The sequence below is a fragment of the Erigeron canadensis genome, chromosome 5 (genome assembly GCF_010389155.1).
Source record: "Erigeron canadensis isolate Cc75 chromosome 5, C_canadensis_v1, whole genome shotgun sequence".
NCBI lineage: Eukaryota > Viridiplantae > Streptophyta > Magnoliopsida > Asterales > Asteraceae > Erigeron > Erigeron canadensis.
In genome coordinates this window covers 3,113,744-3,185,608 of record NC_057765.1, presented here as the reverse complement: position 1 = coordinate 3,185,608, position 71,865 = coordinate 3,113,744, and the positions used below count along the sequence as shown (strand labels likewise).

Here is a 71,865-nt window from a genome sequence, read left to right as displayed (position 1 = left end):
TACATCCAACGTTAAGTAGGTATCCATTAAAGAATCAAACCTTTAGGGCGTGTTTGGTTCGCGGAATGTTTTTGGAAGGAATAAAATCTTTCAAAGGAATTGGAATCTGAATGAATGTTTTTGATTTTTTGAAGATTCAAGTGAGGAACAGAATGAGATTTTTTCCCCCATCCCCAAGAAATGGAGATTCCATCAAATGAGAGAATGTTAACATTCCAACGGAATGTGATTCCTCCATCTTTAACCAACCAAACACACTAAGGAATGAAATTCAATTCCAATTCCATCAGATTCCATCAAATTCTGTGAACCAAACGCAACCTTAGAGGTTAAAAAACCATGGCCTGTCGTCAGCTTCTCCAAGATCACGTATGGTTGCATTACACGAATACTACACCTTATTATATTGATTATAATCAAGCAGTGGCTGAATATTCAAATTCAACCATAACTTAACAACTATATCCCTTGAAGGGTATTAATTGACCAGTCAATGTGCATCACTTGTTGCACCATTTAACCTTCGAATTAACTTGTCACACATGGTGCAGGTTCAGTTTCAAAAGTTTTAAGAAATGAGAACATCAATGGTCGTGCAGCCGTGCAGCCGTGCTTAATTAAAAATGGTATAATCACATGGGATTGTGTACTTTGATTATATGTGATATTAACATTGCTTGTTTCTTTTTTACTCATTAAAAACTCGAATGTCCCTAGCTAACACTTTATGCAAGCGAAGTGATTGAACAAAGGGTTTTTTAAACAAATGAAAATAAATTTACGTAACATTGAGATAAAATTTGACAGCAAATTAATAAGGGTAGAATTGGTATGAAAATAGAATTAGTATCTCATAAATTGTGAAGATTCTTTGTAAGTGTAAAATGGAAAGTATTAAATGGATATAGCATGTGCCTAGTAGGCATAGGGTAGAAAATCCCATTATCAAAAGGGATAATCTATTATGGGTCCATTAGGCATATGATAGTAATTAATTCATCTCCTAATCTTTCCTTACATATAAACATCATTAATATTATTCCTAATCTTTTCTTACATATAAACATCATTAATATTATTGTTACATATCCTTATATAAAATATAATTAACACTTTTAATTTTCTCTCTTTTCTTCTTGTTACTAATTTACTATGCACACTAAATTGTAACAATTACTACTCCAGATTTTTTTGTTAAAATTACATGAACTTAAATATTTGTTAAACTTTCACAAATTCTTTCCCACTCAAATTTTTCTCCTTCTATTTTACGGAACTTATATATTTGTCTCTTGTTTCTACAAGTCAATAAGAACTGTTATCTTACTTTTATTTGTATCTTTTATAATTTTCGAAAATCATTAATATCATTTATTTGATTTAAATGATTTACCAACTAGAGATATGTTTGGAAGTCACAATGAGAATTTTGAAAACCTAAAACACAAATTTGATACATCATTTGTGGGTCAATGTTTTTTTAATGAAGAAACATTTTATTGATTTTTTGCAAAAAATAATGGATTTTTTCCAATTAGAAAAAATAGGTTTGTCAATAAAAATGACAAAAAGCAACAAAGAGATTTTTTTTCACCATAAAGGATTTTCAGAGGTTAAATTGATATATTATACAAAAGAGCAAAAAAATCGGATTTAACAAGATGCAAATGCAAGGCTCATATGCATATCACATTGAAAAAAGCAAATGAAAATTTTCAAAGGAATGACAAGTTACTACTTTTATTTTAAATCCCATTTTTTGTTTGAAATTTTAATTTGTTGGTTAGTTTATTGTTTGTTTTGGATTTTAACTTTACTGTTTGATCTATGAATAATCAATTGGAATGTTATATTGAGATGAGATTAGTCTAGGTTTTTTATCTTGTTATAACGGAATTAAATTATTATTGGTCTAGTAAAATTTGTATTGATTAGACTAAAAAAATGACATACATTATGGAGATCTACTAAATAAATAAAAAATTAATTTTGTATGTTGAGATATTAGTGTGCTGATAAATAATTGCTAAATTTAAGAAACGTTAAATTGGGAGCTACAAAAGAAAAACAAAAAAAACGATAGTATTAATGATGTTTATGTAAGGAAAGATTATAAATAAATTAAGGAGAAAGGTTAGGTAAAGCAGGGGGATTATGTAAAATTCATGGGGAGTTTATATAAAATTCAGGGGGGTTATGTATGTTTATTAAATTCAAAGATTTAATATGTAACTTTTTTTAATGTCGTAGTACCTAAGCTTAGGTAAAGTCTGTAGTACGGATCATTTTTCCATAAATTAATTACTATCATTTGCACATAATAGAAAATCTCGTATCAAAAATGGCTTATAGATGGAGTGTAACACATTTAATGCTACACACACTTATGGATTTATATATATCCGTCACATGGGCTATTATCAAAAATGATATATTATTTTGTCTTTTATGTGTAAAAGATACAGTAGTTATTATGCCATAACAAGCTTCACACACAACTATAACAAGCTTACGAAGCTCACATGTCCGGGCAACCTAGAACAAATATGATATCAACATATAATCGATATATAATCTATAAATATTCTTAAATGACTGATAGACTATATTCGTTTTCATACCATGTATGTATCGCATATATACTTGCGCTAACTTTCTGATCTTGGAAACACACAAATCTGTAGCATACATAAGCAAGTGTCGTCAGGCCTATAGACGGACTGAAGGATCACGAACAGAGTCTTGTTAATGTTCGTTCTTTTAACTCAATAACAATTCACGAGCGAATAAACGAAAATAAAGTTGTGTTGATGCTCATTTGTTAAGAAAATTGGCTTATCGATCATGTTCGGTTGTTTATGTTTATAAACGAATGTTCACGAGCTTAAATAAATGAACACAAACACAGTCTACAAAATATATTTTAATAAATTAATATATATTTTATTTTACTCTCAAAATAATTACACGACGATCTTACATATCAATAATTTACATTATTTGCCGTTATCACCACCACACCAATCATCCATCTAGTTATTCCTAGTTAATTATTAATTCTAGTTATCCCTAATTAATTATTTTTTGTTATTTTGTTCTAAAAGTAAATAAATGAATTTGCTATCTTTTTTGCTGTCCTGAAAAAAATAAAAAAGTAAAAATTGTTATCTTCTTTCTTGTCAAAAATTATTCTTTTTTGAGGTGGTCGATAAAATTACCCATGAGAAGCTATGATAAATATTAATGAGTGGTAAATACTTTTGCAACCAAAAATGCCTCTTGGGATCACAAAATAACACAAACTGATGATGATGATGATTATATAGCAAAGTTTATTATTTATTTTTATTTATGTCACAATACAGGATTCTGTTATATATTTGCCCTAATTTTTAACTAACCAAAAACCCTAATCTTTCAATTAAATTTTCAAACTTTATAATTATAATTACATATAATAATATTAATTTTGCATAAAATCTATGAATGATATGGGAAAGAGAAAACGAAGAGCTGACAGGAATAAAACCCCACCATCTCCTGGTATGCATTTCTTTCATTTTTACCATTTTTGTAGGTTTTATTTTTTTGTTTTTTACAGAAATTTGATGATGTGTTTGCTTGATATTATGTTATTTGAAATGGGTTTTGTTTTATTTAAATTGGGCTTGATTTTTTATTTTTTGTTCATTTGATCAAATACTAAAGCTCTGTTTTTGGTAAATTAATTATAAAGATTTGATTTTTATGTTATTTGATGTTGTTTATTGTAAAAAAGGAATGATCTTGATGTTGTAGATAGAAACCCATGATGAATCTTGGTTTACATATTATATTAACATCGACATTGTGAAACTGAGGCGTTAGGGATGTTAGTTTTTAGGAATGAAGTTATAAAGAGGGGTTTTGTATAAGGAGGATAATGTTGGGCTCAATCGAATGGAATCTACGTTAATTTGATACCCGATGAATTCCTGGATGCTATTTATAGCTTTGTACAGAACCGGAGATTAAACAACAAAATATCTTTATGCGTTAGTGCCAATTTTATGCATAATAGGAAGGGTTTCTAACTTGAGTTGATATTTGTTTAACATTGGAAAGATGCATGTTGAGGAGAATATAATCGGCGGCTAATTTGTGTTTCCCTCCTCAAGTTGGAAATTGTTCTTTATTTGTACTGAAAATCCATTTTATGATTCTTTAATGTGCTCTGCTAGTTTATATGTTCAATTTGTGAATGGTAGAAGTCATGTTGATTTTAGAAGTGTTCCATCATTATAACTTTCCCATTTCTAGAATGAAACCTGTTTATAGAAAATGAGTCCCATGCGTTACATGCATATATACAAATACATACTCTAAACACCCCATGAAAAAAGCCAACATTTTTAATATTGAGATGTCCCATGCAATTTCCAATCTTCTCTTATATGCAAACGGAAATCTACTTTTTTGCTCGTAAAGTTAGCTTACCATTACTCTTCATTTTTTTACTTGCAGCCTTCATGTCACACACTTCTCATACAGAATCATCATTAAAAGAGGTTCTTTCCTCTTCCCAAAATTTTTTCCCTTTTAAATACTCCTAATAATTCATGATTTTCTGCACCTTTTTTGTTCTTTTCTTGCTCTCTTGTTTTCTATCTATATAAGGTACATGTATTCCTGAATGACTGCTAGTAAAAGTTGAAATATGAGCGGGTTGGCTAAAGGTTCAAATTCGTGTTTTTTAATAACAGGTAGGGTTGACCCGAATCATTGTATGTTCAGAAAATTCTAAACCTTTTTCTACAAATATCAGTGAGTTAAAACTTGATTACATTATTGTATTCTTTCAGTGATGATCAGATGGTTTTAAACTGATATTGGAAGTTTTATGCATTGAAAAATTCAATATCGGCTCATTACCTGTTTCATTTTAATCTCTTTTTTACCTGTTGGGAATAAAAGCCAATCTGTCTGGACCTGTTTATAAGTAAACTGATCGAACTTGTAACTTTTTTTTGTTACATTTAAGTATTTAACTGAATAACTTGTTTACTTCTTCTCAGAAATCTTCTCACTCATGTGGCTCTAGTGGGGTGAAGCCTACATCATCATCATCATTCACAAATATTATTGAAAGATCATTGCCGGTCCACCACCAGTCATCCACCCATCACCGACAGCAGAACGTAAACCATGCATTGTTATCAAGGGTTCCACGCCATTCTTACAACGTACAGCATTCACATAAAAATATTGCCAATTATGCTGGCACATCAACTTCTCATGGAAAGGCTAGTTTGCGTGATGACAAACATTCTTGGAAATTTGGTCATAAATCGGAATCAGGATTTGGATATTTTGCAGGTGATTCTTTTCTTTTCTATTTTGCCTTTGCTTCAGCTCACATAAATGAGATCTAAAATTCTACATTTTTGACTTTTATGATCAAATTACTTACCAATTTAAACTTTACATCAATTATTAGAGTGAATTTGATGAAACTTGTTTTATCCTTAAAGTTCAAACTAATGCTTGGGTTAATTGGTGGAGCAAGAAAATCTACGAACTGCCTTTTAGTTTAGAAAAATTAAATTGTTGGGTAAAGTTTGTTTACTTTAATATCTTGTGTTAGAATCACAAAACATCTATGCTTAGAGTCGTAGTCCTTAGACAACAATTGAAGAGGGGAGAGGGGGGCGAAGGACCTTGCCTACCTTTCCGTCTTTGGCATTGTAAGTACTGGTGTTATCTAATAGGAATGTACCTCCTTGCAAAAACTCTAATTGTAGGTGGCATTGGCATGTTTTTCATGTGAATCATTTGGCTTATGATTATTCTTAGGCGGTCAAATGTGTCAAATCTAAATCTAGCTAAAAGTGGATGAGTGGAAGGTAGCCAATTTGTGATTGATACAACCTCCTAAACTGCTTTTGTATAGAGACATAGATTACTATTGTAATAATGTTTTATTTCTTAGTAGTTTATGAATCACCTGTTGTAACCTCAAACTGTTTCAACTCATTACCTCCTATCTGGCCACCTTTACCTCTAATCTCATCCAATCCTCCCATGGAAATCTCCCTCAGTCATCTCAAAATGGATTGAAAAATGAAGTTATACATGTATAGTGAAACTTATTTGAATATGGGTGAATTTCCCCACTTGTTCAGCGTATTAGTTATTCATTTGTTTAAGTCATGAACACCATGTGCTTATACAGTATTGGGTTGGCCCCATAACACGTTTTTTCAAAAGTTTTATGTTAATTCTATCTTAATTAGTGTATCACTTATGAATGTATGATCATATTATTATTGTAATACTAGTCCAATATTTTGTAATGATTTTGGAGGTTTTATGCAATTTTAAAGATACAATACGAATGACCTTGGGCGCATTTGACCAGTTTCCATTTAAGCTTTGATTTATCAATCATATCTGCTTGACCTATTACAGATAATACATAACATAACCTAGACCAACCTTTCTTAAGTTAATTTGGTTCCAAAAGATTGAAGAAAGAATCTTTCTTTTATGATATGGATGGTGAGATGAAATTCTTAACTGTTTCTTGTTAATGGTGGTTTTCCTGCATGGAATGTTTTCAAAATATTCTTTAATTCCCATTTGAGTATGCAAAAGAAATTCTTAATATAGTTCTCACCTCACCGGCTTCTTACTCTTGTGTTTTTCTTTTTTGCAGGGAGGAGGGATAAGGCATCTCGGAGGATGGACAGAATTAGATCAAATCCTTTGGCAGTAATTGATTCAAATTCCCCTAATCTAATGAATAATCTTTGCAGATTATGCCAACAAAGAATGCGTGATAATTCTGTTGTGGCAGTTCTAGTTTGTGGTCATATTTATCATGCAGACTGTTTGGAAATACGAACTAGTAATGAAGATAAAAGAGATCCACCCTGCCCGTTATGTATTCCCTTGCACATCGACAATTGATTTGTCGTAGAGATGTATTAGCTGTTGTATTTAGTCCTTACTTTGTACCTTGAAAAGTAAGAAGTTTGTAGAAAAATATAACAGAACAGTTTAAGGGTCCTTTGATCCTTGTGAAGTTCCTGTATATTAATTATCAAGCTATGTTATGGCTTCTAAATATATGTAGATTCTCTTAGCATTTGTGAGCAATATATTCTAATATTTCGTAAGTGAGTCGGGTGTCTGTTGGAAGCAATATCCCTTGGTGATGTAGGTGCTATACTTTTTACAAATGTACCATACTTATGCATTGCTGAGATTTGTACAGAAATTGTACATCGTTGTGTATATTCGTCAAAAGGTTTGGTAAATATATCACCTACCAAAAAAATATATGAGGGCCATCGGAAGAGATTTTTTTTTGTTGTGATTGCAAGGATGGAGAGCCTTTTTTTACTCAGATGTACACGGTATAAACGAGTTACCTGGGATGGTGAGTCTCATGTCAACCACTCCTATTTTTCCGCATCCTATGTAAGTTTTGGCATGATTGTTGTGGCATCATTTGATCGAGTGTTGTCATGCCAAATTTTGTCGTGATGGCAACCACATACTTCACTCTTATAGATTTTTAATGTATCATAGTGTATATATACATTCTCTTTGTATTGGAAACTTTAGTCATGATTGGTATTTTTAACTCCAAAAATATCTCACTTCAAGTATTATTTTATAAATACAAAGTTTTAGGAAGCAAAATGCTTTCAAGAAACAAATATATGATCATTGGCCACCATTGTCTCATAGAATAAAATTAATGAACAAATTCGCTTTGTCATCATGAAAATGAAGGCATTCTCCATATTCATCTTCAAGCTTTCTCTTCCACCCTCTATTTGGCCCTACGCTAGGGTCAAATTTCATGTTGTAGGTGTCACCAAATAGGGAAAGCATCAATATATCGATAGCGATACCATTATCCTTACAATCGCGTGCTATTAGATGATAAATATGTTAGTTCTAGGAACTTGGAGTACAAAAATAATGCATTTGGACTACTATGCTCGGGATTGATTTGAAATGATTTTCATAGTAAAAGGAGCAGATGATATGCATCTTGCTGCACCAAAACTCGCCCAACAAGTGTTTCATTTACTCAACTTACAGATAGCAAATTTACGGGCAAACTCTGAATTCTTATGTTATTGCAGGATCCTTCACCTTCCTCTTGTGGTTCGCCTTTCCCTTGGCAATATTTTGAGAGCTATTTGATTGGAAAGTACTCCAACTTTACCTTGACAATATTTCGTTCCCCCGAATAGACATTCTAATAATTTTGTTCCAGAAAAGACATTCTGGCAAAGTTGGTGTAAATCCCTATTTTGTAGGCTCCTCTTGTTCACATTTCTTGTCATTTTTTGTGCTTCCATCCTAACTTTTTCAACATTCTACTACATGCATGATCAACAAATTGACCGCATGTACAACAAAAACAAAAATTCTTGATATCTGAACAAATTTTTACATTTAGGTACATGTTGAGATTCATGACAGGCATCATTTCGACCCGTTTACTTGTAAATGAGTTAAGTTATATTACATCATTAACGGGTCAAATGAAACTTCTATGTAAGTACAAAAAGAAATTTGAATCATGCCAAATGGATTGATTGAACGGTTTACACAACTTTAAAGTCACCTCAAATTGTGTCGATTCATCTCAGCCCATGTGGGTCGTCTTGTACAACGTTTCGCATCCTTCCCTTTTATGGTTTAACCCCTCAATTTTCGCATTTCTCTCAATCAAACAAAGTGAAGATGTCAAACGCTAAACCAAAACAAATCATCCGATCCAGTAATGAATCGCGATGACTATCAACTTGCCCGCCTTCAAGAATGCAGCCAACTTGTTAACTAGAACATCATTAAACTCACTAGTCACTATATAACTCTTTGTGAGCATGTGAAATATCGTCTAATAACTTGTTGGGTTAGTCGGTTAAGTAATAACTCATTTTGTACGTAGTTTTAAATATTTTAGGTTTTTTTTTTTTGACAACAAATATACTCCATTCTTATACAATTTCCATATTTCGATTATTAATTCCTATTCTTCTTTTCATAGGAAATAACCTTTATTGATAAATTTGAAATTTTACCTAAAGTAACTAAAAGTATCATGCAACATTAAACCTATAATTTCTAAGTCTTACGTGAATGTTGAAATAAACATGATTCGATTCAAGTGTTAATACTCCTGTGTAATTTGTAAGGGCATTAAACATGTTTGTTATCGACTTTGGGTTTCCAAAACAAGATGATTGAGTGACAATGAGATGAGAAATTCAACTGAAGATTATGCACAAATTTATCAGAGGAAAACACACAAATTTAGTGAGAGATTAGTATGTGATTAACCTTAACTTAGGGTTAATGACTCTTTATTATAATAAGAGTATTTATACATTCAAGCCCTTTGGTATTTAATGTGTGCACCGTTGGTCCTCGTATTTCCAATCACCTAATGGGAAACCCTATATAAGTCTTTAAGAGTAAATACGTTCATCATATATTTATTAGACATAGGAATTTCAGTTATCGTCAATTATCATATCAGGATTGATAAACGATCAATGACGGTTATACTAATGTGATTCCAACAAGAAATTACATTGATCAAAGATATTAATCTCGGGAATCCGGGATAAACTAATGGTGAAAAACAACCCCATTACCATTATGTATGTATCCTTTATGGGAAATGATTAATCTTGTTAACTAGTTGGCTTAAAAATTCTTTTAACAATAAGATGATAACATGTAAAAAAATCAGGGATAAGATTAGGAAAGAGAATTAGTAGATACCCTTGTCGATCTTATTAATGTATTAGAAGGATATTATTTTCCATCTTTTATTATGAAAAGCATGTATAACAACCCAACAAACTCATTACAAGTAACAAGCGATATCACATGGGCAGCTAATTAAACCGAATGTTTGGAATTGGCAATTGAGTGCAATTTGCCAATTTTGGGCCCTCACCTTTCTAAGAAATGACGTATTCATCGAACAAAACATTATTTTTGGCCTATAGAAAACTTTAAATATTAATTATACCTGTTCAAAGGCATAATAGTCTTAGAAATTTTTTTTAAAAAAACAACAGATTAATGGTTAGCGATTAAAAACTTACAGTGATAGCCAAATAGACGGTATGCAGACACCACGATCCACGTTTCTGTTGTCATCACTCTGTAGGAGAAACTCTTTGAAGAGACTCGATCATAAGACTTTGATTATTGTAAATTCAAATTTGTTTTGTAACTTCCAATTTCAATTAATTGTTATTATTATTTATTAAAATAACTTTGATTCTTAATAGGCAAGTATCTGTCTATCTATCTATCCTATAATATAACTAAAAGATGGGTTGGAATACACTTGACACCTTAATCCTCCTCTTTGAGCCTAATAATAGATAAACAAATGACCGACCTTATATTATTATTATCTTTAGAGTTAATTACTGAAATGGTACCTAATGTTTGCGCCATATTACTAGTTTCATACCTTTCCTTTCGAAATTACCATTCAAACGTTAGGTACCATTTCAGTAATTAAGAAATGCGATATTACATATTTACCTCTCACGTGCAAGTCACGTGGGGGAGGTTTTAATGGTCACCTGACGACGTTAGCCTCCAGTATGGCCCAAGTAGAGATCTGCATACGTTGGGTATGATCAGCGTAATTTCGAAAGGAAATGTATGAAACCAGTAATATGACGCAAACGTTAGGTACCATCTCAGTAATTAACTCTTATCTTTATTTAGCTACATATATACAACCTAGAAAAAAAACCCACATATTCTAAACCCAAACAAAAACTTACTGCCATTAAAAAAAACCTATGACCAAAAGGTTTTTTTAATTCTTTACTTTGTTCATATATTTAATCATTATTATTATTATTATTATTATTATTATTATTATTATTATTTAACGAATTCTTATGTTATTGTTTTGTAATCCATTATAAGTTTATCATGGTTTCTTCTTCAACAACAAAAAATAAGACCACATTAGTTCATCTTGAAGATTTTAAGCCAATACATGTTAACCATCATCTACGACTCCGTGTTGGGCATGTATGGATTGTTTCGGAGTGGAACAACCCGAAGAAAATCAAAACGTTCGAGATGATCTTTGTTGATGAATTGATAAGTATTTTTCAAATTATATATTTTTCTTTTGTTTTCATAATTATAGTCTAAAATTGTTATTTGTGTTTGTCTTCTTAGATATAAGAGGAGTGGGAGTGGATGCGGGGATGAGTGCGGGGAACCCCGGCCCCGCGCGGGCACACCGCCGCCAGGGGTTTGAGGTGGGGTAAAATGGAAGGGAATTGGTGTAGTGAGCCCGAGGAGAGAGAAGAGGAGGTGGGGACCGCGTGCAGGAAAAGGGCGAATGGGGACTGGACACGTGCTGGAAAAGAGCGAATTGGGGTTGGGGTAAGTGGCGCCACCATTTTGGGGTGATTTGGGGTGAATTGGGAAAGTTTGAGGTGGAGAGTTTTTATTGGAAGGTGGTGATGTGGATATTTGGGGAAGTTTGGGGTTGGGGAAACCACTCCCTCCCCCCTAACACACTTTAAAAATTTTTTTTAACTAAAGTTGAAAAGAAAAAAAAAAGTTAACTAGATTCAATATTTATATGGAGTTAATTTTCATATATTTCCTTCTTTACTTTTCATAATTATAGTTTAAAATTATTGTTTGTGTTTGTTTTAAGTTTAGATATAACAAAATTTGTGATAAAGATGGACGCCCAACCAATCGTACAATGAACGTAGTTTACAAAGAAGTCCTTCAAAACCTATGACGATTTGAACTTCACATAAGTCATTTACTTTGTATAGTTCATACTACGAATTCTCTATTTTTAAATATATGTTTTCAATTAGTTTATTTCCGTTTTAATTATAAACATACTTTTTCAACTTTTAATATTTGATTTGTTTTATGTTTTATTTTTAATCGCTATCTATTTAATATGAATTTTAATTTTTTTAGCTTTAATTAATATATATTATTCATTGTAATGTAAGGGACTGAGCACTAGTTTTATAAATAATACACGATGTACGTAGACACGCCATTTTCAAGCTTTAGTGAGAAAGAGACTTCATTGTTTGTCAAGGCTCTTGGTCATTCCAAGGGCCCAAATGAAGATTTGTCCTCTTGCAAGTGAAATGACATTGGAGCACAAATATTGTATTGCATTGTATATATAAATATCAAAATTTCTGATTTGCACACAACAATATTAATATAATTGTATAGTAACTTTTTTACTTAACGGCGAATTGTCTTGCTTTTATTTGATTTTGAGCAGTGAATAATTATTCAAGGACAGACTATAATGTACGTCTCTCAACTCCCAAGCATTTGGTTTTCATATTTTGATACAACTTAATTTTTGTCTATCATATACTTTATATAATATGTACCTGTTTTTATTTAGGTACTGCATCCCTCACATTCAGGGGATGTTTGTTTAATTCATCACATGAAGAAATATAAAGAATAGATGTGAGAGCAACAATACGGTATATTTGTTGTTCCGATCATTTAGCCCAACATTTATTTGTTGTGTTTTTAAATCTGTAATTATAAAAAATGTCACAACAAGTTGGCCTTAACTTAGAAAAAAGATCACAATAAGTTGACCATAAACTCATTTAATCAAATAACAACATATGACTTGAAATTGACCTATAAACCTAACCGGTAACCGTCTTACCGGTTTAACCCACGTGTGATTCAGGCGACACAAGTTTGGGTTGAGTTGGTAGATCTCGGGTTAAGATTGAGATTTCTGATCTAAAACCTTAATTATTTTAAGGTCTAAATTTACTTGGGTCAAGAGTTATGTATTGTTAATGGGTCATATAGAGACAAAGTGCTCACCATTTTGTGTTATGGAATTTGATATTTATTCATCACATTAGGTAAAATAAAATTGTATTTGATATACGCTGATTCTTTGAGAAGGATAATACGTTGCATATATCGAATACCACAGCCCACACGACGATTTTTCTAATCTACTTTTATCTCCGTAAAAAAAAAAATACTGTAGCAATTAAGCAAGTAGATTTTGTAGTCCAAAGTTTAAAAACACCGGGAGCTCAAGTGGGGGATATTGCCATTTGGAATGTCAAAGTTTAGTTAACTGTAACTTGGGGGGGGGGCGCTCTGACAGTTGGAGTCCAGCCTGGAAGTTTTTTCGCAGTACCCCTCAAAGATTTTAGTTAGCTGCATATCTAAATATCTATATGTATATTTTTTAGTTTTCTCTATTTTTTACAAACAATCTTCTTTATATATAATAAAAAATAATTGTTTTTTAAACTATTTTTAAAAACAATTATGATATGTCATGTCTACAAATTTTTTCAAAATGTTTTTATTCTATTTATAATGTCATATTTAGTTAATAATCTTTTTAAAATTATTATATTATATTATATAATTAAAAAAGAATTGTGATCACATAAGACTTTTAAAAATCTTTAATATATACTAAAAGAGAACCCTTAATTCAAAAATAAAGTAATCTAGACACTTTATTAAATTTTCTTCTTAATTCTCCACCCTTAGATCAAGATGATGACATCATCATTGATTCAATCTTTAATCAAATACTCTTTTAGTCCTTCAACTATGGATAAAATGTTCCAACAATACATATTATTAATTAATATTCTACTAATCACATCTAAATTAATAATACTAACTTTTTGAATACCCTTTAATATGTCTAACTTTTTTAATACCTTTTTTGATCTACATCATCGTCTATCTTTCTTTTAATTTTATTTTGATTTCATATTTGATTTTTTTATAAATTTTCGTATAGATTAGTATTATTAAAAAAAATGCGTTCTCTTGATTTGTTAACAAATAATGATTGTTTCAAAAAAGTTATGTCGATCCATCTTATAACTTTTTAAATATTTGATTTTTTAATAAGTGTTAGCATTTATATTTACAGTTGCTAAATTTGTGTCAAGTAATATTTTGATCTATATATGTTCCATTATAGTTTATTTTTCGTATATGATTTTCTTACAAATAATTAATAACAAATAATATTGTATTGGATTATTGTTATTAACCTTATGTTATGAAGTATAACAATACACTTGATGATATATAATTAAGGTTGGAGAATAGGGTTTTTATTGTTTATAGTGAATCATTGAATGAGTTCATAAGTATATTGTGACAAACAACCATTATCGTGATATGAAAAATGTATGAATATTATACATCAACTACACATTAGCATAATAAAGATTACATATTTGCTTCCATATCACTATATACAATATCATGGCAGATCAAATTGTGTTTGATAGGATGGCTGACATCGATGCATTCAAGGAATCTTGGAACATATGTGTTAAAATTGTATATGGGTTAAAATTGTCTTACTTTGGATGCATACGTATAAGTACAACCCAAAAATTGTCATTCGAGTCCCTCTTTAATGGAGGAGGCGTTAGGAAAATCAATAACTTCGCTATGGCTTCAACGAAGGTGATTACATGCTTGTGGATCATAGGCATAAAATCAGCTTCTACAAAACCACTACTATTTGTTTATCCAATTATCTTGTGATACCGTGAATCCTTATAACTTTTTATATTATATGTAGTTAACTACCTCCATGCATTGGACCAATCGTTTTAGCTTTCAATTTACTGGAAAAAAACGTATGTTGTAATCTTTAAAAATATAATCATTTATGATACTACGTGAATCTATAAAACACATGTAAGGTGGATGATCAGAAACAATTGTCAAACCATAGTCTTTGAAATTATATTTATACCATGGTTGATTTATGAAAAAAAAAAACCGTTTGTTTTCATTTTTTTAATTTTATTTACTATTCTGGCATTTTTCAATAGCTTTTAAGTATTTATTATACCATTGTGTTAACTTTTTATACGTCTAAATGTAATTTCTTTTATATGTTTCTTCCGCATTTCACACGGGTTATAATCTAGTTATGTACTCTAATGCATCTTTTTAATTAATTATAACATCATCATATTAAATTTAAAATATCCTTCTTTTTATAAATATATCTCATTAATATAAATTTTTATTAAATATTCACACTATTATGTAAGTTTTTAATCACCTTAATTTTTCGTTATAATAGGCAGAAAACTATAGTGTCTTTTTGGATATGTTTTACTTTTTGTTTTTAACATCCGTATGTGTTTTAACATGTGTCCACAGCTGCACATGTTCTGTTTCTCTTTAGTTTCGTTATCTACATAATAACTTATCATAATCTTTCAATTTATTTAACGTTGTTATTATACATTTTAACATGATAATATATTTTAAAACTACCCAGATATAATTCAGTTAGTTTGTAAAGCGTTTATAAGTTAACCCGAGTTAAACCCGGGGTGATTAGCTAGTGTTGTTAAATTTTAGATTTATTATGATTAATTTGATCTCAGCAATATGTCTTTTTATATCCAATCCAGATGAAAAACATACTAGTCTAATCATGTTTTCATTCATGGGAGCATTTTGCTCACATCAAGATTTGAACTCAAGACTTCTCAGTCTCAGTATCCACCATATGCTAATTCATCTATTGAATGTCCTCTTTTTATTTACTATCTTAAAGATGTCTACTTAAAATACTTATAATATCTACTTGAAATATTTATAAATTTTTAATGAACTTAATTTAAAGATCTCTAAATATATATAAAAGATAAACCTTAATTCCAAAATGAAGAAGTTTAAACCCTTGGCTGAAGATCAATTTTTAATTAGAACCATTAGATCAAAATAATGATATCATATACCTTTTATAACTTTTTTTGTTATATACAAATTTAAGCTCTATTTGTGCAATTTATGGAGTTTGTGTGTGAAAAGGTGTTTGAGTGTGTATGGAGGTTAGGGATGAAGATTAGAGAGAAAATCTGTGGAATGTGTGTGTTTTTAATTAAGAAATGGTAAAAGTCTTACAAATTACGTGTGGAAGGGGGTATTTATACCATAAATCTAAGATTTCACTAATGCCCCTTCCATCTCTAAAATATTACATTTTAACACCATTTTTAGGTCTAACATTCTTCCCCTTGGTGTTGAAATGTAATTCAACGTCTTTAAATACGAATTTGTTGATGAAGGTCTTTGAAGCTTTCTCATTGCCTTCAAGATCTTCCATCAAACTAATCTTTTCAGAGTAAATGCACTGCGGAAAATGGATTTGGCTCTTGAGCTTTTAAAACACTTTGCGGAAGCTTGATCTTGGCTCTTTTCGATTTGAACATGAAAGCATCTTCTTGACAATCTTAACTTTGCCACACTTCCCCTTGATTAATGAATCTCTCTCTTGAAGCATTTAGACAAACATTCTTCTTCATCACAAACTTCCCCTCGATCAAACAATCATATTTGCGTACCACCAACGCTTATGTATAGGGTGTACCCGCGGCGTACCCACCACGTTAGAGATAGTTTTCTTCAAAGAATCAATTTGGGGTCATCCTTATTAACATATCTTCTTACTTCCCCTCAAATGATGAACTTTCTTGTTTCTCCCCATCAAATTTTAATAAAGCACACACACTTGTACGCATCATTGTTCTCTTTCTTCCCCTCATGATGAATGTGTGGCTACATGTTCATCATGTTTCTTTGAAGTCGAAACTGGGGAATCAACCATTATGAAGTAGTAGTCCAATAAACAACATCTTTAGCCCGGGTTATACACTGACATGTGTATAAGCCATATTCATCGAATCACTTACAAACAACCTTTGGGACCCATTTTAGTGTAGGCCCAACGGTTTTTGTCTTGACATTCCAAATGTACGTGTCATCGATTCGACGAATAGAATCTGCACTCCAAGGAGGATAAAAACTTGGCGTTGAGGAAAAGTGAATTTTCCGTGGGAGCAGTGGAGAAGCAAAGACATTCACTTTTTGCACTGCAAATGGTTTTGGTGCAAGATCAAATAACTCCCAAAGTGAATATTTGAATGTCCTTGACTCAGTTGACTTGGGCTTATAAACTGACTTTGGCTTAGTCTTTGTCAACTGAGCTTTTGCTTGGGAAATGAATTGAGAGTTGTCTTCAAATGATAAGAATGGAAAGAGAGACTGTGTTCCATCAATAGTAGGCTTCGAAGAATACTTTCTATCCTTGAATAAGGCATAGTTAGTAAATTGAGAAGCTTTACGTTCAGCAGGTGATGAAACTTTGATCTTTGAGCTCTTTGGGATTGACTCAGTGCAAACTTTCTTTGGATCATCAAGTTCAGTTGGATATACTGGACTTGTATCATGATACACTGATTCATTATCACTTTCAGTATCATCCATCTCAACTTTGTTAAAGTCTTTGAAGACTTCTCTCTCCTTGCTTAATAAAATAGTTGTCTTATCTTGCAACTCATGTTGAAGATTTGAAATGGTTTGTATCAAGACAACTTCTTTCATTTGACTTTCCACAATATGTTCATCAAGCCTTTGAAGTGAACTTTGCAACTCATTTGTCAATGTAGAAATGTGAGATTGCATCTCATTTGTCTTCAACTTATAACTCTTAACAAGCTTTGAATGTTTTGTTGTTAAATTCACAAAATCATTTAGATGACCAATGCTGCAAGATTCAAGATCGGTATTCGTATCTTGTAGGCTTCTATTCTCATCTTGCAGTTGAGTCATCTCAGCTTGAAGTTGATCATTCTTTGTTTGAAAAGCAATCACTTCCTCTTGAAGTTTAACATTCTTAGCTTGTAATGTGACTATTTCCTCTTGAAACTTGACATTTTTAGTTGCAGTCGAATGAATCAATATCTTCATCACTTGACAGGGACTTGGATAAGGTTTCGACGAACAACATGAACACAGTCCATCTTTATGAAGTTTTACTTCGGATAAAGTAAGTGTCTCGGGTGAGGAAGTTAACCACAAATTGAAGACGAAATCATTTTTGACTGAATTCAAAAACCTTGGATATGACATTTTGTTTAGCAAAGGGTGAAATGAAATGAAAGGTATTTGTGTTTGAAATTGAAATGAAGAATGAAATTTGGGAATTTTTGAATTTCAGGTTTTCCCTCCAGATTTTTCGCACCGAAAAATGTTCTCACGAAACTTTGGATTTCATGTAAACTTTGGATATTATGATCATAGGAGCAAAAAATATTTTTCCCGCCAAAATACTTTTTTTTTTTTTTTGATTTTCTGAATTGGAATGATCTTGGTTGAAACGATCTAAATGAAGATCGTTTTAGGATTGGAAATGAAACGATCTAAAAGGAATGAAAGGTAGAACGATTTAAAAGGAGATCGTTTTGGAAACTTGTAGGTGAAACGATCTAATTTAGATCGTTTTGGAATCAAAGAGCTGAAACGATCTAAAAAGAGATCGTTTTGGAATCACAAAAACTGAAACGATCTAAAAGAGATCGTTTTGGTTTCTTATCAGAATTTTCAAGAAATTGTATTGACCAAAATCAATCCAAAGGATCAGTTAGCCACAATCAATTCTTCTCAACACAACCACACTTGTCAAAACGATCTAAATTGAATCGTTTTACAAGCTACAATCACTGAAGTAAATACGAAGTATGTAGAACTGAAACGATCTAAATTAGATCGTTTTAATTTCACTTCATCTTCTCCAACAGTTCAGTTTCAACATAAAACTCCATTGATGAACCTTCAAACTTCAATAACTTTTGATTTTCTGGGAATTAGAACATGAAACCACTTGCAAACTGTTTGTTTTCACCTTAGCAACAATCCGATTAACACAATTCACCTCAAAACATAACAGATTCAAAACCCAAATTTTGAGCAAAAAATCTCAAAATTCAAACTCGCAATTCGGATTGAATTAGAACGTGAAATTTGAGAGGATTATGTTTTTAACTATCAGGAATCTATTGGTGAACAAATAATTGTGATTTCATGTGATTTGTGAGATGATCAAATGATGAACAGTGAAGAAAACGATTTTGGATAAAAATTCAAATATTGATGAAAAATTGATAGAAATTGCAACAAATTGAGCTCTGGATCGTTAACATGTAGTTATTTTGCTCTGATACCAAATGTTATATACAAATTTAAGCTCTATTTGTGCAATTTATGGAGTTTGTGTGTGAAAAGGTGTTTGAGTGTGTATGGAGGTTAGGGATGAAGATTAGAGAGAAAATCTGTGGAATGTGTGTGTTTTTAATTAAGAAATGGTAAAAGTCTTACAAATTACGTGTGGAAGGGGGTATTTATACCATAAATCTCTAAAATATTACATTTTAACACCATTTTTAGGTCTAACATTTTTATATTTCATTTTAATTTAGTAAATTTAAATATGATCACTAATTATGGAAAATAACTTCCTACATCTTATAACTATAGAAAGTAATAAATTTAATGATACATTATGGAAAATAATTACTAAACTTTATATTATATTTTAAAACAACTTTTTTGGTTTTTTTTAGTTGTCAAATAGTAATTTTATATATAACTAGTTAATCAGTCCGGCTTCAACCCGAGCATTTTTAATAAAATTTTAAAAGAAATAAAAATCTTAAAAAATGTATATAACGCTTCAACCCGGGCATTTTTAATACATTTTTAATAAAATTTTAAAAGCAATAAAAATCTTAAAAAATGTATATAACTTTTGTTATTGATATATTATAACTCGGCTTGAAGATATTAAATTGATTAACACAATAACTATATATATTAGTACCTATTACATTAATAAAACATAAAAAGACATTTATGATATTATATAAAAAAGTATTTATTTTGTTTTTTAATAAAAGAATAAATTTGTAGACATCATAAATAAAATAAAAACATTTTGAAAAAATTTGTAGACATACCACATCATAATTGTTTCTAAAAATAGTTTAAAAAACAATCCTTTGTTATTATATATAAAGATTTTATCATATAACGTAATAAATATTGGTTATAGTTATAAGTATTTTTTACATCGTTAGTATCTTATAATATTTAAATAAAAGATATTTTTGAGCTGCATATGATAGGTATGTTTGGCACAAAAGCTTGGAGTTGGGGCTGTAGTTAAGGGCTTGGAGTTGGAGTTTGAGGTTGGGGCTAGGGGTTGGGGTTTTTTTTTTAACTCTCTTCCTACGAGCTTTTATTTTAAATACCTTTTGGGGGCTTTTAGGAATTTTTCAGTGCTGAGGCTTTTAATTTCTTATGTATTACCAAACAGGGCTATAATTTTTAAATGAGCTTATTTTTAAAAGCTAAGGGCTTTTAAGCCCTTAAAAGCCTCTAAAATCCCCTTACCAAACAGACCTGATGTCTAGAATAAAATATATATATATATATATATATATAAATGGAAACATCACCGTTTTTCAACATCTTTTATTTATTTTGTTAAAGTAATAAAATAATACAAATATAGTATGAAGATTAGGTATGTGGAAATTTGATCATTTGAATCTCTATTTCCATTTTTATATTTACATCATTCAATTCTTTTTTAACATGTATTTTAAAATAATACAAATATAGTATGAAGATTTGTGGTAATCTTATTACCAAACCGTGTCCGAGTTAATCGGAGCTTAATTATTTGTTTAATTAGATAATTGTGGAAAAGATCTATATCCGATCTTTCTTATATATTTTCTTGGAGCTGCATATGCGTTACTTCGGGAGCTCCGGGATGACCATGTTAAATGGAGGTTAAGCTCCGTTACGGGTATAAGTGATTTTACCTGTACGAAGGTGGCCTCGTATTTTGCTTCTGCTTTGGGTACGGAGCGAGAGTTGGCTACACATTCAATTTAGGTAAAAATTTATTCATATGTTAATTTTTTAATGTTTTGAATAAATAATTGGGTTTCCATGTTTTTTATGTATTTAAAAATAGTTAGTGAATGATTTTTCACTCAAATTGAGTGTATAACCTCATTTAATTATTGGAAAAATCCCCCAGTCCCAAACTACAAGATTTCCTAGTCCCATTTTTATATAGGATCGAGACCAATATCACATGCCCCTCCGACACTTAAATGTGTAAATCTATATCTATATTCTTTTATTAAACAAACTCCCCCCCTAATTTTAAGAACCTGAAATGATATATTTACTTTCCATCTTAATACATCCTTATTTTTTTTATATATATTGTGACTAAAATAAAATTTCAACATCTATTTCTTCCTCACGCAGAAACACATAGCAAAAACCCGAACTCAAAATTTGTCCTCCTCCCCCCTTCATATCCTAAGCAACAATTCATCACATCTTTGACCACAATGAAATTACTTTTACGTTAATAATAACACCATTATCGTCGCCGCTACTACTGTTGTATTGTGGGGAAACCAATCTAGTTATGTTCAAAGTGAACTAATAAATGTTCAAATAAACTCAAATCAATCTTTGTCTATGTTGATGTCATACTCCAAATAATTCAAAAGAAACATAATTAAAAACTAAAAAGTCATGATTCCACTCAAAAACCATATAAAACTTGCATCAATATTTCAAATCCAATAAAACTTAAAGGACATGAAAGCAAACTTTTGAAGTTCATATTATTTGACAAGATAGTTTGTATCACACAGCCATATATCCTTCCAAAAGATGCGATTCCCCACTATTATGAAAACAATTTAAAAATTAAAATAACCCAAATGGAAGAAAAAAAAAATTAAAAAAAGAAATAAGATCCGAATCTGAATTATGGAACATTCCTAAACTAAAGACTTGATCGTACGGTCACAAATTGTCAACAAATAATCATTAAATCCTCTACCATTGGTTCATATTTTCAAAAAGAATAATTCCAGCATAATACTTGTTTCTATCACCTCTATTTTAACTCCAAAATATTAGCCCATTTTTGCTGTGTGTGTCCCTGTCACATAGTTGTTTTTTGTCACAGCCGGCAACCGCCGTATTTCGCCGTAAAATCCAAGATTCCGGTGGGTTATATTCTTTTTGAGTTTTTGACAAGTGGGTTGGTGTTAGTTTCTTGATATAGTTGATAAAAATACAAACTTTATATATAAATATATATTTATACACACATCTTTGTTGCGTGTTTCTTGAAATTTATCTTTTTTTAAGGAAGCCCATTTGGTTAAATTATAGAGAAAGTTTCATTCTTTTATGGTTTTCCTTTCTGGGTTTGCTTTGAAATTTGATATTCTGTAAGTGTTTGTTGTTTTCTTGAAAAAAATATGTATACAGCTATATACATATAGTTGTGTATTACTTAAAGCAAAGTATAGTATATATATTTGTGTTTTCTTTTCTGGGTTAGTCTTAAAATTTGAAAAGTTTTGAGGATTTTTGGAATCTTGGAAAAATAAGATAGATACAGATAGTTGTATGCATATATATGTTGTAGTGGGAGAATGGTGACGATTGTGGCTTCACAGAAAAGTTCGATAAAGGCGGTTTTCGAAAGAGTTGGAGTATATGGTTTTGGTGGTGGCAGTGGTGTTAATGGACAGAAAAGGTTAAGATATGAAATGCATGAAGAAGGTGACACTATGGAAATGGTGCAACTTGGTGCTGATAGAACTAAGAATGTGCTTATTTTGATGAGTGATACTGGTGGCGGTCACCGGGCCTCAGCTGAGGCGATTCGTGATGCATTCAAGATGGAATTTGGGGATGAATATAGGGTATGAAATCATTTCAATCCATATTTATATATCTATATCATACATGAATATTGATGTTGAACTTTGGAAGTGTTTGGATTATTTAATATGTATTTCTGAAAAGCTAATAAGCTCATTTTATTGGATTTATGAGCTTGTTGGTCTGAGCTTATTGTTTTTTAAGATAATTAAGCTCAAGTTAGTAAGCTCATAAGCCAGAAAATTGAACTAATTGGTTTTTCAAATAATCAAGACACATGAGTCCAACAAATAAGCTAAGTAGCTATTCCGAACACCTACACCCCCTTTGTATAATGATCATGCACATAAGCTGTCCCCCTTTTATGTTGTTTGATAGAATTTAGAATTTATGTTATGTTTCCAGAAAAATTGTGTTTTTGAACCAAATTTAGGGCATAGTTCAACAATTTTAGGTAGTTTTTGATGGTCGAATTGTATCAATGTTATTAGCCTGTTAATATAGCTAAATTGCTCTATAGTCTGGTCCTTTCTTTGCAAGTAATAAGAAAATTTAAGGAATACTACTTTTCAAGGAAACTATGCTAATAAAGTTTAGAAATGACATTCACTATCCAATGGATGATTTTAGGCTCTTTTGACTTCATGTAAAGTTTTTGCATTTGTAATTTGTCTTGATCAGTTTGTCCAAGGTGTGAATTCTGTCTTGATCAGTTTCTATTAAGTTTTTTGTCTTAGCAACTTGTTTATTTGCTCGTTTTTTGTAGATATTTGTTAAGGATGTTTGGAAGGAATATACGGGTTGGCCTCTAAACGACATGGAAAATCAGTACAAGTTCATGGTAAAGCACGTCCAGCTTTGGAGTGTAGCGTTTCATGGCACTTCTCCACGATGGATACATGGTGTTTATCTTGCTGCTATTGCCGCCTTTTATGCCAAGTATATATTTAGCCCTCACCCTATCTCTTTTTCCCCTAATTCAATGAGGCTTTGGTAGTTTTTATGGTCCTTATGCAAATTAAATTTTGTGGTTTTTTTGTTATAGATAAATCTTTGGTTCTGTAGCTTTTTAAGCAATCTACAAGATGTGAATATGGCTATTGAATGCGTCTCTTATGCTAGCATAGGATACCCACTAAGTAGAGAAGTCAATCTGTATAAATGGTTTGATTTGGGTCATGTTTAATGTTTAACGGGTCAACTGGCTTAATTTAAATAATTTAACTCAGGAGGAAACAGATCTAATATTTAACTAAAGAGAAACAGGCCACTTAGTGGAAGTTATCCCAAGTGCATTCAAAGGCCTAAACGTTACTAAATCACCTGATAAGGAAAAAGCTAAATTATTGTTATAAAATTTAGTTTTGTAATCTCAATATCTTGTTTAACACATTAGTTATTTAAAAATTTCTGAAGCATCTGATAAAGTTCTTTACGGGTTAATCCAACACCATCCATTTTGACCCACACTTGAAAATACCCGTTTGACCAATGTGTTTCCTACCATTATTTGAAACATTGATTATGTTGGAAGTATAGTGGTAATGTTTCGGTTTTCTAACTATTTTTTTATATGATTAAATCTTGAAATGTAGGGAGGTAGAGGCTGGTTTAATGGAGTACAAACCGGATATTATCATAAGTGTTCATCCTCTAATGCAACACATTCCTTTATGGGTTCTTAAATGGCAAGGATTGCAAAAGAAAGTCATCTTTGTGACTGTTATTACCGATCTTAATACATGCCACCGAACATGGTAAAGTCATAATTACCCTTCTAATTGAACCTACTTATAGTATTTAATCGACAAAACTCTTAAAAAACTTCTTTTATGTTACCAGGTTTCACCCGGGGGTGAAAAGATGCTACTGTCCTTCGGAAGAGGTATCAAAAAGAGCTTTGTTAGACAAGTTAGAACCAAACCAAGTACGAGTATTCGGATTGCCTGTTCGGCCTTCTTTTGCCCGTGCTGTTCTCAACAAGGTTAAAACCTTTTCCTTCAGTTCTTATGGATGAATTGCATAAAGTTAATCAATTGTATATCATGGTGGTTTTGGTTTTCTTGAGAGTAAATTACGGGAATTTGCAGGATGACTTACGAGTAGAGCTAGAACTGGATCCAGTACTACCTGCGGTTCTTTTGATGGGAGGTGGTGAAGGAATGGGACCCGTGAAGAAAACAGCAAAGGCTCTTGCAGAGTCTTTGCTCGACAAAGAAACTGGAAAACCATTAGGTCAAATGGTAATAATATGTGGTCGAAACAAAGCCTTAGCTTCTTCACTCGAGTCTTTGGAATGGAAGATACCGGTTAAGGTAAAAAATTTATATATTTATAGAGGTGCAATTTGGCCCATTTATTTTTAACGTTTTAATGGGTTACACGGATTAATACTAAAATGTGTACGATCATAGCTAAAAAGAAAATTGGCCGAAAAGCGCCTAAAGTGTTTCTTAAATGCATAAAAACTCTTAGAATCACTTTGTACAATAAATTAGCTTATTATTGAAACACATGGCTTTCACTATCCCATTTTATACAAAATAAAAATAGCGGGCAAAAGTGTTCTTGGTCTGCCCAAATCCTGCAAAGAATGAAATAATGACCCATATTGACGTGTTAAGGTGTTATCCAACCCATTCATGTTACCACATCTTATATTATGTTTTGGAAAAAACATGAGTTAAATTTCTGTTACTTTTTTTTATCATAGGTAAGAGGATTTGAGACACAGATGCAGAAATGGATGGGTGCTTGTGACTGCATCATTACCAAGGTACAATCCTTTCTCGTATCTTTATCATCAAACTGAGCTAGTTATTCAATTTCCACTTGTAAATTTTTTTAGCATACATTTTGGCTATAAAAAGACTGATTTTTGTGGGTAATTGGGCATTACATCTGTTGTTCTGCAAAAGGACGCTCTAAATCTTTTCTAGTTTGTTGTTAAAGATTCCAGGTTCTTTATTTTCTTTGTTGAATTTTGTAGGCTGGACCTGGCACCATTGCAGAAGCACTAATCAGAGGGCTTCCGATTATCCTGAATGACTATATTCCTGGACAAGTACGTAAAATTAATTAATTAACATTAAATAGTTCTTACAAGGGAGTTATTGGTCAACTTTTTACATGTAAAACGGATACCTGTCAAACTTCAAATCCGAAACTTTGAGGGACTCTTTCAAAGACCAGTGATCTATAGAATGGTTAAAAGGTTCATCTTTTGACCCAAAGAGTTATGTTTTATAAAGAATAGCCAAATTGACTTGTTTGCTCATAGTTGCATCAAATTTGCCACATCTATATTTGCCATATTGTTATTTATTTTGCTTCATTTTGGACCAACAGGAAAAAGGCAACGTCCCATACGTGGTGGGAAATGGTGCAGGTGTCTTCACCCGAAGCCCAAAGGAAACAGCTCGGATAGTAGCTGGATGGTTCAGCACCAATTCAGATGAGCTCAAAAAAATGTCCGAGAACGCCCTCAAGTTAGCTCAACCCGAGGCAGTGTTTGACATTGTGAGGGACATCCATGACTTGGCGGGTCAACGCGGGCCCCTTGCTGACGTTTCTTACGTTTTAACGTCATCATTCACGGACTTAATTTAGGGAAATGTACATGTAACTCTATAGAAATTATTACCTACCAATCTACCATTCTTTGAGCTTTACTGAAAAGCTTTTGTGTGTTGAAAATTGTAAGTTTTGTGGTTATGAATTTAGTACTTTTAGAACTTGAAGAAGTTGGTGTGCCCTTATCTAGTTTTCATTGTAGTTTGTACATAATGCAGAAAAAATCTTGTTTAATGATTCAGAAAAAAAGAACTTAAAATGTTTGTTCTTTTTGTTATATTTTGTTGGTATGATTATCTCTTCAAAACAAAAGATTGGTTATATGTTTCTTGATCCTTTTAAGAGTGGCCTTTATCGAATCCATAGCATCGTTGTGTAATTGTCACAACACATCACACTTTCAGAAAATTTCTCACTGGTTGACATCTGCCAAAAGCAAGTTCATCAACAGATCGACTTCTACAACTTGTTGCAGAAAACTGACACACAAGCAAAAGAGTGAAGAGGATAAGCATTTCTTCCATTGGTGACTGGGTATTCAAGGTGTAAATAGTTGAAAGCAAAAGGAAACATGAGTTACAAAAAAAAAAAAAAAAGAATCCAGAACCAAAATCTTTGCTGCTACCCGATAACTGCAAACCCTTATTATCTTCAAAATCTACACAGTATCATCTGTTTTTTTATTACCGCACACTTCACAAAGTTTATGTATATCAACTGTACCTCTTGCTATTTGACAAACAGTACACTTTCTTAATGACTTCTCTTTAGTGCAATTGATGAGGTTTAATTTCTAAGAGTCACGATAAATTGGTTGAGCCATCCACTTGAGATTCAAGTTGAGTTTCCCAGATTTGGCACCGTCAAGTGGAAAACAGTCTTTGTATTCTCCTTCTAGTATGACCCTTGTCAGTGTAAAAATACATCTTCCCATGTGACTCTGCAAATTAACAGTTCTGGATTGTTTAAAATACGAATACCTTATAAATAACAAGACACTTGACAAGGGCACAATATCCTTGGTAAGCAATTCAGCCTTGTAACTTAGTCATATATTTCTCTAACAATCCTTAAGACACTTTCTCATTTTACTCGAAAAAGATGCAATATAACTGGAATAAACTAGTTCACATACAAAATGGTTCAAGATTGCCACCTCCACTTAATGATAGTACCAGCTTGACAGGCGCAAATAAGTCAATTTTCTTTCTCTGAGCCGGAAAGTAGGATTGGTTTTCCAAGATTGGTTGAACATGAAATGAACATGAAATTGGCTTGTTAATTAAACATGTTTTTATACATAAGGTATAAAATGGATGCACCCAACTATATGAAACGCAACATATCATGTGGGGCAAAGCGGGCAACTTAATGCAGAACTCGAAATAAGTCAGGTCAGGTGGAGTGGAGTGGAATCATAAACAACTGTCCATAACTTGAATAAAAATGTCGTAAGAGGTTGTATGCATTAGAAAAAGATATTGCATGCATTCAACCTCCTTGAACACCTCTTCCTATAAAAGCTAAACTGTATGAAATTAACCATTCAACCCATATGAGTCAAAGTCTCCAATTCAGTATACAGAAAATTGCTCTTTATCGAAAGAAAATATACATATTGAACGCACATACCTTCCCGAACATATCATGGTCGTAGACTTCAACAACAAGCATATCATGCAATCCATCCTCAACAACAAAGTCAAATGTCTGATTCCAAACTGGGTTCAAATTCTTATTCTCAACCTACAAACAAGTGATAAAATTTTTAAGGAAAATTGAATATGACCTACCAAGTGATGTAAACAGATATGCATAACATAAATCACATGAAGTACCCTAGTACTGTTTGTCATTCCGGTTTTCTTCATGGTGAGCACAACATAAGGATCAGCCTTTCCCTTAATATCTCTAGATGGTAAGTCTTCAGCAGATATCACAGTGATGGAAAGCACTCCCCTTATAATAACTGCTTTCTTTCTACTAGATAGATCGCCATTTTCAGTATTTTCACTTGTGAAATTAGAAGTAAACAGGTTTTTGAACCCATTATCCATGCCATTTGGACAATACAGTAGCTCCAAGTGCACCTATAAGAAATTTAAACAATCAAGAATCTAAATTAACAGACAAACATAAATAAATGTATAAGGGAATGAATTCCAAGCTTCTTGGCATTATAATATCATGTCGAATACACCAGATAGCAGAGGTTGCAAAATGGATGGGTCGAATGGATTCCTCATAAGAAAAAATTTGTTCATTTCAAAGGGGAAACTGGTGATGAAAATTCTTCCCAGATTACCCGTTTTGGACTGTTACCCGCCCCACCCTTCGGTCCATTTTGTCAGCACTAAATTTCATAATTTCCCATCAAGCTCACTACCGAAGACCAGAATCCAGAATTATTACCTTTCCCAGATCTTTATTATCACTTTGAATTTCCAAATCTTTTACCAATTCTATCCACACATCCTTCACTTTACCAGGCTCGAGTGAACTCAACTGTACTTGAGCACATCCAAGGAGTTCAGAGGCTCGAAGCCCATCATCATCGTATATTTTGACTGTCAAATTTTGAGTGGAGATATCTTCAACTACAAACTCAAAATGTTCATTCCAGATTGGATTTAAGTCATTGTTCTGAGAATAGAACAGCATGAACAAGTTCAGTTATCTTTAAATACCAGAAAATGAAATTTACTTAAAAAAGGATGACTTACGATAACTGTACTGGTTTTCGTTATGTTGGGCAGGGGAAGTATATATAACTCAACAAAAGGATCAGATTTCCCGATAATGTCTTTGTTTGTTAAACCTTGAGCTTGAACAAGTTTCACCTCTAAAGTTCCCATGGGCTTTAGTTCAAGATATAACTACAATCAAAGCATTACTATAGATTAGATTTACCGAAAATGTGCTTTTTATAATACATTTAGGGACACTTTTTCATTGAGTTATCAAAGCATTATCATAAATTAAAAATACTGAACTTCAGATGTGATTCGGTTTACTAGATATGACAAGAATCATCATATAAACAAACCTTAAGGACAGTACAGAGAAATGGTCCAATGAAAGGAACCTTTACATTAGAGATGGTAAAATGGGTGGGTCAGGCAGCACAATTTGGCAAAAGCAACATTTTTTCAACATAAACGCTTATCTAATGATTTCCTTCCATTTCTATGTAACAACTATATAATGTGATTCTTAACAACATTTAACATCTTATAAACAAATGTTCCAACTTTTCATCTCATATCTTTAGATAATTTTTATCCCAAAGTTCTTGACATAGGTTAGATCCTCGATCTTTCCAATTATACTTAGACATACGAATGTCTTGATGGTCTCAACCCACAAAATGTACATGAACTTAAATAAGAAAGTACCAGTTTTTGGTTAGAAACATCTCTTAGAACAAATAAGATATAAACATAAAATCACTTATGGAACTTGAATTATACTTACAAAAAGCAAGAATCTTGAGATGTAGGGACTAAGATTTGGTTCTTACTGAGCCTGTAAAACCGTGTTCTTGAGTGATCCAAGAAGATGGATTTTTTGTTAGCAAGATGAAAGAAAAACTTGTTTGTAATCTTTTGTGTGATTTTAATGAAAACTTGTTTGTGATCCTCCTTGATTGAGGTCAGGTTTTTGATCAAAAAATTAAAGAAAATGTGAGAGATAAGAGTGGTTGAAAGTGAGTTGATTTTTGAATTTTGATGGAATTTATTAGGCCATAGGGGATGGCCATGCAAATATCTTGCCCCTGGGGCCGGTTTTTACTTTAACAAAGAGATATTTGTGTTTCATATTGTAGTTAATCAAGTGTATGAGTCAACTTTACGTATAAATTGTAATTTGATACAGGAGTGGTTTCACATATGTCGACTGTGGTTTGCCGTATTATCAACTTTAATATCTGTCTTTTTATCAGCACTCATCCCTATAGTTGTGATCTATATCAATCTGTCCTTGTCACTAACGTCCGCTAGTTTTGATCCGTTAAGTACATAACATGTATTGCACATGAGGACATTCTTGTACTTCCAACCCAACGCTTTGGCAATATAGAGTTTTTTGGATAGGGTTTTGCAACAATGGACGGTTGGAGAGAAGCTAGCTTAAACACCATGTAGTCCAGGTTTCCCCACTCCTACTTTTGCCGTGTATCGAAGACTGGAGGTGCCACCACCAGTCCTTTGGAACGCAAAAGTGCCATGTGGATGACCTGGCGTTGAAACCCCCAGGCTTTGCAGCCTTTTCTGAACGTCCTAACAACCATCATTATTTTTAATAATGAGAGTGGAAAGGCCAGAATCGGAAATTCAGTCCATATAAATAAAAACTTTTAGTTTATCTAATGTGCTTCAACATGTCTCTTGTGAGCACATGTTAGAAAAACGACTCTGGTGATTGACATCTACCAAAGGCAAGCTCTTTAACAAATCAATTTCTACAACTAGTTACGGAAAACACACACACAACCACTCTAGCAAAAAGTGAGAGGATAAAAAATTACTTCTATTGGTGACTAGGGATTAAGGTGTAAATAGTTAAAAGCAAAAAAGAACATGGGTTAAAAAAAACGAATTACAGAACCAAAATGTTTGCTGCTACCCAATAAGTGCAAACCCTTATTATCTTCCAAATCTACACAAAATAATCTGTTCTTTTTTTACCGCAAACTTCACAAAGTTTATGTACATCAAGTGTACCTCTTGCTATGCAACAAACAGCATACTTTCTTAAGGATCATGAGTTCTGCTTAGCGCAGCTGATGGGGTTCAATTGTTAAGAGTCACGATAAATTGGTTGGGCCATCCACTTGAGATTCAAGTTGAGTTTTCCAGATTTAGCACCGTCAAGTGGAAAACAGTCTTTGTATTCTCCTTCTAATATGACCCTTGTCAGCGTCAAAATACATCTTCCCATGTAGTCCTGCACATCAGCAGTTTCGGAATGTTTGAATTAACAATACCTTACATATATCAACACACTTGACATGGGTACAATATTCTTGATAAGCGATTCAGTCTTGTAGCTTATTCATATATTTTTCTCTAACAATCTTTAATACACTTTCTGATTTTACTCAAAACAGATGCAATATAACTGGAATAAACTCGTTCACATAGAAATGGGTCAAGATTGCCACCTCCTTGACCATCGCTTCCAATAAAAACTAAACTTTATGAATTTAACCATTCAACCCATATGGACTAAATAACAAACCAAATCAACCCCACAAGTCAATGATTCAAAATCACGAATTCCAATCTAATAGAAAATTTCTCTTACTCCAAAGAAAAGATGTATATTGAAAGCACATACCTTCCCAAATGTATCATGATCATACACTTCCACCACAAGCATGTCATGCAATCCATCCTCAACAACAAAGTCAAATGTCTGATTCCAAACCGGGTTCAAATTCTCATTGACAACCTACAAACAAGTAATAAAAATTTTGAAGGAAAATAGAATATGACCTACCAAGTAATCTAAAGCAGATATGCGTAACATAAATCACATATGAAGTTGTTAAAGAGGAAAAAATACCCTAGTACTGTTTTTCATCCCAGTTTTCTTCATTGTGAGCACAACATAAGGATCAGCCTTTCCCATAATATCTGTAGGCGGTAAGTCTTCAGCAGATATCACAGTGACAGAAAGCACTCCCCTTACAATTACTGTTTTCTTTCTACTAGATAGATCATTGGTTTCATTATTTCCACTTTTAAGAACCTTTTCAAGGGAGGTCATAGTGAAATTAGAAGTAAATGGGTTTGTGAACCCATTATCCATGCCATATGGACAATATAGTAGCTCCAAGTGCACCTAGAAGATAAAGAGACAAACAAGGATCTAAATTACAAACTAACATAAATATATATATAAGAGAATGATTCCAAAGTTTCTTGGCATTTCAATATCATATGGAATACACCTCCCAAAAAGGGTAATGACAGAAAACGGGTTGCAAAATGGGTGGGTCGGGTAATGACAGAAAATGTGTTTAGTTTTAAAAGGAAAACTTGTACTATGAGTTGGGTCGAGATGTTGGATTAACACAAACTTGAATCGGTTAAAACTCTCCCAAAAAGGGATTAACGTGGTCACACAAGAGTTTGAGCCTTGAATAAAATAGAAATTTCATGTATTGATATGATTTGAGAAACGACATGAATAGAACAATTTAGGTGGGTTGTCGGCAACTTAAACACGTCAAGTAGCTTTCAACACATTTCATAGCTGGCTCTTTTTTTTATTTGACTTTTTTATTGAATATAACCCAGATTGACCCTTTTGGATAAAGAGCAACTCATCCATAGAATAGATCTTGATGATGTAATGAAAAGCCGTATAAAACAATACTTTTAAAGTATTTTGACATTCGAAAGATTTTGTGTTAGAGGTGGCATATCTGACCCAATTACTAATGATTGTGTTGATTCAGGTTGCATTTGCTCTCTAAAGATCCAGCAGAACAAAAGAAACTAGCCTGAAAGGAAATAGGCCCCAAAGGCCAAGGTATATTTTAAGACAAACTTTTACAACTCGCTAATATGTGATATAATTAATATGTTGTAATCGTATATGATATACTCATATACCCATTATCTTAAATTATAAATAAATAATGAAATAAACTTAACAATTCGAAGAGAATAGATTTTTAACCTTTCAAGTAAAAAACCAGTCCATTACCCAAATGGCTCGGTTGAAACTGTTACCCAGCCCACCCTTACCGTCCATTTTGTCACCACTAAATTTCATAATTCCCATCATGCTCACAACCAAGAACAAGAATCAAGAATTATTACCTTGCCCCTATCTTTATTATCTCTTTGGAGTTCCAAATCTTTTACCAACTTTAACCACACATCTTTCACTTTACCAGGCTCCAGTGAACTCAACTGCACTTGAGCGCATCCAAGAAGTTCAGCGGCTTGAAGCCCTTCATCATCGTATATTTTTACTGTCAAGTGTTGAGTGGAGATATCTTCGACTACAAACTCAAAATGTTCGTTCCAGATTGGATTTAAGTCATTGTTCTGAGAATAAAATAGCAGAAACACGTTGAGCTATCTTGAAATATCAGAAAATGAAAATTACTTCAAAAACCATGACTTACAATAACTTTACTGGTTTTCGTTCTGTTGCGCAGGGGACGTATATATAATTCAGCAAAAGGATCGGACTTCCCAATAATATCTTTGTTTGTTAAACCTTGAGCTTGGACAAGTTTCACCTCCAAAGTTCCCACGGGCTTTAGTTCAAGATCACTACAATCAAAGCAGTATAGATTGGACATACTAAAAAATGCGCTTCATATAATACATTTAGGGACACTTTTTCATCGAGTTATCAAATTGCACCTGTAATCTCCAGGTAAAATGGGAATAACTTTTCGAACTGGCCAGGTGATTGAATCTTCGACAGCATCACGTATGGTACTCTGCATAAGAAAGACTATATAAAGACCTCTTTTTATTTTTTTCATCAGGCAGATCTCATCAATGTGGTGTGAGGAGAAACAAAGATGTGCTTGTAGCATCGATTTACTAGAGATGACAAGAATCATATAAACAAACCACAAGGAGATTGAAAAGAAATGATCAAAATGAACGGAACCTTTACATTAAAGATGGTAAAATGGGTGGTTCAGACAGCTTGGGTAACACCATAACAGTCAAATGGGTATTGGACTATTGGTACGAGCTAGTATGGGTAGGATCAGAGAGGGTCCTACATTTCATAACTTTCTTTTATAAATAGTAAGCATGTCAAATATGATTACGTAACTACTATATTATTTGAATAAAAATGATCTAATAAAAAAATAAGAAGTTTTATGCATTAAGTTAGGTTAAAAGAGCAAATTTGCCACTTAAAATGTATTAAAAGAGCAAATTCGCCATTAACTTTTTTAAAGTGCCAAATTTGCCACTAAATAAATATAATAAGACCAAATTTACCACTAAATAAATATAATAAGACCAAATGTACCACTTTTTACAAGAAAAAAAAAATTATATTTTATATTTCACACATTAACAATAAACATTGTAATTGTTCGTTTATGTTCTAAATGACGCTTTAAGATATTAAATAAACAATGTGAAATTTTGAATTCTTTTTCAAAATATATACACATACACACACAAAAACTCTAAATCAATACACCTTAGATTCATGTTTGATTAATATGAACGGTATTTCAAAGTAACCGACTTCATCTTTTTAGTTGGTTATGTTCATAACTGAATATTTTATTTAAGTCGTGAGCATAATATGTATTGTTTCATAAGAGTCTCACATATTAGAGAATGTGTACGTACACATATGAGATTTGAAATATATGACAATAGTTTTGAAATAATTGGAGCATTTTGGAGGAAAATGATTGGTGACAAATTTACTTATTTTAGATATTTTTTATAGCAATTTACATTTATAACTTTGTTTAGTGGCAAATAAGAGTCTTTCAAAAAAAATCAGTGGTAAATTAGGTCATTCATATATTAGTGGCAAATTTGCTCTTTTCACAAATTTTAAATGGCAAATTTGGTCTTTTAACCATTAAATTACAATACACTATGAGTGAACTTCACCCAGTTCACCTATTTCCATTTACACTATCAATTCTACTTATCCCAGCTGAGCTGTAAACACGTTGCCACCTCTATTCAACGTATACGATGCAATATACTAAAACTTTGCATCTCATATTAGCAACACATGGCAGAAATGATGAACAGAGCAAAACAAATATAAAATGTTTCCACACCTCAAGGGCATCAGCAACGCCAGGAATAGCTGAAATGTCACCACCAACTACTTTCAGCGTAAAATCCATTTTTTTCTGCAAAAGTTAACACAGATAAAAAATGGTGTACTTTCCACTTTAATTTTGTAATTAAACAGACCGAAGGAAAAAGAGATGTACCTTCTGCCTCAGAGAAAATGAAACTGCTCCAAAACAAGGGAACTCGGGAACTAAGGGCTTAAAAATCAACCTAAAAACACCAGTAAACGCGATATTCTTCACCTGTACAGCATAAATAAATTTTAAAGATCGAAGGGTGGTCAGACTGGATCGGTGATCGGCTCCTCCAAGAGTCGAGTCAGGCTGGATCGGACTAAAAATAGGTCAACAGTTCAGACTGGGGTCAATTTTGGTCAAAGTCAGCTGACTCGGGTCAAAACTCCGGTCAGAAAAAAATTATAATAAACTTTTGATAATATTCTACATTGGTGAAAGTTTGTTTCTAATTAAACTTTGATGTATTATGCTAATGTTTCTAAACAATTATGTTTAAGTTTGAAGTTTGTTACATATAACTTAAAAATTTAATTTTTTTCATTTAAAACCCTAATCCGGTTACCGCCCGAGTCCGATCAAAGTTTTCAAAAAATCCTGAATCCCCCATTCGCCGATCCGATTCCGAGTCATGAGTTCTCCAACTTTGGATAAGTTAAAGATTAAAGAATGTATGTGTAATAGTGAACAAAGTTTAGAAGTCAAATTTCTAATATAAGCACAAAAAGACTAAGCAAAATGAAATTACCTGCACGGGCAATCCAACTCCGAGTCTCGTCTTAATATCAAGTACTATACTCGGGTTCCCATCCCAATTCATCTCCAACTCCATAGTTATTCCTTCACCTCCATCTTCAATAATAGAAACTCCTAAAGAACAAAAGCATCAAGCATCAATTACAGTTCAAGAATACATAATGAAATGGATGGACTCGACAAGGGGTCAAAACGGTTGGCATTTGGTACATCTTCACATGGGTCACATAGGTTCGCAATAGCAAATATAAATTTTAGGAGGTTGTAATGCTATATATGACCCGTTTTGTTTGGCTAAAATATAACCCTCATCAACTCATTCATGTAATGATCAGTATTGACACATCTACCAACAAATCTATAGCCAGAATCATAGCACAAACTAAACCCCAGAATAGATGCCACTGCACAAACATCAATTAGCCTAACCTGTAAACTGTGGTGCGACTGTTCCAAGGGTAAGCTTGGAAAATGACAAAGAGGACAGCACCATTGGTCTATATTGCTCAAGTACTGGCTCCACACTAGCTTTAATAAGCTCAGAAGCCGCCTATCCAAAAAAAACATAATCAGCATAATATACAAACAACTGCAACAAAATTGATTATCAAAGGGTAGATTAAAACTCCTTAACATTAAAAAATTCATCATTAGAGGACATCATTAAAATGTGACTATACAACTTCAAACTACAAAAGCACAATCCCCTGCACCACATTTATTACACTTGATAGTATGATTCTGATTGACGTATATCGATTTGAAAATGCATATCCAAATTAGACATCCAATACACAGGAAAGCAGAAAAAGGGGCATCGAATAAACCCTTGGAAAACTGACCTGGTCAACATAGGGCCAGATCTTTGTAAGATGAGCGTTGAGCCAGTTTAACTGAAAAAACAAATAACAAGAAGAATCAGTCCCTAAATAAAGAAAAGGCCAAAAAAGAAACTAAAAAGATTTTAAAAAATAGAAGAATAACTCAACTTTTGTCTTTGTGAAAAAACAACCCAAGAAGGATAGTATTCCGGGGCAAGTAACTTTTTAGAATCTTCAACAGTCATTCTTGCAAAAGCCGCAATTGTTGTCGCCTTCATCACAGATTTTGACCCAAAATATATCAGCCAAGATAATTTAGTAATTTCCACACACAACTATATTAAAAAATTCGAGACTACTTATAGAACGTGTAACATCTCATATTTCATTTACACAATTTAAACACTACCAACTACTTCAGTGCAAACTCCAAATAAGAATCCATCCATAGTATTTTAACATAAAGCTTAAATCCATCCAAAATGCAACATGTGCGACCATACTGGGTGTCCAAAAGTACCATGAATGCTAGTATATGTTAACAAAAACAAAAAACATAACATAAAACAACAGTTTACCATATAACATTAGTTGTTGGTCCAAATCATTAGTAGCATACTAGCATGTAAAAAATAAAATAAATAAACACATATTCAAGGCTTCTAAATTTTCATCCTTACTTCCGGGCTATCGACTTTAATAAATTACACAACTCCTATACATTGCCAACAAAAAAACTCAGGTACATTCCAAACAATACACATACTGTATGTTATCATTTCCCTAATTTATTTTATTACTAAAGTGATTAAGTTACATCTAAATTGTATTGTAATACTATTCAAAGTTTCTCATACAATATGTTGACTAAAGTATACTCTAACTTCATTTTATTTTTACTTCCTTTTTTTTTGAATAAAGTGTTAAAAATACTGCGTAAAAGCTAAGCTAAATACCTGTTAAGAAAATCAAACTTTTTTTAAGTAATCAAGAAAATGAATCTAAAAAGTCGCAATAATATGTATCAATTTTACAAAATTTATTCATTAAACATTTAAACAATAATAACAACAAATGCAAATAATACATTTTAAAAAATAATAATAATAAAGTTTGCGAGGCCAAAGTAAAACTGTCTACATCTTACTTACCGATACTCTAACTTATGTAGGGATTGAGTACAGTTGTAATAATAATAATAATAATAATAATAACAAAATTATTATTATGGAAAGATACATAGATATAGATATAGATACATACAAGAGCAGAGCGTTTAGCAGATCTTTGATTCTCGGAACGAACAAAAACGACAATCAATAATATCCCTACTATAATTCCGCCCACCACTCCACCTACAAACGACATTATTATTATTATTATGTGTGTTGCTAGTGGTACTAGGATTTTTTTGATTTTGGTTTTGATTTAATTTAGTAGGTGTGAGATTGTGTGTGTGATAAAGATGGAAAGTGTAGCGATTGGTGTTTTTGTGTTTTTGTTTTTGTATTTATATTATTTAATAATTTTGAGGAAAAATGAAAATAAGCGAAGATTTTGGATGGTGAAAGAATGAATGAAGAATCCGTGTCGACTGTTTGTAAAGTGTGCGTTTTCTATGTGTGTGTGTGTAAGAGAGAGACAGATGCAGAGAGATCGGATGTGATTAACATGTAATGAAATGCAGTGATTATAAAAATAATTGATGTTAAAGGTGGTAGTGCAATCATTTTAAGTGTTGAATGATATATATTGTAAATGATTTCATTAAGGGTATTATAGGTATATTAGATGGAGATGTTTAAATTAGTGAATAAAGAAGAGGGGTATTTTTGGTTTTCAAAAACAGAAAGTTTAAAGAAAAATAAAGTGATTTGTTTTATTAGATAGTATAGATTACTAGCCCGGTACCCACGCAATGTGGCGGTGGTCGTGACGGCGACGGCGTGGTGGTGGATGCGACATCGAGTAGTGTAGACTATTGATGTAATGCTAATGAAGATATTTTAAAAGATAAATAATTGATAGTGTAATTTACGCATTATTGTTAAGGGGTCAAAAAAAAAAGAGAATTAATAGGGTATTTTGGTTATAAAAAATTACTAAATTATATAAATATCTTAAAATATGATAAGTCACTTTGCTTTATAACATCGTTATAGATTGTTTTCCATTGTGTGCTAATCGGACAGTTTGTTTAGATTATGGTGGTTTAACCATATCCATATTAGAAAGCTCCTCATTCAAAACCTAGTAGTAGGCAAAACCTTTTTAACAGTCTGCTTGAAGACACAATCTGCTCAAAAAACATGTTATAAGAAAATTTTGTCCTTTTTGACTCGAGTCTATATCTCTCAAAATCTAAAGTTTCACAAAAAAATTTCTTTGCTGCTGAGTTATTAATCTGTTGGTGGTAAATCGTTTTGTTATTATTATCTAACTATATTTTTCCATCTCCCGTTTAAAGCTTAAATCAATTCGATTTTAAAATATTTAAACTGGTTTTTTGTTATAATAATTACCATCTGATACGATGAGAGTGATAGTATGGTATTTGATGGTGGCAAATACTTGCATAATGACGTAAATGTTGATGTAAAGTTATGTTTAATAACAAAGAATATTACAAAATCTTACTGACATGTTAGTTGTTACCCCTGATATTTGAATCCATAATCAATGTCTGATGGTAGTATGGTACCACCACCCATGCTAGTACTCATAAATATTCATCTGGCTTAAATATGAAAGTAATAGACACTTTTAAAATATTGAAAGTGCTCCTGTATTTTATGTATTGAAATCGATTATTTGGCCGGATATCAGTAGGTTTTGCCGACAGGGATATGTTTGACTTTTTATTTTATTTTCGATTTTTGAAATGCCACGCTACCATTTTAACTCTGCCATTTGGCCTTACTTGAGGTTAAAGATATGGTTTTTCCTTTAATTTAAATTAATAATTTAACTAAAAATATATCTTTTAAATACTTTATTAAAATTATATTACGTAAAGATTATCATAAATTTAAAACTCAAAACAAATTTTAGTTATTAAATAGAAAAAAAAAATACACATTTCGATAAAGGATTACCCTATGTGTCACTCAAACATCCCTTCAATTATGTTTTAGTGTATTGATAGATTAAGTAATTAAACAAGGTATATCCAAAAAAAAAAATGATTAAAATATATTTAATCTTCATAAAGTTAGGTTATATCCAAATATAATTTTGATAAACACTAAGATTTTTTCTCCAAATATAAAAGATGGACACCAGGTTGTTTGTTTCGTAAATAGTTATATATGTTAAATGATTTATATATCCTGTTTTACTTTATTGGTAGATAATGATATCAATATATAATCTATTTTATTGATTCTTAAAGAACAATATGCTAAACATCGTTAACAAAATATTATATAGGCAAGTGTAACAACATTAACAGCAAACGATGATGTATTGAGAGGAGTCAAGATACGATAAGTCGATCACGTGTGATTATTGTGATTCACATTTCGGAAAACCAGGCATATGATTTTTTTTCTCATCGACTTCAGACAAAGTATGTGTATGATAAAACACTCATCCAAAACAACCTTAATGTAATAATTGTATTAAAGGGGATTTATAACTAACTTTAATAATAATAATAATAATAATAATAATAATAATAATAATAATAAAAAGGATTTTATAACTCAATGTCAACAGCTGGTTAATGTGTTAACCAACATAGGAGAGGAGTTGCATCACAATAGTTTACATATGGCATGAGACTATGGAAGAAGTTGCATCATAATATAATTAAAATGAATTTAATAATGGGTTTAAGTCAAAGCTGGCCTTCCAAAGTCAATATATAAATATGAAAAAATAAGTTTAGTAACCCAACTTTGATCAATACTCATACTTTTTTTGGTTAAATAATATTAGTTTAATCGTTGCGCGAAACAACTAACCGCATTCGTGATTGAAATCGCACCATTGCAATTTCAAAATAGCTTTTGATCTTCTGGTTTCGAATTGCGATTTCAAAATAACGTGCTTGCTAATGGAGGTTTCGCTATCTTGTGGTGGTACGATTTCACTGTTTGTACCTCATTTCACCAACCCGTCCAATAACTTTGTTAACATCAACATTAACCCTTTGATAGTAAATACGTTTATAGTCTATTTTCAATCATATAAATTAAAAAAAAATTATTTCTATATATAAAAATGAGTTTTCTAACTAATGCCCCATATGCACTTGATAAAAAGCCTTCAATTAGTTGTGATTTTTTCTCATGTCAAATTTACCCTTCCTTTATAAACTCCTATAATTACTCCAAATAACTATTATCTCCAAATTAATTAGTTACTCCAAATTTATTCCATTTCTTTTTTTTTGTTTGACCGTATCATCAGAAGCTTTATCACTCTCTCAACTCTTTGCATTTCTTTTTGTTTTTTGTTTGACAATTCACGTACGAGCCTCCCTCTTTTTTTTTTGGTTCAAGTTTTATATGTTATTGTTCTTGTTTAACATCTGTATTCAGAAGATAAAATCCATCATTTATTGAAACAAATAAAGATCACAAATATTATAAACCACCAATCCCATTGACCACTACAACCAAAGCAAAATAAAATAAAAAATAAAAAAATGATAGTTTTATAACTTCAAGCTGAAAATAGGATTTATATCATCTTCAGTAGAGATTTTCCTTTTCTTCTTAGCGACTTGTATACCATTGTTCTCATCCTTAAAATTCTCTTTCTCCGGACATCGACTAATATTATAACCAACACACTTGCAAAGTCCACAATGTCTCACTTGTTTCATCAACTCTTTTCCACCTTTCATTCGTTTATTCTTCGGTCGTCCTTTTGTTTTTGAAATAGGAGGGCATTGTACTTGCTCAATGGAGATAGAAAGAAACTCACAATTGTTTGTAGATGTTGAACCCATAACAAAATCTTGTTGGTTTTATGGAACTGGAACATCAAAATTAACATCCTCTAGGCTCCATCGAGAAAGCAAATAAGTGCTAGGAATTTCGAAACAATCTTTATGAACAAGAACGCTTAAGATATGACGACACAATATACCAACAAATTCAAAATTCTTGCAAGTATAGTTAGCCACTTTACCATCCCAATAGACCTTATGCGATCGAGTTGCTTTTCGATGTTAGACGGTAAAAGTAATGCTAGTTTCTTCTTGAACCGTGTATTGAAATGCTTCTCTTATTTGCACTTGAAATTTCTTGAATGCGTATGGAGTATAATATCGATGAGCTTGTTCTTGTAATGGCAAAAACAATCCAACATTTGACCCATTATACTTATCCAACATATTATCATATATCTTTTTTTGCTCAACATCTTCTATTGCTAAATCAACCTAAAAATATGTATAGTAAAAATAGATAAGAATGATTACTTTTAGGAATATAAAATAAACATAGCAAATAGGAGCACGCACTTGTCTTATAAATTGACTCAAGCATGTAGCAGAGGTTACAAATCTTTTGATAAATACATTGATACTTTCTGACACGAGAGGTTACTTGTCATGCCACCAAAAAAAAAACTCACGAAGATAATTAAGCAGGAACCCAAAATGATTTAATTTGATACAACCCTATCACATGTTTATTCTCATGTAGATTATACTTTGTAGTTACGATAGGCCATTGTTCCTCAAATTCTTCAATCGTGTCTAGCCTGTATAGCTCATAAAACTCCGAGCACCAATTTGAATACTCACTTCTTAAGGCAGAAGTAAACCAACCACTAAATTTGGTGGTGATATGCCATATACAAGATGCATGTTTTGTAGAAGGCATCTGTGTTATGATTGCTTCTGTCATACATAAATCTTGATCCGTCAATATTGTTTTTGGCGACTTTTTCATAAGTGAAATAAAATTCTGCATGTTATAAAAAACTTGTGAGAAATAAATTAAAGAAAAATAGAAAAAATTATATAAAAATAAGTAGTATGGTTACCTTGAAAAGCCATTCAAATGTATTTGTCGTCTCATTACGCAAAAGAGCACAACCAAGTAATACGGTCCTTTCATGATTATTAATACCAACAAAAACTCCAAAAGGCATTTCATATGAGTTCACTTTGTATGTAGTATCAAAAACCACATATGAGTTCACTTTGTATGTAGTATCAAAAACCACAACATCTCCATATTTTTGGTACCAATCAAAACAATGAGCATGAGACCAAAAAATATTTTCTAACTTATTTTCATCATCAACTGTAAATATATATTGAAAACTAGGATGTTCATTTTTAGCATCTTTGCAATACTACAAGAACCCCCTAACATCGTTTTGTGAGTTAACTTTATGACATTTGATGAAGAAATTATGAACATCTTTCATTAGAAAATTAAGTTCTTCATGCCTCACGTTCTTTTCAAGTTCCATAACACGCATAATTTGTCTCACACTTAATTCTGCTTCTTTTAACATTAGTATACGTTCCTCATCTTCTTTTGTAATATTCCGATAAGAAGGAAGAAAACGAACTTCTTGTGTTGACAACAACTCATGATTGTGTTCAACAACAAATGTAGTGACTTGTCACTCTAGAAAAATGTCGTTAATGTTTCTCAATGTGATAAGCATATGAGCTTTGCATTTACATTTAGTTGATGCACGATATCTTTGTTGTTTTGAGTAGTCGACCACTTTTGGCCCCGGCTTTCCTTCCCGGTGATAAAAAAAATCACGTCTTCTCCTTTGTCCTCTTATGTTCACGAATCTCCCTTTTCGAATTGAAAATCCATGCTTTCTTGCGTAATTTCGATAGAAAACATAAGCTTCTTCTTCACTAAGAAAACATTGACCTACGAAGGGTTCATCAAAATTAATCGTATCGCTTTGGCCATTTTCATCTTTAACATTTGTTGCTTCTTGAACGTTGTTCATTAGCAATTCTTTGACAGCAGGGGCATTCAAATAAAAAAGAACACTTTCATTCATCTACAAAATAATAAATATTTACTCATATCACTTTATAATCATATCTAACAAACAAATACTTAACAAAAAGTCAAACTTAAACAAACATTGTTAAATAACAAAACAAAACTATATAAATTTATAAACATTATGCATACAATTTATATGTCGATGTGTGAACAATAATTTAATTGTAAACAAGCACTTATATATTTTATCATTGTCAAAGATAGAAAGTGAACAATCATCAAAATTATGGATACTATTCTACTTCCATCTACTCAATATCATGGATCATAATTATAGTAAAAAAAAAAAAAAAACACTACGGGTACTACATAAAAGAATACTACATTTTTACCATAAAACTAAATCAATAAAATAATAAGTTTATAGTTAACTTTAGAACTCAAATAAAAAACCTCTGTCACTAATTGTTGTGGCAAACAATACTATGCATTCTAAATAACTGTTGTGTTCTCCTTATGAAATAGGGATTGCGTGGCTGTATACACTGTGTATAAAGGAAGAGGAAAATTTATAGAGGGTATTTATTAAGCTAAATATTACTGGAGGGAATGTTCAATTTTAGAGGGAAATATATTTTAGAGGGAATTATAAAACTTACAAAATAATGAAAAGGTGAGGCTGATGATACGGTCAAACAAAAAAAAGAAATGGAATAAATTTGGAGTAACTAATTAATTTGGAGATAATAATTATTTGAAGTAATTATAGGAGTTTATAAAGGAAGGATAAATTTGACATGAAAAAAAATCACAACTAATTAAAGGCTTTTTATCAAGTGCCTATAAGGCACTAGTTAGAAAACTCCTACTCAATCTGGATACTTATAACTTATAAGCTAAGTCCAAGTTTCCAATAAGCCAGGACCCTTTTTATGTTGTCAAATTTTATGTTGCAACTGTTCTGTCAAACATTCCCTCATGAAGCATGCCTAAAAATTCCTCCTTTATAATCAAACACTACAATGCAAACCCATGATAAATCATCTATATACACATAGTACAAAGTATTAAAACATTATATTTATCCAAGGAATGAGGTCCGAATTTAACTATCTTCAATGGGGAGTTCAACAACACCACTCTCGTACATGAAGGCATCACGTACTTGTACCACATTACGGCACTCAGATTAGATGCTTGTACGTCAAACCAATGATGTATTGGCGTAAACCCATGCATTACAAGTCATCTAAGCATGAAAAGTTGATTGACTGAGACAAATGAAAGCTTCAGGCTTTTCCTTGTTTTAAGCTGGAGTTCATCCTTTTCTCCCATGTTTAAGATAGTCCATTCTGATCACCCACAACTGCTCTCCAACCACTTTCATTTCCGGGCGGTCCACTCTTGTGGGGGCGGCACATTGAAAAGCTAGACCGAGCATCTTTGTAAAGATCTCAATGTCCACGGCATCTTTCATATGAGGGTCAACCAAATCCATTATGTCGCCATCATTGTACTTTCCAAATGCCTGAATAAGGTAACAAAAGTCATTAACTAACAAACAAACAATACCCGTTTTGACCTACCATGTAATTAAGTCCCGCGCTAATTGGCAACACCAAGTCATATCTGGCTGAATCAAAGATAATACTCCATTGTTTTGGCCTTTGAGACAACTGTCGATCCACAATATACAACTTGACAAGGCATGGATGAAAAGTCGGATATGGGGTCGAGTCCATTGGCTCATCTATATGTCCCGTTTTAAAAAATAAAATCACATACTTTTAGACTCCGATCTACTTCCAATGCACACGAGATAACATGCATGGATAGACTGGTGTAAACAGGGGAACCCACTGGCTCATACTACTTGGTATGGCAGAGTTGGCAAAGGTTAGGTAAGAGTTCAAAACACATACTTTTTGAGTTTTTGGTAAGGATCGGATCTAAAACACCACTGGTCCCAAAAAAACTTTAAATGGTTAGTGAGAAATGTAATTACAATAATACAAAACTCTATTATTTCAATAATAATCTGACCTATTTAATAAAATGATTTGTGGGTTTATAGATGATAGTACGCTTTGGGCACCTCAGACTCATTTGTGTATTCAGCCCACTTGCACTGTTTCCTTTTTAGCTGATAGTTTTTTTTTTTACGCGTTTGCACATTAAAGATATAACATAGTGCTACATATAAAGAGGATATAACAAATGCTACATGTAAAGAAGTCACGTACCCATCTTATTGTCACCTTCTCCTCAGGAGATCTCCTCGACTCAATGGGACGACGGCCCGTAAGAATTTCTATAAGTAGAACCCCAAATGAGTAAACGTCACTCTTCGGGGTGAGTTGATAGGTTCTCATATATTCAGGGTCAAGGTAACCAACTGTCCCCCTTACTTTGGTAACCACGTGTGTTTTGTCAGTCTCTGCATCACCAAGTCTCGCAAACCCGAAATCGGCCACTTTTGCTCTTAGTCTTTCGGTTAGAAGAATATTTGATGATTTCACATCTCGGTGGATAATTTGCTTTTCTGTTGAAGATAAGGAAAATTATAACAAAATGTTTTATCCAACAAAATAAAAGGATTTTTTCTTCCAGATACATAATTTTCAATAATTTGTATAAAACTCTCTCAAACTAGGTGTGAAGAAGGGGCAATCAGGTAATATTTATTTGAATTTGATATTGCTTATGCGCGCAAAGGGAAAGGGTGTTGGTTATGCATTACCCGCGTATAGATGAAGATACGTTAAGCCATGAGCAATATCGATGCAAATTTCAAGTCGCTGACTAAAGTCCAAGAAACTTCCATGACCACCTAAGATGATCAGCAAATACATTATAACGTTTTTGCTAAACTAACATGTGCAAATCAGGGTGCTAAATCAACTAAGAAAACTTACCGTCCAAATGCTCTCTAAGTGTACCATTAGGCACATATTCTGTAATAATAAGGCGTTCATTTCCTTTATCTACATAACCAAGAAGCTTGACCAGGTTTCGATGATCAATTTTAGCAAGTAGTTCAACTTCACTTCTAAATTCACTTCGAAGAGCATCAAAATGTTCCTGCAAAATAATTTATCACGCAAACTTCAAAACAAAAATAGCATAGCCTTTTGAAGGAAACACAAAAAGCAAACGGTTTTATGATGGAGGTCACATCTTGCATTCTAAAAACAAAACTACAATCACCTATTCATTTAATCTCACCTATACCCTCAAAATCTAGATATTAGAACATACAAATGACCACGATTGAAGTTGACAGGTTCAGATTTGACTACCCTAAACTATTGCCAGTTTGGAAGGAAGGATCACTTTTTGAGTTTCGAGATTGCACACACTGATTTTAACTATTTATATTGTTTTCTAAATATATCAAATAAATTATTGCCGGTTCAGAAGGACGGACCAGTTTTTGAGTTTTGAGGTTGGAGTGATTTCCACTATTTATGTGGTTTTCAAAATATATCAGCTACAAACTTGACACTCTTTTTTTAACCTAATACATCAAATTTTTGCTCTGTTCTTGGAAGTTGGAACATAGGTGGTAGTTGTAGAAGTATATTACTTTGTCTAAACCATGCTTTATGGTTAGCAAATCTATTAAATCAAATGTGAACCCAGGGTTGTCTTACAGCTTTTGGAGTATTTTAATCTGGATATGCATTTTACAAATTTATAATAAAAAGGCTTCAAATTTTCTTATAAAACAATAAGCATAACTGAACATTTTCTTTCCAGGGAGAGCTCACACCTACAAGTATGAAGAAGTGATACTGCAAAAAGCAATAATTTTATATCATGAGCATGCATGTTACCTTCTTTGCTCGTTTAATGGCAACCACTTGACCATCAGGTAGGTGAGCTTTGTAGACTGTTCCGAACCCTCCTTCACCTAACCTTAATGATGGTGAAAAGTTTTGTGTAGCCCTTGCAACTTGGTTCATGGTCAAATGAACAGATCCTATTCTGTCAAGTTTTGGAGACATTGAAAATCTACTGGGACTAGGTGGAACACGTAGTGGACTAGCTGGAACCTTTTCAAAAACGGAGTGCATTTCTATTGATGAAGCTGAATCCACTGCAGAAACAAATATTAATTAACTTAACCAGCTAAGATACCAAAAAGTTGATTGTTGAATGTTAAGGTAATCATTGCTAATGTAAGGTTTTGGTGCCTTTTGTTGAGACCAATGGGTAGTGATCACACATTAAGAAAGTGAATTTACACAACGGTCATATCAATCAAGCTACTCCACTCATTACCAATGATAAAGAACTTTTCTTGATTTTAGCACTCATGAAATCTAGAGGTCGCGATACAATCCCGTTTACTTCAAAATAATTGGATATGGGCATTTAGGTTATATATTATCTTTAAAGAATCAAATGAGTCAAATTCAGAGAGTGGCATACAATGATACGCCACAAGTACGTCAAATTACATGTTAATAATTGTATCACTTTTAATCTACATTATACATGACATTCAAAAATGACTGGAGGTTTGTCTCAAGCCAACTGGACCAAGAACCGACTAACTTTGACCAAATTACTCATTTTGATCCATTACCCCCACTCAAGCCTCCCAGTGCGCCACCTCTAGTGAAGCCTGATGAGCAAAAGTCCTACAATCAATACTCGAATCTTGGGCTTCACAAGTCTTACTTGGAAAAACACAGATTTTGCTCCTTCGGTCCTTCCCTCCTAATGATTACTAAAACATTCTTTTAGACCAGAATCAGTATCAACGGGGAAAAAAGTACTTTTAGAGTTAACTAGTTCAAAGGAAAAATGCTGCATTTTACGTGACATCCCAGTGAAATATTGGTGCACTTGTTTTGGAGAGGAAGTACAAAACAAGGTTTTCAGTGGTCGCTACTTTGACCAATTAACTTAGCAATGGGTCAATTTGTGTTGCGGTATATCTCAAATGCGTCAAAATAGAAAGAATCAAAGGGAAAAAAAAAACCACTAGCGGAGGGGGGAACACATCAAAAGCCATTAAAGGTTGCCAAAGTCTACATATTTTACAATAACTTCCTAAATTGTTTTTTATTCAAAGATTAAAGATATCAAATATAGTAACATTGTTTTTATAATTAACACATTAGTTATGCATAAAGAACTTTAAAATGGACAAAATTATGCTTGTTGGTCACCCCCTCCCACAAAAAGGTTTTAATAAGAAATGTAGACGTCATACCCATTTGATGGTTCAAATTATTGACAGTGTAATATATTCAAAGTATCACAAGTTTACTCACTTGAACTTGGCTCCTTGGCAAGAACAGTGTGGGTTGTATCTTTCTTTTTTGAACGGAAACAAGGACAAAGAAAACTGCAACACAAAACCAAAACTCCAAACCCTGATCCACCCATGACCAAGTATTTTGTCCTAAACACAGATTCTTGATCATCTTTTGCTTTTTTTGAGTCCCTTTCCTCTCTTGCTAGAGTCACGTCTCGAACTAAATTCTGCAGAAATCTCCTTCCATCTAGTAAAAAATATAAATCTTCAGAATCCACAAGTTTGAACTTTAGACACATAATTTATATATGATGTACCACCCCTTTTGTCCCAATAGTACTGTATGAGTTTTTATTAGAACATCCAATAAAAAATGTAAAGAATTTACGATGGAAGCCTTGGAAGTAAATTACATATTCGCCCACTATCATCATTAAAAGATGGTGCCATTGAGTTTGGGTCACAAGATCCATTTAGCTGTAATAAAGATTATTTCAGATATTTAAAAAACAGTCAAAATGTTGCAATTAACATGTGATCAATACACGGGACACTATATAAATTTCTTTTCTTAAGACTTCAGTGAAAACAGCAAATCATCCTTCATGGAATATTCTGAGTTAAAAATACATATTTGCTTGTCGTTGTCTTCAAAAGACAGTTATATGTACCTGGGAGACAAGATTCAAGTATAATAAATGATAGTTTAGAGATTTGCCAACCAGTCAAGGTGTTGCACTTTTTCATGGGTTGGATCCTGAGAGGACGCATGTTAAATTCTTTGAACCATGATTTCTTTGTGTAATAAAGGGAAATTTAGATATTTGAATAGCCAAAGTGTTGCATTTTTCATGCGATGCATCCCCAGAAACATTATTACCAATTTCAGATTCCGAAAAATTAGGACACAAGTTAAGATTTCATGACACATTGCATACCTGAAAAACGACCCACCTCGTAGCAATGACTCACGATGTTCCTATTGATTAGACAATGATGCGCATGATACGACTTGATGGACTTGCAAAAGAAATCTTTGCTTACTATTTCCCCATTAAAGTAAAACAACTTGCTACTAGACTCACTTGAATAGCTGATATGATAAGTCCCACAACCCTTCAAAGGCAATAATCTGGAGGCAAATATTATTGGTGAGTGGATCAGCAGTAGAAAACTCAACACAATCACTCCCATCCTCATTTATGAGCATACTTATTCCAATACATTTATAGGTAACAAGAAGTGTATTGTTGAACTGCCTCGGGACATCATGAAGCAAAACTAGTGGAAATGTGGAATACTATATTGGTCAATCATCAAATAAATACAATGTCACAGTTCATTCAAGATATTCCACGTCACCGTTGAAGCCAGTGGTTATTCTTACACACCTATTCAAAGATAGACAAAGATTACAAGTATGAGAAAAAAAACCGTTAAAGAATGACTAAGAAAGGCATTTGGATGTGCATTTTGAAAATGATATCTACTTTTCAGATTCTAGAGTTAGAAAAATACAGTAAATTCTTAATACAAGTAAATGACTATTTTTAGACATCAACTAATCAATATTGAACTATCAAAATGGTAGAGCAAACCTACTTGTATTTCCTTGATCTACCCTTCCTCTAATAAGTAAAATTTGCCAAACACTTACATCAATCAAAACTACAATTTCCAATTATTATCCAATATCGTATAATCACTTTCAAAACGCACATTCAAACACCCACTTATGAGCAAAACGCAACAAAGTCAAAAGTCAAACTCCTTAACACACTAAAACCCTAAAGCTAATTTATAACACCTAAATATGGTCAAACTTCATCATAATTCACCAATATTCCAAGATTTACACACTAAAAACTCAATCTTTAACAAATTTCTTCACATTTGAGACAAACCCAGATCAAAAAAACAAGAAATTAAGCAATACCCATCATTCAAAACATGTTAAATTGCAATAAAGATTCATAAAAACACAGCAAAAAGATTAAAAATTTATGACCCAATTCATAATTCAAGTCAACAAAGAAGAAAGTTCAAACCTTTTTCTATATATAAGTATATTTTACTAATGAAATGGGCTGAAGATAAACACTAGGATTAGGCTTATTATACTGGTTAGTTTCTTGCAAGTTTTTGTTGATGGAGATGTTGGAAAGACCGGCGAAGGTAGAAAGAGAGGGAGGATGTGTGTTTGATGAATAATATAATATAATATAGATATATAGATATAGACTGAAAGGATGAATATATGTATGTCTAAATCTGAAATTGGTAGCCCAAAAAATGGAAATAAATTTGAAATGATGTCACACCCCATGTAAGCAAAGTGAGCTGGTGTGGTTTGTTTGAACTTTCTATATTTGAGATGCCAACTATGGCGGGCAGTCACCACCACTCGATAAGATTTGGCTGTCTCTCCAATGTCTTAAAAACCACTAAACTAGTTTTTTTTTTTTTTTAACAGCACTAGTTTGGTAAGTGATAACGGTTAACAGTTAGATTAAAAGCATAAAATTAGACATTTAAATCAACTAGATAAAACCCTTACGGTCAAAAAGTTGTAATTATGATTAGCTAAAAATATATTTTAATAATAGAGTTTTGTTTGGTTAAACCCAAAGGCCAAATTTTGACACTTGATTTTACCTCTATCAACGGATGAGATGATCCCATCTTTCCTCCACAGATTCTTTCTCTCTTCTCCCCCTCTCTCTCCGGCGACCTTTTTTTCTCCGGCGACCTAACCTCCACCGCCACCACCAGTATTTCTAACCACCACCACATCATTTCTTCTCCGGCGAGACAACCACCGCCACCTCCTCTTCCTCATCTTCATTCTCCGGCGAGAAAACCACCGCCACCACCATCATCTCCTACCAAAACCACCACCATCATCTCCGATGCACCAGCAACACAAAAAAAAACACAGTTGATCTCTCTCTCTGTCTCTTCTATCCACGGCGTCCGCGCCGGCAGCAAGGGCGGAGCCCGTACCGTATCAAACCGCCACCATCTGTTGGATTGCCGCCCATCACATCCATTCAATTCCCATATGCGTCCCTTGACGGTCAGTTTAGAACGGATAAGGGCCACTGACCCGTACCGTATTCACCTGAAAATGACGCCGGAGTTTTTCGACGGCGGTGATTATTACCAATCAAATTTTATTGGATATTGGTTCGCCGGAGTTATTAGACGGCGGTGGTGACCGGAATAATTCGTCGGAATTTCGCCGGGGATGAAGGGATCGCCGGAGATGACGACGGAAAACGACCGGAGATGAAAATTTCCCTTTAATCTTGAATATTCATTAGATTTGATTCAACGGTTGAGATTGAGCTCTTGAGTTTCACCAATTTTGGTAATTTCTCATGAATACAACTCTTTAATAATATATCCATCCACAAACTCTATACAACATTTACCTAATAACTCATATCAAAAATTATAAATTAATTTAACTTAATAAGTATGATATCAAAAAATAAAAAAATGCTAAACCAAAAATAAATAACTTAATAAAATCATGAAATTAAAATACTATATAAATTATAAATTGACTAATGCTTGATAGAAATTTACATTAGTTGTTGGCTGTTTATGCAATATCAAAATTTTAAAACTTTTTTTAATCTTAACTCTCAAAAAAAAAGTGTGTGGTTAACAAAGAAAACTTATGTCGTTGTATTAAAAAAACAAAAGAAAAACATAACTACAAAAATAGTTATATGAAGAAATTTTGACATATAAATAAATAGTTATACTTTTTACAAAAGAAATAGGTGTAGGAATCACATTAAAAAAACCAATTAAGATTTCTTTTAGAGCTTGCAAACACTATCTATTTTTTATAAACCAAGAGCAAATCACTTATACATTAGTATGCAAGATAACCCCTCAATTGATCACGCACGCAAAATGATATACAACTTATCTATACCTAAAAAGTATTATTACTCTAGGAAAGAAAAAGAGAGGAAAAAATCCAAATGAAAAATTAATAATAAATAAAATAATGTTTATGCAATTGAAAATACGTGGATGGCCAAAATCTTTTGCCTTTTTATCAAACTTAAAATAAGGAACCATAAGTTATAAATATTTCACACCCAATATCATAATATTTAGATTCACAATCAACAAAATTTTCAGAAAAGATTAAAAACTTAAAATACCTTCTCTTAGGTTTATATAGGAACATGAAGAGAAAGCTATGTGCTCAAAGTTATGATCTCAATATTTAAAGTATGAATCTATCAAATAAGAAAAGAAAAAATAAAAAACATCAAAAGCTAATATAAATATGACAAAAATAAATATCTTAATTCATATAAATCAAAAAAATATTGTTAAAAGTAGAGAAAATTTCATTAGATCACCTTGAGATTTGCTGTATTATTAATTTTCGCCCCTCTTGTCTTTTTTATTATTATTTCACCCTGTGTTGAAAATATGTATCATTAGACCCCCTGTCATAAACGGACGTTAGTATGGCTCCGTCAAAGCTCTCATGCGCTGCACATGAGGGTAACTGAGTCATTTTCCTTCCAAAACACTCATTTCACTTTCCACTTTCAATCAATCAGATCAAAACTTTTTTTCCCCAAAAACACTATCTTTTCCTTCTCTATCTTACTTTTCAGATCTAAGTTCTTAAAATTTTCCAAATCCAAACACCAAATAATAATTCCATTTCCTCTAAACAATACAAGCATTCACGTAACAACCCATAAAACAATAAAATTCAAAATACTTCCTTAACAAAAACAATAATAATAATTTAAAACCCAAATTAAAAAAAAATGCAAACTTTCAAATTACTATATATACTTAAAAAGCATGAATTGGTTTACGTGCGCCATACATTTTCAACACTTTTAGTCCCTGTCGTTAAATTTGTTGCAGCAATGGTCCTCTCAGCTAACGGCTGCTAATTTTTTCCTGCAATTATAGTCCCTGTCGTTAAATTTGTTACAACAATGGTCCCTATCAGCTAACTTTAACCTTTTAACTTTAAGTTTTTTAATATTTGCCACATAACTTTAACGTTTTAACTTTTGTCACATAACTTTAATTTCTTTTACTTTTAGCACAAAAGTTTGCTTTTATTTAGTTTTTAAACATATGTTTTTTTAACTATTGCCACGAAAGTTTCATTTTTTTTTACTTTTTATGATGGAAACTTTTAACTTTTAACTTTTTGTCACATAAATTTAATATTTTTTATTTTTGGCACGAAAGTTTTGTTTTATTTAGTTTTTAAGCTTTTGTTTTTTTAATTTCTACCACGAAAATTCATTCTTTTTACTTTTTATCACATAAACTTTTAAACTTTTACTTTTTGTAACATAACTTTTATTTCTTTTATTTCTTGCACGAAATATTTGTGTTATTTCCCCATTTACTTTTTATACATTTGTTTTAATAAACTTTTGTCACAAAAGTTTCATTCTCTTACTTTTTATCACATAAATTTACGAATTTTTAGTCATTCTACTTTTTGCCACATCACTTTTATTTTTTTTACTTTTCACACAAAGTTTTGTTCTATTTAATTTTTATACTTTTATTTTTTCAACTTCAGCCACTAACGTTTTATTTTTCTTTACTTTTTATCACATCACTTTTCACCTTTTAACTTTTGCCACAAAAATTTCATTTTATATAATTTTCCACATGTTTATATGTTACGTAATGTCTCCCGCGGCAACGTCCGGAGACAAAAAACTAGTTAACTCCAAAATTAATTGTCTTACAAAGGATAATGGAAACTTTGCAACGAAAGACTATATCATCCGTGGATGATGCTTCCTTGCCCGCCGACTGATACTACTACTTTTATTCATATTCGTTGTTTTCGGTCGTCCCTTTCTTTCACTATCTCTACCGTTTTCTTTTTTATGTATATATTTCTTTTCTGAATATTATAATATATATATATATCTTTTCAGATCTAGTTGGAAGGGATTAGGGTGGTAGCCAATAGTGAAGGGTTTGTGATGGAGCAGTTTTTTCCGACTAAAACCCGATGAAAGCCATACATATTTAACGGATGGATCTAAACGTTATCCCCGTCGTTTTCATTCAGTGATGATCGATTTAAAGGGGTGGCCAGATCTGGTGGTGGTGCCGACAATGATTGGGGCTGTTGGTGGTGGTCGTCGCTGCCTCAAACCTTTTGTAAGTGTAGATAAATTGTTATTGTCTTTTAGTATGATGGTTGTGAAATTTTTAAATCCTTTTAATATCATGTATTGTAGTTTTTTGATTTGGGTATGAGTTTTTTTTTATAAATTTTATATGGGTTTTATATATATTTTTATTGATTTGTATTAAGAAATCTGAAGTTGTTTTGAGGATTATTGGGTTTATATCTTTTATTAATTGATATGATAGATTTGATTAGTTTGTTTTGAGAAAGAAAGTGTTTTTGGGGAAAAAAAGTTTTGATCTGATTGTTTGAAAGTGGAAGGTGAATTGGGTGTTTTGGAAGCAAAATGACTAAGTTACCTTCATGTGCCATGCACATAAGAGCTTTGACAGGGCCATACTAACATCCGTTTATGACAGGGGGGGTTAATGATACATATTTTCAGCATAAGGTGAAATAATAAAAAAAAAACGAGAGAGGCGAAAATTGATAATACAGCAAACCCCAGAGTGATCTAATAAAATTTTCTCTTAAAAGTAATACTTATTCAAATCTACACACTCATTTATCTCAACAACCAACATATCTATGCAGATATATAAATAAAAATTAAACTCTATAAAATACGTTTATGTAGTGAGGTTAAAAAAGTTAAAAAAATAAAAAATACACTCATTAATTTCCGATTATGTACATCCACGAATTGACTTTTCACTATTGAAAAAAATAAAAAAAATACACTCATTAATTTCCGATTATGTACATCCACTAAAAAATACACTCATTAATTTCCGATTATGTACATCCACTCAAAAATACACTCATCCTTTCTTTCCACTACAAGTGTCATATTTTATATTTTTGAAGTCTAACTTTTTCAACTTAAACTTAAAAAAATTTTCTTTGTGTTATATAATACTTGATAAAAGTTATATGGATTAATTGTGTTTTGGAAGTGTTTTTTCAATTATATAAGTTTTATATATAACAAAAAAAGAATATTTAATGTCTAAGTTTAAAGATAAATATTTTGAATATTCAAAATAAGACACTTGAAATGGGATGGGATAATATTTATTATACAATAAATATAAAAAAAAATGTAAAGAGTTTATACCTAAATTTAGATACATTAGAACCAAATATTTCATTTTTTAAAATTTTTTTTAAAGCAAGCATTCTCAATTTTGCTTCATTGAGTATGTTCATGGTATTTTGACACACGCCTTATTTTGTTTAGCTTCTATGTTTACTTAGGATGTTCTTCTAGCAAAGATGCAAATTAATAAATAAAAAGTTATGTCTTATAAAAGTTAAGATTCTAGCTCTTTATTTGTAGAGCATAAAATAATAATAACTAGGTTATGGACCGTTTTAAAACACGAGAAAAAAAAAATATAAAAACAGAAATACGTAAAATATTCGAAGATAATAACAAAAGCTTTCACGATTGGAATCATTATATATATATAGATAGATATGTGTTATAAGATACCCATACATCTTATTGTAACATGAAAAGAGTGACATAAATTTAAAAAATTACTTTGTTATGTAGGTTCACTGGGTAGAGATATCAAGGAGTCCTCACTGCCTATTGGTTACATCTTAACGCATAAAGAAGTTATTCAAGACACACTCCATTTTGCGTCACTCTCTCCCCCTCTCAGTTTCTCTCTGCAAAAAGGGACCAGCAAAACAGAAGAAAAAAAACTCCATTTCAGCCTCCTTTTCTCTACTTGTTCTTAATCTCTACAATCAAAAGAGGTTTTGAACACCTACCACACAAGGCTTGTGGTGTTGCGGTTTTGAAATAAGAATGTTCAATTTTGGATGTTACTTGGTGTGTGAAAGGCGCTGGAAATCTACCAAATCAAAGAACAAATAGCTCGAGATCAGAACTTTGGGTGTCTCTCCAATAGAGAAGTTCTAACTTGAACTTTCATTCATCTTCTTCAAGGATATCTTCAAGGTTATGTTTTTCTTGTATTCATTCTCTTGAGGCTTTTGTTTGTACAAGTCGATCCATGGTTTGAGTTCGGTTTGTTCAAAATTTTAATATCTTATTGCTTCATGGTGCGTATATGTATGTTTTTACCGAACTCTAATAAATTTTAATATGTTATTGTTAACTTGTTAATTTAAAGATTAAATTGTTCTAATAAGGATATAATTATAAATTACATTATTTTAATATTTTTCTTTTTTTTTCCCTTGCGAATAAGAATAACATAGACTACTTATTTTCATTTGTTTTCCTTTCTTTTAGTAGTAAGTCGAGAATGCTTTTTTTCGTTGTATTATTTTTTCCTTTCCTTTCCTTTATTTTCCTTTCCTTTATTTTAGTACTAACTCGATAATAATTTTATATATATACTTTTTTTTCTTTTGCTTTTATTTCTTTTCTTACAATTTAAAACTAGAAATGCACTTTTAAGTTATTATATATTACAAACCATTTGATTAAAACTAATACGTTTTTTTTTCCTAAACACATATATTACATTTTTAAACATCAACATAATACACAATTAAAAAATTAAATCACAAACTTGCATTGTTATTATGCAATTATGAGTGCTCAATTTAAGGCCAACATGATCCTACAATCCTTACTATTTGGCCTCTCTTTTGAATTATCTAGTGTAAAAAACAATCAATCTTAAGAACAAGAAGCATTTGTTCCTCGTACCCATTTCCCAAAAGGCTCGGATTGTTGCTTCTTATGGGTCATCCAACGTCATAACCTTTCTCATCCATTTCACCAGACTTCCTTCTAAAGTGTGTGGAAAGAAGTCTTCAGAAGGAAGTCTTCCCACAACCAACACGTCGAGCACCACACCGAACTATAGATGTCGCATTTGTCTGTAAGTTTCATGGTTTGATGATACTCGAGTGCAATGTAACCTAATGTACATGCAACATTCGAACTTGTCATATAGACGTCAGCTTCCAGGATCAATTTTGCAAGCCCAAAAATTGCAATTCGGGCCTCCATGTTATCATCAAGGAGCACTTTTGTGGGCTTTAAGTATTTGTGGACTATACGATGCGTATGGTTCATGTGGAGATACTCAAGCCCGGTTGCAACCCTAATTGTAATGTTATATTTCACGAGCAAATCTAGTTCTCGTCTACTATCTCAAACTTTTTGCAAAATGTCTTGCAAGCTTTCATTTTTCAAATACTCGTAAACAAGGTAATGACATGTTGGTCGCGACACATGAGCAAGTAACGATTAGAGGTTTCTGTGGCGAATCTGACTCGTTAGGATTTCTGATCGAATTTGGCAAATTTTTTTATTGGGTGTTTTTGTGTCCTTTAATGTGAGCTCTGTCGCGTCTTTTGATCGATGTATGACCTGTTCGATCGCGATAGTCTTGATTTTTCCTCTGCGTAAGTCGGTTTTGTATACTTCTCCACAACCACATCATCATATCACTTATAATGCCCTAATTGCCTCGTCGTCCTCCAAAAATGCGAGCTTTTCCGCGGTTATCGATTGACTAAATATCGCAGAACCGGATGGATCTCCACTCCCTTTGATCATAATTAAACACATTTTTAACAAAATCGAAAATATCATTGTAGATAACATCCCACCAAATGACCCACCTAAGAACCTAACCAAATATTTTCTTTTTATTGCTCTTTTTATGTCCACCACTTCGTCCCCTAGTTGGTGTCGGCGTCGGTGATGTCCCCGGGGGCTCAAAATTCCCATTTTTCGAACTCGTTGAATTAGTCGATTCAAGAATTTTATATCGTCCATAACTATACTTTTTCACTTTAGGCACCAAAGATCTTAGCTGTCGTAATTCCGACAATGGACTATCCAATAAACTATTCCGGAGACATTGAAAAATCAAAGATTCTGAAACAAACGTATTGAAATGAGTACTTTTCCGGTGAGCATATTGTTCTCAAGTGATAGTTTCTCGAGGTTTGGAAAATATCTCAAAAAACCTAACTTGACGGAAAATTTATTATTAGAAAGACCAAGTTGTATTATTAGAAAGATCAAGTTATGTTTTCTTTTCCAGCTAAGAGCACATGATCTTTTCATTTCTAATAATAGATCAAGTTGTGTTTTCTTTTCTAATAAGAGCGTGTTTAGATTATTAAATTATAAGTTTATATATATCTTTGTAGGTTATATGAAATTTAGTGATAAAGGAAAAAAAATATTAGGGGCATGTTAAAACGACCAAGACAATAAACGACACTGTTTTTAAAATTTTTGACATAACCTATTTGTAAATCCATAACCAAGGCTTTACTTAGCATATATCAAAGACATGTAAAACACTATTTCAAACACGTCTAAAAATATAAAGCTAGTCAAATGCTTTTAAAACTATAACTTGACTAGCACCATCTTTACATTTTAATTGAAAAAATTAGTAAGCCAAAATTCAATATCCAAAAATGTATGACACACTTCAACAAACATTTAAGAGTTTGGCTAGGGATTTCTAAAACCCAATTATCAATTACCAACATGTTCAATCTACCTTTCTTATAGTGTATCTTTTTCCAAAGCACAAACAAAACTTCCAAGTACTTTAAGCTAACCGAATCATCTTTTTCTTTACATATTTTCCTTTTTACCAGTGACGGATCCAATGTATTATGAGGGTGGACCACCCTCAATATAGTTTTGTTGGTAATTTAAAAAAAAAAAAAGAAACTGCTTTGTTTATGTGGAACAATGGTGGAGCATCTAACGCGTTTATGAAGAAGAAGAAAACCCAACAAAGATGTACAACTTTTTGTTTTTTTCTTTTTGCCCCCTACTTAATATACAGACCTATAAATTAAACCTCTTCTTACTTTGAAATTGACAAGAATCTACAACCATTTTCTTATTTTTGTTCTTTATTCCCCGGTTTATATATAGATTATAAAATTAATCCCTTTCTTATTTTTAGTGTATGAAAATTTTGATATTTATTATGGTTTACTCTTCTGATGTATGAACACTGTCTAATTTAAAATATTGATTAATGAGTATGGTGACTACAATAGTTTTTTTCTTTGGCAGAATATTACGAAGTATATTTATTATAAGAGATAGCTAATAAATATACTTTCCTTTAATAGATATTAACACAATAAAATACAATTATCGTGAAAATGTATAAGTTAGTCTGACTAGCTCTTATAACTTCTTAAAACTAGTTTGTTGTTTTTCTAACAGTTTATAGTCTCCTTTGAAAAAAAAGGAAAAAAAAAACTCATGACCGACCATGTTTAAAAACTTATATCTATATATATACTAGTGAATTTACCCGGGTTCAACCCGGACGTTTTCATTAAAATTATAAAATTAAAAAATGTGCATGTAATTTTTCTATTAATATATTCTAAATCGATTTGGAGATAGTGAATTGAATAACACAATAATTTATAAATTAAAGTACCTATTGCATTAACAAAACATAAATGGTTATACAATATAAAATAAATTTCTTTGTTTGTAATAAAAGATTAAGAACTTTAAATAAACATTTAGTGAGCTATTTTTAATTAAAAATATTGTAAATTATTTATGACATTATAATTAAAATAAAGACTTTTAAGTAAAATTGTAGATTTGCCACATCATATTTTTTCTAAAAATACTTTTGAAAGACAATTGTCTTTTATTTATTATAGATATATATATATATATACAAAAAAGTCTTGTATATCGTAGTAGATGATGATGGTGTACAAAAATCAATGGTCCTTATTGATCCTAAAATAAGAGGAGGTCTCAAAGTATCTCACCCCTATATATATATATAACAAATTATATATATTTTAAAAGAATTTAGTAATAAGGGAAAAAACAATTAGGCCCCATACACTAAAAATGTTTGGACCCGTCACTACTTTTTACGTTGAGTCACATGTACGAGGTTAACAACTACTCGTATAACATAAGCACAAAGTTTAGTGAATAAATAAGTATCCATTCAAAAACCGAAAGTGCTGAGTTTGGATTTTCTTGATGCATTTATAATCCTTGGTGGTCTTTCGCATGATGGTTTTGTTGACTGTTTCGGCCATCGATTTTAAATGTTACAAATCTTCAGTATTTCAAGGTTAGTGAATACGGTGTTGACTAATTGTGTTATAATTCATTTGGCATTACGTTCAATATTGTTAGTTCTTTATTTTTATTTTTTTTGACAGGTTAAATATATTATTTTGGTGGTCATAATTGTTTCTAATAAAATGATGTTTTTGTTATTTTGTACGAAATTTGTTTATTGAAATAGATACTAATCATTGTTCAGAATGCATCTGGGTAATCGTTCTTCAGAGATTTGTCTACCGAATTTGAAGAAAGGGTGATAGCGTGAGTTGTTATATGTGCTTTTGAGTAAATTTAAATATTCAAGATTGGCATATGCTATAATATTTGTAACGAAACTTCATGCCCACAGAATACACAAGGAACAGATGGAGAAATGGCAAGAGGAAATCAAGGAACACTTCGCTTCATTGATGCTTCAAATGAGGACATTAATGCCGTCTTGCACAATGCTCAGCTTCTACTTCACAATGTCAATAATGATCCTTGAAGGTAGAAGTTCTGCATCACTTTAATAGTTTTCTGACTTTTGTATTACAGCAGGTATATAGTTATTAGTGTTATTATTTCTAACACATTACCAAGACTTTTGAATAGTTTGTAGTTTACAGCCTTTCTCCCCATTTTTGCCAGATTTTATGAAACTTGGCTCACATCATATTAACAGATCAGCATCAGAGATTTTCCATCAGCTTGAAGAAATCATCAATAAAGTGTACAAGCATAGGGAGTTGGGCGTTTATTTCATTATTCTGAATTAACAATAGTTTAAATCACATACTGTTTCAATAAGCACTTCGTTTATTAGTAGTAGGTAAAGAATTTTCAGCTTGAACCAATGTGCTTCAAGACTTTGTTTTTGTCATGATATTACAAAATTAATTGCAAAAATGATGGTATACAAGAGGTTTTATTTTATAAGAAGGTTCAGCTTTAGCCTTCAAGTACAAAGTACTACTACAATGTTACTATTCAGGGTTCACAACCATCTCCTTTTCACAAAATTCTTCAAACCCCGGGCATTCCAAGTCGTGATGTTGTATGCATTAAGTCCCGCTTTATTTACTTCGGTTATCAACTGATATTCATGTACCTCTCACCACTGGTGATACACTCAATTATCATTTGTGCTTGTTCCTTGCGAAACCCAATGGGCAATGGATTTACAGGAGCCAGGATGTGCCAAAACAATTTCCATCAAAGGATATTCTAATGCCAAGATTCTTTAAGATTCAATACTTGAGTTTTCAAGCATGTGATGGATCACCTCAAGCATGTGATGAATCACCTCTTACAACATATTGTCATGCCATCACCGACAGGAACCTAGCAAACAAAATTCCAAGCAACACATTAATGCACTTTGGTCGCAGCTCCAAAGTGTGTATGGACAATGTAAAGGGGTCACACACGTATTTAATGCACTAACAGATCAAAGGTGTCATGCCCTTAATAAAACTTAACTAATCATAAGTTGTTTAATGTATTCTGTGGACAAAGGGTTGAAGACAGATAGTTAAAGCAGTAATAATACATTGTTAACTGTCTTGCTATTGGAAAATCTCAAATGGGCAGTATTCATGTATCTCAAACGATGATGTACCCTGTTCTTCTTTTGGGCGTTCCTAACAAAATCTATTCAATCCAAATTTTACTTATTTTTACTTGAATCACAAATTCACTAAATATTCTTATTATTAATAATATCTTTGGTAGATATTTAAGCTATTTGACAACTCAAACGTGAGGCTAGTGAGTTCTTTTGGAGAGGGGGCATACCATACTAATGCTAACACGCTGATCATCCATTTAAAGCTCTGTTAAAGCTTCTTATGCTCTCGGTCTTTTTGTCGTTGAGCTGTAGAAATAGGGAACCTGCAAGAGTTTAGAACTTGAAGATGCAGAATGTATAGCCATGCCAGTTCATTTTACCAGTGGATCAGCAACTTTTCCATGCCAAAGCACATTATCAATTACTATAACACCACCTACTCTCACCTACATACCAAACAAGTAAACTAACAATTAACATTTCATGGAAGGGACTAAACGTTCGACAGTCACTTCCACACATACATATATTAGGCAAAAAATGTATGATTGCTTAAAGAGGGAGTGTTTCATACCAATTTTATCAGCAACTCAAAGTATTCCTGATACATTCTTTTCTCGGCATCAACAAAAGCGAAATCATAACTGAGAATGGAAGACAAAGATGTAATTACACTCCAAGCTTCATCATGATGAAACAAAGACTATAATATGCTATATAACAACAGCATTTGAGAGTCAAAATAATCCAGGCCAAGCTGTCTGCTCCATAAATTAAGACAAGTATGGAAGACCATTTTGGGGAAAGAACAGACTACTTGCCAGATTCAAAATATAAAGATGGTTTAGTAATCCTCAAAATTTCTGTTTTCCTTATGATGCTGAATGTTACTCACTATATAAAGTTAACTAATTATTTGATAAATATTCACCTGCAACCATTCCCATTCTCTAGTAGTGGTTTTAGAGTATCTACAGCTAGTCCCTGTCGTACATCCACCTAATAAGCAATATAATAGAGAGAAAAATGGAGTAACATTATCCATTGTACTAAAAGGGAGGGATATACAAAAAAAAAACACAAAAGAGAGAAAAAGAAAGACTTTCACCTTGTGTGAAACACCCGCTCGATCATAATACCTTTTTGCAACCTCAAGTGAGTCCTTGTCCCTCTCACAGGCAACTAAGATCCCCGACTCTGGTAGGACTAGAGCAACAGCCAAAGACGAGTATCCCTGGACAGCATGTATTAGTAATTACTTCAGTACATTTCTTTTGAAATGGAAAACCAATGCAAAGACCCGCATCTCTAAATCAAAATAAATTCTGTTAAAGCCTATCTGATTAAACACTCAAAAGTGAACTCTTTTTGTTGATAAAGAGTAAAAAAAGTGTATGAATATGAGGCACTCGACAATCATAAAGTCAGAATACTGACAGTATAGACCCCAACTTCAATGCATCTCTTAGCCCCAAGAATCTGCACAAGGGTTGCAAGTAGTTGTGCTTGATCAGGGGATACCTGTTGAGAGGCATGCAAAAATGATTAGACATGTCTCATAGAGCCACACATTATAAATCAACTAATAATTAGCATTTCAAACCATCAGGTGGCACTTCATTCCTAAACAATAAACGAATTTGTAAAATATCAGAAAAGGGTAAAAACACTCTCAAAATAGAAGGCTCAAGGCTGTAGTGAAATAAACATCCGACTTTGGACATGATAATAAGGAAGATGATAATATTTAGGTCAACTTGTGTGTTACTTTTTCCTCTTTGGCAGGTATATTGGTTGTGTAGATACGACAAAATAATAACTATAAGATCAATATATTTTTGGCACTGCCAAAATACAAACTGATGGGGTGTTCAGGTTCGTATAATGAATCAGTAAATAGTGAACAGAACCAAAGTACCTGCATTTGACTCCCACGCATAGCTGCAGCTCCTCTCTAAGTTCTCGCAGAATCTAAAAAACATATAAATTCATATCTATCACTCACGCCAAATTTGTCATATATATACATCAAAATACTCCATAAAACCACGAGAGAGCATACCGGTGGTTCTCTAACATTAGTAAGCAAGTAGTCATATATCCGTGGAGTAACACTAATCACTTGCTTATTGCCATAGGTGTAGTCACTAGCAATTGTCACAGCCATATCCCCCAAGCAATTGTTAAACTTCACCAGAGAACGACTTGATACCATTTCCCGATCTTTGGGTGAAGTTTTTTTTTTTTTGAACAGCAATTCTTTGGGTGAAGTTTACAGAATTATAGATACACACACCTTCTTAACTTCAATCTAATGCTAAACAACCATCACTCTGCAGCCACGGGATAAATTCTGGCTCATTTTCACACATAAAATCAGTTTCAAAACAACAAGAAATAAGAAAGATATAGTAAGTAGCTGGAGGGTAATCATAGAACTTCGTTTAGGCACTTCATAAGTAATAAAAAGAAGATATGAATAATTTAATTCACATTAGAAGTGAATACATTGACATGTAGTCCTAACTGATGCCAAGGTCGCTAATATAATCATCTCAACCCATGTTCATGATCAATATTTGAACTATAATACAACAAGATATAGAAGTTAAAGAACAGCTACCACTAGGAACTAATCCTAGAAAACCATTAAATCTGTACTTCAGTAGTTCAGTTCATGTTTGCTTAAATAATATAAATGATACTGGAAGTCCAAGATTGCCCGAACCAGGTGTCGGAAACCAATCTCAGGCCACAAAACAGATGGTGAATACAAGAGGCAGTTAGTGCTCTGCCACAAAAGAAAATTACTCAAACGGGTCTCACCGGATGTACGGATTATAATATCAGGGTCAGATACGACTGACATGTACAGATGCCTTTCAATATCTAACACATCAATGATATTCTTTTCCTGTTTTGCATCACTCGATACTTTATTATCGTCCCATCTTTCATCACAAGATTCTTGAACAGCATGCAAAATCTCATCACTGGAAGTATACGCAATACATATTGATAGAACCGCTTTTGAGTTCTTTGCAGTTGCTTCCATAGCCCTTTCTGCAGCCAACCTCACGGGTTTGCTTAATAATTTAAGGTTTCCAATAAAGTAAACCCGAACTCCATACTGGTTAACCAAACTCTCTTCTTTTACCAACCCTTTGATCTTTTCCTCCATCAAGTCCATCAAAGATTGGACTTCTTTTAAAATTTTCTATACTAAACGCATTAATCGTCACATACTTTACCCCCAACTCATAACAATATCTAAGCATTGACATTAATGAAGAATATCCAACCCTGTGTCCCCCACCATCAATCAAATTATGCTGCTTAGAGTATCTTCTATTACCATCCATTATAAAAGCAACGTGATTAGGTAATGCAGCTACAGAAAGAATGCAAAAAATACATTTCCTCGCAAAACTACCCAAATTCTCATATACTTTACTTCTTTGTTTAGCATCCATACTGAAAGCCAAAAGCCGTGTACTCTGTTAGACCTGCTAGTTTAGAGCAAATGAATTAGTCAAACCACAAGGGAAACAATGAACAAGAATATACAAAGCACGGAACTTTAGAGCTTAACACACAAAGGGTGTTTGCAAAATCAGTAAGGGATAATCATCATAATCATTTGAGAATGTATTCAACTTTAATCTATCGGTAAATTGTCTTTGTCTATATCAAACTTTTCTAGTGTACGTCTCCGGTGATAGACACTTTTTCCGGACAAGGCATCTATATAAGTTGCCACATGGCATCCAAATAAGTGGACATGAACTACAACATGGCATCCAAATAAGTGGACATGAACTACAAGATACATACAATAAAGTCATATACATATATAAAGCCAAATAAACACCTCTACTCTCACATTCATAATCATTGTTTATTCATGCAATCCCCTAATAATACTTACACAGTTAGAATGTAAATCTAGTAAAGCTTCTACTTACACAGTTAGAATGTAAATCTAGTAAAGCTTCTAGTAAATCTAGAACCTGCCGGGATCGTGTGGGATGAGGACGACGGCGATCGGACTTTGCTGACGGCGATTGATGATTAAGTTTTGTGGGCCAAGAGAATTTGGGGGTTTATTGCAAGTCCCTGGAATGATTAATGTTATGTACTTTTCTTTCTTTTTTTTTTTTTTGAACTAATGTTATGTACTTTTCTAACTAATTCTTATTTATTCTAATAATTGATAATTGATTTCATTAGTACTACTTTTTTTAAGTTTGGCGTGGTATATTTGATTGATTGTATTACTATTTTGGAAAGGAAAAAGGTTGATAAGGCTATTCGGAGTGAGGCTCCTCTTCAGCCGACGCTGCCCCTTCGTCGTTCCAACGCCGTCTGTTAGTTGATCGCCTGAAAATGGAGGAGAATTCAAGAAAACTAGCCGTTTCAACGGCTAGTTGGGCCACTTTCAAAAAAAAAAATAAATTTCTTTTTAATTAAATACCCCTTTTACCTATATATATACATTTTACCTTTTACAAATATATATATATTTCTATATCTATCTTCTTCTTCCTCCTCCCATTTTCTTACATTTTCATATAAACACCACCTCAAAATTATTATAAAAAATGCACCCCGTAACCCACGAAATACCAATAACAATCCCGGTAACATTCCCGATCCAAACGATTCGAACTTCATGCCTTTCTTGAATAATATGCAAGTTCCGCCACCGGGTTATATGTCGTGGGCCCAAGACATGGGCGGTTACGGTGGTGCTCCACCGATGCAGACTTCTATGTTTGGTACGTATACGAGCTACATTTATATATATATATATATATACAATTTTAATTATATATACGTTTTTAATTTTTGTAGATGGTCATTCTTTGGAGGACATAGCAAACATGACTCAGATGGATGTGGAAACGGTGCAAGAGACGCAACCAGACGTAGGCCAATCTACAAAGAGGCGTCCACATCGTAAGAGAGTCCCGGGTGAACCGCGCCCAAAGGTGACTCAATGGGCTTGAACACAAGAAGAACAACTCGCGTTATGTCGAGCTTGGCTAGACGTCACAGAAGATCCCAAAGCCGGTATATCAACATTATATATATATATATATATATATACATACATATTTATATAATTTTCGTTTATATATATACATATTTATTTACGGTTTACATATATATATATACATATTTACGGTTTATATATATATAGATATTTTTAGTTGTACTTATATATATCTTTATATATGTTTTTTTTGTAGCGAACTACCAAAAAGACAAGACTTATTGGCGCCCCATCACGGAAAATTTCCACTCAATACTCAAGAAAGAACCATACCTTGATCAAGATGTTGTTAGTTCGAAATGGAGGAAAATGCGGCCGGTTATTCAATCATTTAACCAAATCTACCATCGTTTAAGTGGAAAAAAAAACCATCTAAGCAGGGCAAGTGACGCCGACCTCCAAAACATGGCGTTGGCAGAGCATCAAGGATTGGGCGGTCCACCGTTTCCTTTTTTGCAGGAGTGGACTATGTTGAAGAGAAGCTCGAAGTTCTTGGAGGTAATGGTTCAAAATGTCAAGCAAACTCGTGGTGAGCCAACAGCGAAAAGGTCAAAGACGAGCTCTTCAACCGACCCGAGTGGAGCGAGCGGGTCAGATGCTAGGATAAACATCGACCTCAATGAGACTGATGATGCTGAAGCAGAGGAGGAGGCTCCAAGATATATCCGCCCGAGTGGTCGAGATGCGGCAAAAAAAAGCCGCAAGAGCTGGGTCGTCTTCATCCGGATTGGCCCCGTATTCAGAGGACTTTGCTCTTTTGGGTGAGCGCATTGATGGGTTGTTAAACATCGGGAAGCCACGGGTGGAGTTCGGGAAAGAAAAGTTGAGGTTGAAGAAGGAAAGGGATGAACGGGAAAAGGAAAGGGAGAAACGGGAGAAGGACAAGGAGATGGAACATGATTTGAAGATTTTGAACACCGACTATAGTAGTTACACTGGGGCCAAACGAGTGTTGGCCGAACAACTCAAGCAACGAATCATGGACAAATATGGTTTTACTAGTTAGTTTAATTTCGTAGTTTAATTATTAGTGTGATGTAGTTCATAGTTTAATTTTTAGTTGTAGTTTAATTATTAGTCGTAGTTTAATTATTAGTTTAATGTAGTTTGTAGTTTAACTTTTAGTTTAAGTATTAGTCGTAGTTTAATTTCGTAGTTAGTTTAATTATTAGTCGTAGAAATGTAATTTTTAGTTTAATGTTAGTTAAGTAATGTAATTTTTAGTTTAATTTTAATGAAATATTTAGTTGTACCTTAATTATAATGTAATATATTATTTATATTTATATTATAAAACAAAGGAAAATCAATAAAATAAGGGGAGAGCTTCCCCAAAGAGAAATCTCACTCCAACAAAAAAGAGGGGCAACTCTTGGGGAGAGTCTCCGCCACATGGCGGAAGTCCCCCCCCCCCATGTGGGGAGCCCCATTATCCCCCCACTCCTCATAGCCTAAGACGCGCTCCAAACATGTCACCATCCGCTCTCCTTTTACAATGTAAAAAAAAAATGACACTTTGTCCTTGATTAGACTGCTGTTATAATCTCTCATAATTATATCATTTGTCCTCACGAACTTATATCCAAATAATGAGCAAAACAAATCTAAATAAACATATCATTTTAAAACAACACCTAACTACTCTTTCTAAAACCATATACTTGAAGTAAAAAAAAAAACAATGGTTAGAAATTATTAATGAAATCATAGTATAATCTGTCTATCGAACATTCGAACCCAAAACTAACGGGTGCAAAAGTTACAACTCAGTTCCCAAGCTCTAATCGATAATCAAACTTTTAGCTTTCTAGAAAGCGAAAAGAGTTCTGAGCCAACATTCACAAGTATCGTAAATTATTTTTAGAGAATGCAACATAAATAGTTATCACAGTACACGAAAACTCAAACTCAGACATCAGATTAACGAAGATTACATCTCCTTCTAGAAAAATAACATTATTAGCTAATTCATAAAACTATAATAATAAAAACAGATGATTAGAGTTGCTGAAGAGATGATTAGGGATGTCACTGATGAAAAAATAAAAGCTGCAATGTTTGACATAGATGACAATAAAGCACCTGGACCTGATGGTTATATCCCTGCTTTCTTTAAAAAGGCTTGGGTTATTATTGGGAAGGATGTTTGTAAGGCAATCAAAGAATTCTTTGAGAGTGGGAAGCTTTTGGGAGAGGTTAATGCCACTCTAATCACTTTAATTCCAAAAATACAAAATGCAAAAGTGGTAACTGATTTTAGACCCATTGCCTGCTTCAATGTCCTATACAAGTGTAGAAGCAAGGTTTGACCAATAGAATTAAGGAAGGACTGGACATGTTGGTAAATATGAATCAAAGTGCTTTCATAAGAGGAAGACAAATGCAGGACAATATTCTGGTTGCACAAGTGCTTTTGAGAGGATACAATCGGAAGGGTGGACCTAAAAGATGTTCTTTGAAGATGGATATTGCAAAAGCTTATGATACAGCCAGTTGGGAGTTCTTAGAAGCAATTATGCGGAAGTTTGGCTTTCATGAAAAAAATGGTAAAATGGATAACCACTTGCCTAACATCATCTGCATTTTCTTTGTGTGTGAATGGGGGCATCCATGGTTATTTCAAGGGGGGGGGGGGGGGAGAGGATTAAGACAAGGTGATCCGATATCACCCTACCTTTTTACATTGGTAATGGAAGTATTTACCCTTATAATGACCAAGAATGCAAACAATTCCAGTAGGTTTAAATACCATGCATGGTGTAATGAGCTAAAAATTACTCATTTATGTTTTGCCGATGACCTTCTTGTTCTTTGTTATGTTAATGTGGTCGGTTGAAGTAATTAAGAAGTCTTTAGAGGTGTTTGGGCAGGTTTATGGGCCGTTGGCTAATATGAACAAAAGTACCATATTCTTTGGCAATATTGAGATAGGAGAACAAATGAGAATACTTGAGGTATTACCGTTCCAAGTAGGCAAGCTACCTATTAAGTACTTAGGAGTACCTCTTATAACTAAAAGACTCGATATTAGTGAATCTAAGCGGTTGGTGGACATAGTAAAGAATAGAGTGGGGAACTGGAAGAATAAGTTTCTTTCCTATGCTGGTAGGTTATAACTTATTGCTGTTGTATTGGCCCCGTTGCAAGTATACTGGGCTTTGATCTTTCTTATACCCAAACACATTGTGAAAGTAACTGGAAGAGTTTTCAAAGGCTTTCTATGGTGCCAAGGAGAACTCACCAGAGGTAAGGCTAAGATTGCTTGGAAAACAGTATGTAAGACTAAAGCAATGGGTGGCTTGGGTTTGAGGCGTTTGAGTTGAGTGAGTGAAATGAGGCTTTACTTGCTAAACATATATGGAAAATTGCTAACAAAAAAGTCAGTTTGTGGGTCAAATGGGTAAGTACAGTGAAACTTAGAGGAAGGAGCTTCTGGGAAATTGACCATGAGTATTCAGACAGTTGGATATGGAAGAATTTACTTGATATGAGAGAGAAAATAAGACCACACATCTGGCATATGGTGGGAAATGGATATACTATTTCTGCCTGGTATGATTGGTGGTGTGGAAATGAGCCTTTATGTAAAATCATTAGTAGGAGAAAAGTATATGAAATGGGTTTGGATGCTAAAATGACAGTTGGCAATCTGATTGAGCATAGAAGTTGGATTTGGACAAACGAGTGGATTCAACAATTTCCTTTTTTGAGTACAATTCCTATACCTACAAATTTGGACATAAATAATAAGGTCATATGGAATATGAGAAATGGGAAAGAGGTTGAATTTAATGTCACCTGAGTCTGGGAGGAGTTTAGAGATAATGAAAGTGATGTACAATGGACTAAAGTTGTTTGGTCTCCACAAGGGATACCCAGTCACATGTTTATATTGTGGATGGCAGTTCAGGAGAAACTACAGGCTCAAGACAGAGTTATGAAGTGGAACAATGATACTAGTATGAGATGTCATTTTTGTAAAACCTGTGCAGACTCACATGAGCATCTGTTTTTCAAATGTGAGTACACCAACACTATTTAGAAGGAGATGAATAAGAGAAACTCTATATAAGGAATCCCTGGTGAGTGGAGGGGTATCATTAGTTTCATGGCAGATAAATGCATTAACAATGCAGTGACAAGTGTAGTAAGGAGATTAGTTCTTGGTGCAACAGTCTACT

The 71,865-nt window shown here is 32.6% G+C and overlaps 6 protein-coding genes, 1 long non-coding RNA gene and 4 pseudogenes across 11 annotated transcripts; 4 read left to right on the top strand and 7 right to left on the bottom strand.

Moving 5' to 3' along the window:
- The first annotated feature begins 3,245 nt into the window (after window positions 1-3,245).
- LOC122600622 lies at window positions 3,246-7,123 on the top strand. Of its 3 annotated transcripts, XM_043773365.1 has the most exons (4): window positions 3,246-3,543; window positions 4,504-4,547; window positions 5,055-5,355; window positions 6,695-7,123. In XM_043773365.1, exons 1-4 carry the CDS (start codon window positions 3,483-3,485, stop codon window positions 6,946-6,948), a joined length of 660 nt encoding a protein of 219 aa, XP_043629300.1. In that variant the 5' UTR covers window positions 3,246-3,482; the 3' UTR covers window positions 6,949-7,123. The 3 variants fall into 3 exon arrangements, 2 of the variants coding, with proteins under 2 accessions (XP_043629300.1, XP_043629301.1); XM_043773366.1 differs by lacking the exon at window positions 4,504-4,547 and having other exon boundaries at window positions 3,248-3,543; XR_006324078.1 differs by lacking the exons at window positions 3,246-3,543; window positions 4,504-4,547 and adding an exon at window positions 4,568-4,742.
- Window positions 7,124-21,872: 14,749 nt separating this feature from the next.
- LOC122599393 (monogalactosyldiacylglycerol synthase 2, chloroplastic-like) lies at window positions 21,873-26,381 on the top strand. Its single transcript, XM_043771899.1, has 8 exons — window positions 21,873-22,682; window positions 23,408-23,580; window positions 24,237-24,398; window positions 24,484-24,625; window positions 24,732-24,956; window positions 25,355-25,417; window positions 25,631-25,705; window positions 25,990-26,381. Exons 1-8 carry the CDS (start codon window positions 22,410-22,412, stop codon window positions 26,248-26,250), a joined length of 1,374 nt encoding a protein of 457 aa, XP_043627834.1. The 5' UTR covers window positions 21,873-22,409; the 3' UTR covers window positions 26,251-26,381.
- A 328-nt stretch (window positions 26,382-26,709) lies between these two features.
- LOC122599559 (synaptotagmin-5-like) lies at window positions 26,710-29,863 on the bottom strand (the record flags this gene model as incomplete). Its single annotated transcript, XM_043772081.1, has 6 exons — window positions 26,710-27,154; window positions 27,847-27,960; window positions 28,053-28,304; window positions 28,627-28,857; window positions 28,938-29,090; window positions 29,735-29,863. Coding segments are annotated over 6 exons (1,026 nt in total), but the record flags the coding sequence as incomplete, so codon positions are not given.
- Window positions 29,864-30,723: 860 nt separating this feature from the next.
- Window positions 30,724-38,248, bottom strand: LOC122600404 (synaptotagmin-5). Its single transcript, XM_043773114.1, has 13 exons — window positions 37,888-38,248; window positions 36,792-36,896; window positions 36,646-36,696; window positions 36,233-36,353; window positions 35,796-35,917; window positions 35,174-35,275; window positions 35,015-35,089; window positions 33,603-33,682; window positions 33,359-33,509; window positions 33,048-33,278; window positions 31,783-32,061; window positions 31,555-31,668; window positions 30,724-31,161 (listed from the first exon to the last, which is right to left on the bottom strand). The coding sequence occupies exons 1-13, from the start codon at window positions 37,990-37,992 to the stop codon at window positions 31,015-31,017; spliced, it is 1,683 nt and encodes a 560-aa protein (XP_043629049.1). The 5' UTR covers window positions 37,993-38,248; the 3' UTR covers window positions 30,724-31,014.
- Window positions 38,249-41,284: 3,036 nt separating this feature from the next.
- LOC122599558 lies at window positions 41,285-43,617 on the bottom strand (annotated as a pseudogene).
- Window positions 43,618-44,544: 927 nt separating this feature from the next.
- On the bottom strand, window positions 44,545-51,055 carry LOC122599220 (calmodulin-binding receptor-like cytoplasmic kinase 3). Of its 2 annotated transcripts, XM_043771686.1 has the most exons (8): window positions 50,883-51,055; window positions 49,773-50,225; window positions 48,851-49,081; window positions 47,402-47,664; window positions 46,481-46,646; window positions 46,306-46,395; window positions 45,809-46,107; window positions 44,545-45,093 (listed from the first exon to the last, which is right to left on the bottom strand). In XM_043771686.1, the coding sequence occupies exons 2-8, from the start codon at window positions 50,032-50,034 to the stop codon at window positions 44,884-44,886; spliced, it is 1,521 nt and encodes a 506-aa protein (XP_043627621.1). In that variant the 5' UTR covers window positions 50,035-50,225; window positions 50,883-51,055; the 3' UTR covers window positions 44,545-44,883. The 2 variants fall into 2 exon arrangements, with proteins under 2 accessions (XP_043627621.1, XP_043627622.1); XM_043771687.1 differs by lacking the exon at window positions 50,883-51,055 and having other exon boundaries at window positions 49,789-49,859.
- A 3,514-nt stretch (window positions 51,056-54,569) lies between these two features.
- LOC122600749 lies at window positions 54,570-57,140 on the top strand. The gene is made up of 2 exons (XR_006324091.1): window positions 54,570-55,023; window positions 56,553-57,140. It is a non-coding gene; the product is annotated as an uncharacterized LOC122600749 (long non-coding RNA).
- A 435-nt stretch (window positions 57,141-57,575) lies between these two features.
- LOC122599557 lies at window positions 57,576-58,718 on the bottom strand (annotated as a pseudogene).
- Window positions 58,719-60,968: 2,250 nt separating this feature from the next.
- On the top strand, window positions 60,969-61,885 carry LOC122600242. Of its 2 annotated transcripts, none has more exons than XM_043772929.1 (4): window positions 60,969-61,083; window positions 61,305-61,340; window positions 61,429-61,568; window positions 61,744-61,885. In XM_043772929.1, exons 1-4 carry the CDS (start codon window positions 61,058-61,060, stop codon window positions 61,830-61,832), a joined length of 291 nt encoding a protein of 96 aa, XP_043628864.1. In that variant the 5' UTR covers window positions 60,969-61,057; the 3' UTR covers window positions 61,833-61,885. The 2 variants fall into 2 exon arrangements, with proteins under 2 accessions (XP_043628864.1, XP_043628863.1); XM_043772928.1 differs by having other exon boundaries at window positions 61,710-61,885.
- LOC122600241 lies at window positions 61,860-65,277 on the bottom strand (annotated as a pseudogene).
- Window positions 65,105-66,874, bottom strand: LOC122600239 (annotated as a pseudogene).
- Between the last annotated feature and the right edge of the window lie 4,991 nt (window positions 66,875-71,865).

Bases quoted from the DNA above. Each gene is read 5' to 3' on its own strand.
- LOC122600622 (XM_043773365.1), top strand. From the start codon at position 3,483: ATGAATGATATGGGAAAGAGAAAACGAAGAGCTGACAGGAATAAAACC. The intron at 4,548-5,054 runs GTTCTTTCCTCT...ACTTCTTCTCAG, and splicing joins CAGAATCATCATTAAAAGAG to AAATCTTCTCACTCATGTGG. The intron at 5,356-6,694 runs GTGATTCTTTTC...TCTTTTTTGCAG, and splicing joins AGGATTTGGATATTTTGCAG to GGAGGAGGGATAAGGCATCT.
- LOC122599393 (XM_043771899.1), top strand. From the start codon at position 22,410: ATGGTGACGATTGTGGCTTCACAGAAAAGTTCGATAAAGGCGGTTTTC. The intron at 23,581-24,236 runs GTATATATTTAG...CTTGAAATGTAG, and splicing joins ATTGCCGCCTTTTATGCCAA to GGAGGTAGAGGCTGGTTTAA. The intron at 24,957-25,354 runs GTAAAAAATTTA...TTTTTATCATAG, and splicing joins AATGGAAGATACCGGTTAAG to GTAAGAGGATTTGAGACACA.
- LOC122600404 (XM_043773114.1), bottom strand. From the start codon at position 37,992: ATGTCGTTTGTAGGTGGAGTGGTGGGCGGAATTATAGTAGGGATATTA. The intron at 33,683-35,014 runs GTGTGGAAACAT...TTTCTTATGCAG, and splicing joins GCGTTGCTGATGCCCTTGAG to AGTACCATACGTGATGCTGT. The intron at 33,510-33,602 runs GTGCAATTTGAT...CTTTGATTGTAG, and splicing joins ATTTTACCTGGAGATTACAG to TGATCTTGAACTAAAGCCCG.
- LOC122599220 (XM_043771686.1), bottom strand. From the start codon at position 50,034: ATGAGGATGGGAGTGATTGTGTTGAGTTTTCTACTGCTGATCCACTCA. The intron at 46,647-47,401 runs GTAACATGCATG...ATTATTTTGCAG, and splicing joins CCATTAAACGAGCAAAGAAG to GAACATTTTGATGCTCTTCG. The intron at 46,108-46,305 runs GTAATGCATAAC...TATCTTCAACAG, and splicing joins GTATCTTCATCTATACGCGG to AAAAGCAAATTATCCACCGA.
- LOC122600242 (XM_043772928.1), top strand. From the start codon at position 61,058: ATGTTACAAATCTTCAGTATTTCAAG. The intron at 61,084-61,304 runs GTTAGTGAATAC...ATCGTTCTTCAG, and splicing joins CAAATCTTCAGTATTTCAAG to AGATTTGTCTACCGAATTTG. The intron at 61,569-61,709 runs GTAGAAGTTCTG...CATTTTTGCCAG, and splicing joins GTCAATAATGATCCTTGAAG to ATTTTATGAAACTTGGCTCA.